This window comes from Prosopis cineraria, unplaced genomic scaffold (assembly GCF_029017545.1).
Source record: "Prosopis cineraria cultivar Desert tree isolate PC_DT_omini unplaced genomic scaffold, ASM2901754v1 PC1, whole genome shotgun sequence".
Classification (NCBI taxonomy): Eukaryota; Viridiplantae; Streptophyta; class Magnoliopsida; order Fabales; family Fabaceae; genus Prosopis; species Prosopis cineraria.
This window is the reverse complement of record NW_026555332.1, coordinates 54612386-54673333: the sequence shown is the minus strand read 5'-3', so window position 1 is coordinate 54673333 and position 60948 is coordinate 54612386. Positions and strand designations below refer to the sequence as shown.

General features: G+C 34.4%; 3 protein-coding genes across 5 annotated transcripts; 1 reads left to right on the top strand and 2 right to left on the bottom strand.

Moving 5' to 3' along the window:
• Positions 1-5602: 5602 nt before the first annotated feature.
• On the top strand, positions 5603-21472 carry LOC129315446 (zinc finger CCCH domain-containing protein 41). 3 transcript variants are annotated; one of them, XM_054959129.1, is made up of 5 exons: positions 5603-5754; positions 9761-10607; positions 11151-12374; positions 14495-14821; positions 20610-21472. In XM_054959129.1, the coding sequence occupies exons 2-5, from the start codon at positions 9876-9878 to the stop codon at positions 21120-21122; spliced, it is 2796 nt and encodes a 931-aa protein (XP_054815104.1). In that variant the 5' UTR covers positions 5603-5754; positions 9761-9875; the 3' UTR covers positions 21123-21472. The 3 variants fall into 3 exon arrangements, with proteins under 3 accessions (XP_054815104.1, XP_054815110.1, XP_054815094.1); XM_054959135.1 differs by having other exon boundaries at positions 5619-5791; positions 11163-12374; XM_054959119.1 differs by having other exon boundaries at positions 5620-5791.
• Positions 21473-22642: 1170 nt separating this feature from the next.
• On the bottom strand, positions 22643-25620 carry LOC129302577 (pentatricopeptide repeat-containing protein At5g40400; the record flags this gene model as incomplete). Its single annotated transcript, XM_054941508.1, has 2 exons — positions 22643-23050; positions 23209-25620. A coding segment is annotated over one exon (1896 nt), but the record flags the coding sequence as incomplete, so codon positions are not given.
• Positions 25621-30862: 5242 nt separating this feature from the next.
• LOC129315011 (protein RST1) lies at positions 30863-51131 on the bottom strand. Its single transcript, XM_054958505.1, is given in 26 exon segments — positions 30863-31794; positions 32465-32583; positions 32749-32899; positions 33159-33821; positions 34533-34823; positions 34922-35782; positions 36467-36649; positions 37026-37103; positions 37215-37427; positions 37785-37876; positions 38104-38195; positions 38282-38412; positions 38503-38522; positions 38525-38670; positions 45454-45526; positions 45640-45721; positions 45810-45941; positions 46944-47019; positions 47682-47782; positions 47894-48081; positions 48170-48365; positions 48618-48865; positions 49525-49801; positions 49920-50003; positions 50132-50416; positions 50647-51131. Coding segments are annotated over 26 exon segments (5538 nt in total). The 5' UTR covers positions 51040-51131; the 3' UTR covers positions 30863-31431.
• Positions 51132-60948: the final 9817 nt, after the last annotated feature.

Here is a 60948-nt window from a genome sequence, read left to right as displayed (position 1 = left end):
AATTATTACCACGTGGTAAGCCCTCATTGGACCCAATGAGTGGCGTGTCGCTTGGTCTAACTCACCTTTGGCTGGGTGATTTGGCGTCTGAGCATGGCGAAAGGAGGATATAAGGTGCAGTCATGCAAATTAAATACTTGTTCGGTTTGTTTGAAAGTATTGTTCGATTAAATGTTTTGTGTGCCCACTTAGCAATCGCATGATTAGTTACATCCGCATGCATCATTACATGTTAATTTCTGGTTACTGAGACTTTTAAGTCTCATTCCCCATGGTTAATATTTTTATAGGAGCGAGTCCGGCCGAGAAAGCACCAGAGGTGTAACTATGGTGTATGAGACACCATCTTTTACGTTGCCTCTTATTTTGGATTATACAATGTATCTTGTGCCAACTTAGGACATATCTTCCTTGTGAAGCATGTAAACTCTAATTCTTTTTATTAAAAGTATTTATATGACCAAGAGGATTATATCTGTCCCTCTTGATTCATGACCTGATTTAAATATCATGCCATGAGGACCCTGTCTGTCCCTCATGGTTCTAATTGTTTTTTTGAGATATTTTAAGACATGTGGTATATTGTCTTGGATGTACTTTGGTAGAAATTTTTCTACCATAATAAGGGTATGATGAGGGTTCAATGAAAAAAAATGATTTATTGAATTAATGATTTGCAAAAAATTAATTTGTAAATTTGAGGGTGTTACACCGCAAATACTTGAAAAGCCACGTAATATTTAACTCTAAACACCGATAAATGAGTGAAACTTGTGAAGAAGAAATAACTTCTTTATTTCACATGCTCTCCCCTTACGCCATACAAATATGAGTAATATTTTTTAAAAAAAAAAACTCATAACTCAGCTAGGGCTCTCTAAAAACCTAATGTGAAAATCTCAATGGATAACTTAAGCTTAAAAGGCCAAAATAGACTGTTAAAGTTTACAAATACTAAATAAATAAAATGCATGAAAAAATAAATACAAAAAATCAATAGAAACAGAAAAAAACTTAAATTGATTAAATCAAATGAACTCTAATGGCACAAATATTCTCTTCATCTTCTTGATTCTACCACTCTCCATACCATCATGGATACCACATTGAAAACCTTGTCAGATGCCACATTGAACGCTACCTATGCTCATATCAAAGTGTAGATCACAAGTTGACTTATAAAGTGATCAATCAAAATTTAAATTTTTATTAAAAAAGTGTTCACATTTAATGTTCAACCGTATCTCAAACGTATATTTTTTTTAGTAGAGTGATATCTTTGAGTAATGGAAAAAAAATCACAAGTTGTTGTGAGTCATAAATACTTTTAATTTATAATTAATACTGGTTATTATTAATAATATGACTAATAAAATTCATAAAGGCTCGAGTAACAATGATCCTATCATGTATGAGAAAATTTTTGGAATATTAGTTAAATTATTCTTTCATGGCAATGTGAATGTTCTGTTTAAAAAATATTTTAATTCAGAAAATATTCGAATAGATGTGTCATATTTTCTGAAAAATATTTCATATTTTTTAAGAGTCTTCAATGTAGCTTTAAAACAATTTTCATAAAATTAATGGCTCTTATAATACAGTTCTATCACCAACAAAATTTTATCAAATCCTGTCAACCAGATTTTTCTAACATTTTATAATCTCTTTTTTCAGTATGCCCAAGTTTCTCCACATTTCCATCTCTTTAGTTGTAATGTGGAATCGCCGTCACGTCATAGCATATTTTCCCTCACACACGTAACATTTGAATCCTTTATTTTATTTTATTTTTTGGGTCAGCATTTGAATCCTCTATTTGAAATACATTGAATAATATTTTTAATAAAAACCTAGATGACAAATTTATCTTTAAATTATAAAATCAGTGAGGCTTAAGAACTTAGACCACTTTTTCTAATAAATTTTTTTAAATTTTCAAAAATAATACAATGTTATTCACATAGCTAACAATTTTTTATCACGAAATTTTTCTCTCACCACCTCCTCGTAAGCGTGAGGTTTATATATGAGTGCATGAACTATAAATATTAAATTTTTTTTTTTTCCATAAAAGGGCAAAACGTTACATTCAACGAAGATCATAAAAACCTTGCACCGCTAATTCAACATATGGCCGTGCACGGTTACTTAAAAAAAAACGAAATTATTTATTGATGATGATCTCTTTGTGTTATTTGTTGGCCAAGATTTCTTTCCATGTTTACCCTTGTTGTTTTCAATTTTCATATTATTATACCACTGTCTTGTAAATATGATACTTTCTTTGATAAAAAATATAAAATATTTTTAATTAAATTTCATTCTAATTAAAATAGTTAGATGTTTTTAAACTAATATCATTTTTTCATATTTTTTCTATTTAATAGGGTATGTTTTACTTTAAAATAAATATAAAGTATTTTATTTATTGTGGATATTTTTTTAAAAATTTATTAATTACATTTTAAAATAAAAATATTTTATATTTTTAAATAGAGAAAGCAAAGAGCATCTCTCTAACAACTAAATTAAAGGTTTATATAAAAATTGAGCGATATCATTGACACTTCCAAGAAAAAATAACAATGACATATAAAACCAGTAATAACATAAATGCTTGCCATACCATACTCCCAACATTAAGGTGCTTTTTTCACACAATCACGGCAAAAAATATTTCTCTATTAAATTTTATGTAGATAAATTATAAAAGAAATAAACTAAAAGGAATTAGGATACAATATTGATCTTAATTGGAGGGTGATAGTGAAAGGTAATAATTTTTTTTTCCCATTTTTACAATACAAACTGCTTTGGACTATTTTGTCAATCTTTGCTGAATAGTTAAAGAATGCCATGTAATTACAAGGAAGACAATCGATGTAAAATATTTTTTTTATCTGGTTGAAAAGAAATACATCAGATACAAATATCAACAATTTTTCAAAGTCATTTCATTTAAAACAAGGAAGGTAAGTAAACTTAAAAGCAACGATGGTGGGATATTATTGTTAATTAAAGTCTGACCGCCCTTAACAAATAGAGAAAAATTAAAATTTAAGATATTAATCTCATGCTTGTAGTAGAGTTGGGGATACATACAAAATTTGATGGGTTCTCTGTTTAAATTTTTTTTAGTGGTTGAGTACCCTTTTGAGACATTTTTTTTGTGTTCCACCCTTGATAAAAGGCATTTTTAATTTTTAAATTATATTTAAATTTCAAAATACTCATTTATAAAATTAAAATTTATATTATTTATTTTTTATTTTGAATATTATATTTTTAGTTTTGGAATAGAATATGCAATACTATGATATAAAAATTAAAAATTTTAAAATTTAAAATTAAAAAAAAAAACCTATCAATAAAGTGTGCATCTGGATAAATGACACTAAATGGGCTTCTTGACTTGAGCCCGAATAGGTCAAGCTTAGATGTGCCCATATTTATTAATCCCACTTATTTATCAGCTCTATCTATGGAACCTTTTTCGGCATAAGTGTCTCGCCGAAAAAAAAAAGGTACTATACTGCAAATATATTTTGATTTTATAATTATCTAAATAAAAATAATAAAATATTGAGTCATTAAATATTTAAAGATAAGATTATGCTACTTCCATCCCAAATTATGGGATGATTTTAAACATAATTCATTATCTCAAAATGTAAGATAATTGGATAAAAATAAGGTTTCATCAAATATACTTTTTTAATATTATCATTCACTCCTTATTATTTTGTCTCCAATAATTTAAGGTTGTATTAAATAAATAATATTTTTAAAAATTTATATTTTAAATTTTTTTTAAAATAAGAATGTAAAATGTATTTAATAAAACTTAAAATTTTATATAAATTTATTTGATAAATTGGGAGGGGAGGAATACCTGGATCTGAATCCCCCATCCTTGTTGTGGTTTTTTTTTTTTTTATATTAAGATGTATTTGCAACAATCGTACTAGTTCTCTCGTGGGTACAGCCTTACGAGTGACAAACTGACACAACACGAGTAATATAATTGTCAAAATTTTGAGTTAATTCTACGAATTTAATATTTTTACATTTTCAGCTTATAAAATCATGTTAATTCACTCATAAATTTAAATTAAATACAAGTTCGGTTAAACTTGCGAGTTTACCATTTTTAAGTTTTTAACTTAAAAAATCATGTCAATTAATTTATAAACTCAAACTAGATATAATTAAGTTTGGTTAAACTTGTTAAATTTGTTAATTTTTTTTAGTTGAACTTGTTAAGTATATATTATAAAGAATTTAGTTCATAGAGGTTATAAGACCTAATTCAAAGAAGAAAAAACTTGAAGTCCAAAAACTAATATTAATAAAAAAATAAGCTCTTTTATTTTAAAAATTTTATGTCATGTATATGATAATTTATTAATATAGATGGGTTTAATTTTAATAATTTATATTTTTAATATATTTAAATTAAATTATAATTATATTTTAATAATTATTTATTAATATAAATAAACTTTTACGAGCTGACGATCTAAGTTTATAATACAAGTTCACATGTTTGTCACGGGTTTATTGCAAGTTTAACAACCTTGACGAGTAATGGGTTTCTGGGTTTGCTTTTGGGAGATTGGCTGTGATTCCCAAACCCAACAGGTCCTTGCACAGATGCTGACCGTACATCAACCTCAAGGTAAAAAGAAAACTTGAAATGGTTGGATAGGAAATTGACTTTAATTTCTTTGTGGCTTCATTAAAATACAGGACTCATTTGTTGGTAGCTTTCGGTTTGGTTTGTATTTTGTTTTAATGTATGTTTGATTTTTAATTTATATTTATTAAAAATATATTTAAGAGATCCAACCATCTATTAAATTTGATAAAAATATATTCTAGATGTAATATAAATGTGTTTTTGACAGTTATCCAAATAAGCCCTTAATTTAGATGAAGTTCTTCCCTGCACTCCCTTCTTCTCTGTCTTCCTCTTCCAAGAAGATAATGGGTAAGGGCGGTGATGAGTTTAGAATTTTGAATTAACGGGTGCAATTTTCAGGGAAGTCAAACATACCCGAGTTGAGTGAAATTCTAGGCAGGCATGGAAAACTTTGTCCCATTGATTTAAAATTCAGAGCCCCCCGCGCGTGTGTGTGAGAGAGAGAGATGAGTAGAACAAGTGAAAATAAGGAAGAGTGAAGACGCTAAAATGCAGGTAAATATTTAAATGTTTCAAGCCATCTTCTTAATATGAAACAGGTAATCTCTTAAATTTATAAGGGGCGTTCTTAATTTTTTTACCTTATCTATAAATTTAATCTTATTTAAGTTAATATAAAACTAAGTTCACGATGTAATTATATAAATTTGATTAAACTGCTGGCTTTTTCCTGCTTAAAGAGTGAGAATGATATTTTTTTTGTCAAATTACATTTATTATGCTTAAATCCAAGAGTTTTTAAAAGATCCAAGTAAAAATATAATAAAAAAAGATCATAGCAAAGATCTTATTCATCATAAAATATTTTTAGTATTATTTAATATTTGATAGATAAGAGCTGAGAATAAATTTACACGTATATTTGAGTGATTAATAATTTTTGACCTATCCCAAATTCTTCCTGAAATTAATTATAACCCCGATAAAACCCATTCTCGTGAGTAGCGGATTCGGTTCTCTTCGTCGACGAACAAGCATTCCACACTCCGTTGGACGCTGTCCACCGTTGTCAGCCCTGCATGGGTGTTCTCGGGCTGTCAGTGAAGAAGGTTCGAACCCTAGGGCTTTTTCTACTCCGAAAATCCGGTGAGATTGATTTGTTCAATCTTTCTTGGAATCTAGATTTCAATTTGTTCCCCGCGTCACCCGTTCCCTGCGTGGCCGTGCTTGCCTTGCTTTAAATTTTCCATTTTAATTTGGCTTTGAATCTGGTCGTGTAATCGTTGAATATTGACTCTTTTGAATTTGGGAACATTTACATATTGAGTTTATCTTTTTTGGTACTAGATTTTGCTTGAATGGTGTGTAATTAGCTACTATACCCCATTCTGATTACTAGCGACTTGTATGATTTCGGTTGTGTTGTTTTGCAACGTTTGATTTGCTGTGTATTAGCATTCTGTTTGTTAATCTTTTTATATTATCATCAATTTTGGAGAACTCTCAAGGTATTTGTGATGTATGGTCTTGGAAATGACTTGGCTCGAACTGTGTCAAAGTATCTGGAACAAAAATTAAAAGGGTATTATATCAACTATGCCAATTTCAAAGAATTCAGTGGGCCGGATGCTCCCACTAAGTGTAGTCTAGGTCCGCCTATGGGTATGTGTTCCCTCCTTTCACAGTTACTCCGTGATCATCTGGTTTCCGGATAGGAAGTTGTTTTAATTCCAATCACAGACGAACCATGATGCTATACCCTCTCCTGTTCTCAATGCATGTTATTCTCAGCACGTGCAACTGTCTACTACCAACTTAAGCTGGGAGTTCTGACATTTTATTTTGTTTTGATTGGGTGGAAGATTGGATAGTCTCATTCACAAAATATCTAATTGAAAAAAGTACGTAGAAGACTATAATAGGCGTTACATTCTTATTTGATGATATGATGATAATATCTGCGAGGAAATGGACAAAAACCAATTATATTGTATTGACAACATTTGAACTTCGAAGCTTTCAACAGGGATCAGGGTGTTAGCATTCATGGGAAATTCTGTTTTGAGATATAAAATGCTTTAAAGTTTAGAGCATTGAGACATTGGGAGGTTGTCAAGGAATCAGGCAGGATTTGAAGTGGTCACGTGACTGAAAAGGGCGTGTTTGTCATTTCCGGAAAATATTTGAATTTGATGTACTGTCAGTGAATTTGTTGCAAGTTTGTAAAACTGACAGAAAGAGAAAAGAGGGAAAGAGACGAAGAGAGATAAAGTTTAGATGAGAGAAGAACAGAGGGGGTAGAGAATTTGTGAATAGTGCGCCAAGTAATTCTCATTCAAGGTAAAAGCCATCCTTTGAGTTACATAGGTTGTCTATTTATAAGCTTCTACCCCTACCTAAGCTTCTAACGGCTAGTAACTAACTTTTCTTCCGAACGATTGCTAACAATAAACTATTAACTAACTGTTCCAATTAAAATTGTGTAACAGAATAATAATATCATATGCTTCCATGAATCAGATTTTTTTTTTTTTAAAATATCTTTTGATACTGTGAAAGATCTACTTATAGAAAATGAAGTTTTATGTTTTTAGAGGGCCAAAATTGCTACTTCTCGGTAAAGAGCATAGAACTTATCAAACATGTAAAGCAACATGATTTAAATGCCTTGGCTGTGGTATCTTCTTATATGACCAAAATTATATTGGCAGATAAAAATGAGATAATCATTAATTTTCTTTCAGATCTTTTGTCTTCTGTTTCTGTATTGTTACCTATCCTCCCCAATAAAATTTCCTTTCTGTATGTATAAAAAGAAAATTTACATTGCCCAGCTTCCACTTCCTCATGCAGACAAATTACTCCTTTTGATTAGATTCAGAAGTTTCAGTGGTTCTAAGGAGGGAAGGGCTTTATGGTGATGTGCATTTTTATATTGCTTTTGACAAATCTGGTTTGATCATAATGCTTGTTGCCTGGATGTCTTCTCACCACTTAGATATCTGATATGATTGTTGATACAGACTCTCTATGGTGCTTGGCCCTAGATGACCCAAAAGTGTCTGATGTTTTTTCATCCATGTTCTAAAGCTTCTTATAAGTAGGCTCTCAAACTGCCTTGCTCTAGGGACCTCGGTGGCTGCCTCAGCTGCCCTGGAGAATGCAATAATTATATATATATATATATATATATATATAAGTCAGGATTTTACTGTATGGATTTCCATTTTGAGTATTAGTTCAATAAATATCTAGTCACGTCCATCACATTTGTTATGATTCTTAGGTTACATTTGGTATCAGGATAGGGAACCACGAGAAACAAGACAAATCCTTTTCGAACAATAATATCTACATAACACCTGCAGGAATTCTTTACAAAAATTACTCACAAAGACAGGGTCTTGGTCACTAATAATTTCTGCTGGAGCTCCATGTAGTTTATACACATTATCCATAAATATTTGAGCCAAAGTTGTTGCTAAATAAGGATGAGTTAGAGGGAGCAAAGGAGCATACTCACCCATCCGATCAATGATGACCCATACTGTACAACAACAACAACAACAAGCCTTATTTCATTAGGTGGGTTTGGCAATTTTTTGGCATGTTAACACTACACTTAGGCAAATGATAACCCATACTGTATCCTTGCCATTAGATTTAGGCAGCCCTTAAAAAAAAAAAATCCATGGTAATGCTCTCCTAAATCCTACTTGGAATTGGTTTGGAAGAGGTTGTAGCTGCCCTGGGGTAGCAATGGCCTCGTATTTGCATCTTGCGCAAGGGTCACAGTGCTTTAGATAGTCAGTGATCCCATTAATCATTTTCCTTCACCAGAACAGAGCTTTAATTCTCTGATATGTGGCTTAAATACCTGAGTGGCTTAAATCCTTTCCATTTCTGTATCTAATATGTTGGGTACTGACTACCAAACAGATTTGTCTCTCAGAACCTTAAATGTAATTGCCTGTTATTATGATTATTGATAAACAATTTAATAGCTTCTAGTAATGATAATTTTGATTGTTAGGGTAAACATTATGATTGATTTTTTTAGACAGGGAAACATGATTACCAATTATGGATAAGAAATTAGGAGGTTGTGAACTAATTTCTTTTGTTCCCCCCCCCCAAAAAAAAGTTTTGGGTCAGATTAACGAGAAAAAACCTTTCATCTTTTTTCCCCCAATTATGATTATTGATAAACATTAGGATTTTATACCATTCTATATATTTGTTGTATTTCATATAAAAAATTTCAAATGCTTGAAACTGGCACCAGGTATTGAGTTTTTAATGTGATCAATATACTTGGTGTTTAAGGACATGAACAATTAATTATCAATAAATAGGGTCCTTGTACTCAGTGCAGTGCTGAATTATACTTGGTTGATCTTCTGCTGGGTTCCTAATGGGTGTTTTTCTTCAAAATGGTATAGGTGTTGTTCCTTCTTTGCCTCTTCAATAGGATAGACTTAAAGCGTGGCTCTTTGTTATCTTTTTGATTCCGGGCTCCTAGCCAAGGTTTTTTTTTTTTTTTTTTTGCCTTTTGTTTTTCTTTGGAGTATGGTCAGGCATGTTGGGAGATTTGAGTGCTTTAATTCTCTGAAATGTTTTTTCCTTTGATTGTTTATTTCTTCTTGTTTCCTTTTTCGTAAATGGCTCATTTTTTCCTTCTCTCTATCTTATCTTACTAAAATGATTGTTTTATCCAATAGATTTGAGTGAAATAGGTTATTTCACACACTTTATAAATTATAAGATGCTCAATTTTCATTTGTTGTCATGGATTGCTGCAACTGCAACACTAAACAATGCAGTTGTTTTGACATGATGATTTTTGGGCATATAGAGTTGTATAACACCAAATTTTCTGATATCGTGAGTGTTCTGAATTTTATACAAGATAAGAAAAGCATTTGTCTATTGCGGTTGTAATTTCATAGTTTTCTGAATTCACTTTCTTTCTCCTGTCTGATCTTACTCTAACCAGCATACGTATTAATTATTTGGTGGACAACTTGTTCTCTTTCTTCATCAAGCTAAGCTATATGCTTGAGTACTGTTTTTATCAATATTGTTTCTGAGCATAGTTTGCTTCTCTTGATGCAGGTTCTTTCTATATTGCTGGACTGACTCTGTATGACAGATAAGTCAGATTATCATATCTAGATTGCAATTGGAAGAGGAAGAGGACAAAGTAAAACCTGCATTTTTAAGTGAATCAATGGAGATGAGAGTTTCATCTCCAAAGCCATCTCTTGCCCCATCTGATAGTGTCAGTGATCCAGAGGAAAAGGAAGTGAGTGATGAAGATGATGATGATCGGAATCATAAGCATCGGAGGCGGGAAGACCGTTCTCTATCATTGGAGAGAGATGTTACAGAGCCTGTTATGAGCAGGCCATTCAGAAAGCGTAACAAAACTTTTGGGAATCGGCAATCTTTCAGGGAAAATGAATCTCAAGCATTTGAAATGATAAAAAGGCGCCCTGGATTGAATTCAATTCCCCGAGCACCTTTAGATATGAATCAAAGATTACGGCCAAACCAATCATTTAGTGGAGATCTTGGTGCTGGGAGGGGAAGAGGAAGAGAGCTGGGTTCTTGGAATCAGCGTGATTCTAGGTTCAGCTCAATTGATGTTGCTTCGCAGATGATGCAGCAGGGGCCCATTCCTTCAAGCCTTTATAGTGGAAGGGGGTTGCCAAATGTTTCAAATGCACAAAATGCATCATGGAATGCTTTTGGTTTAATTCCAGGAGTACCTAATGGTGGCTTGGATATGCTTCGTCCCATTGGTTTACAAGGAGCACTCAGACCACCTATTAATTCATCAATAAGTTTGAGTATTCCTCGCCAAAGATGTAGAGACTTTGAGGAACGTGGTTTTTGCCTTAGAGGGGACATGTGCCCAATGGAGCATGGTGTCAATCGGATTGTTATTGAAGATGTCCAGGTATCTGTTCTCTTAGCTATTCTCTATTTGATATGTGGGGCCTAATATCAACCATCTTTCCACTACTAATATCACCTTTTTTCTCTCTGTAATTTCTACTTATTGTTTTGCATGTGTATCTGCAAAGGCTAAATGATTTTTGTAGATGTGCATGAATCTTTATTAAGTGAGTTTCATCTTGGTACTTGTACCTATGGTAGCAAAATGGTAGAGAAAGGTGCTTCTGAGCAGTTTTGGTTTGTTGTCTATGATTAGAAGCATTAACAAAGAGATTATGATAATCTTATTTGAGCTCTGGGTTTGTCCAGCTCTCTTGGACTATCAATCCAATTTACAGTACTTTTACAATGATAATGTGCCATGTGTCTTTCTAGGTGAACTCTGACTTTGTAGAGAATTAGAAATTTAGTATTTACTGTGCGCATTTGTGAGTTGCATTAATGGACTTTCCCAAAAGTTGCAATTTATAAAAAAATATGCAGTGTTTCTATTGATTTAATAGCTTCACTGAAATAGCTTCACTGAATTCAGAGTCTTTCGCAGAGTCTTTCGCAGTTCAACCTTCCAGTTTCACTTCCAAGTGCACACCTTATGGGGGCACCGGCTGGATCTGGATCTTTACATTCAATAAGTGCAACAACCACTTCAATGAATAGCAAAGGTATACATGGCAAAGCTAGCAAGTCTGGAATAGGTGATGATGGTTTGGTATTGGGTGGCGCATACCTGGCTCCTGGTGGCACAAGTGGAGCTGATTTTTATGATCCTGACCAGCCTCTTTGGAATGATAGTGGTCTTGAAACGTCAAATGCACTCCTTAATCTACAGTCATCCAAGATTGATGAAACTGAGCCCTTCTCCAGTGATGCTCCTTCTGATAGGCATAACGCAAGATTATCCAATGCTCCAGAGAGAGATTCTTCAATGGGAACTAGCAGAACTTTCACTTCCCAGAGTGCTAGTTCATCAGTTTGGGCCAGGATTGGTGGTTCGAAGAACAGATCTGATGTGAAAGAAAAAGTTAATCCTATGATGGTTACCTTCCAGCATCCTGATAATCAGTTAAAAGAAGACAATGATGAATTAAATTGTTTTCCCAGCTCATCCCAGCAAGTGAAGCAAATCATTGCTGATGATGTTGGCCCAAAATCCATGGGTTCAACTCTCAAGGCACAGACTGATATACGTAACATCCGTAAACCATCACAAAAGGCACTGCGTACTTTATTTGTAAATGGCATTCCGCATAAAAGCAACAGAAGGGATGCTCTTCTCTCTCATTTCCAGAAATTTGGGGAGGTTATTGACATTCATATTCCATTGAACAGTGAGCGAGCTTTTGTCCAGTTCTCCAAGAGGGAAGAGGCTGAAGCTGCTTTGAAGGCACCTGATGCTGTAATGGGTAATCGGTTTATTAAGCTGTGGTGGGCTAATCGTGATAGCATTCCTGATGATAGCATTAGCAGTGGCAATGGTGTAACTGCAACTACCCTTGGGCATTCATCTGCTTTGGTTCCTTCTCATACGGTTGTATCTGATAGGAGTAAAGATATCCATCAAGCAACTGCTCCAAAGACTGTTTCTGATGCACCCCCAGCTCCTGATCAACCTAAGCTTGCAACAGCAAATGGACCCAAAACTGTGCCTCCATTGCAAAAGAAGCTTGAAAACTTGGAGCAGCTGAAGGAAGAATTGCGCAAGAAGCAGGAAATGCTGGATCAAAAGCGGAATGAGTTTCGACGCCATTTGAACAAGCTTGAGAAACAGGTAAAAACTAAATGACTTTTCACTATTTTAACTATGCATGCTTGTTTGGATGCTTATAACTGCTTGGCTATTAAAGCTCAAAGGTTGTATAGCCTTTCATTGAAATATTTTAAGTGGGTTAACCTTTCATAAAGTTAAAAGATTTCTTATGTAAAATAGTGAAGGGAAAGGGGGAGCGAGAAGGAGAAGTAGACAGGAGGAAGAAAAGGAAGAACATGAAGGAGAGCGTGGACACAATTTTCTCGACTTTATTCAATTCATCAAAAAGGGTGCTAGGTCTATTCATAAATACCTAGTTCTAATGACTCTAAACTATTGTAATTCTAAAAGACAAGGTAAACATTATTCAAATTCAAAATAAATTAAATTTATCCAAATTTAAAATAAACTAAATTTCAAACAGGACAAGATGGGAAAATAGGATGAATCCTATAAATCCTATTCCAACTAAATTTATTTTGAAGGTAATCTAAGCATCCTAATTCAATTAGAACTAACCTAATTTAAAAAAAGAAATAAAAGAATCCTGATAATGATAAAAGTATCCCTGTTTTGTATTATTGCACTTCATTTGGATATATGTTGAGATATTCTCTATATAGCTTGATCAGATTATGTGAAACGTTAGTGTTGTTATTCAATTGTTTTTTTTTTCTTTTTTGGGTGCTCAATATATGCTTTATGCTTTTTCTCATATTTCGTTGGCTAACATATGTAATAGGATAAAATATTTATTTTTTATACACACACAAATTAAATATGTTATGAAAAGTTGATTCTTTTTGGAACATCTTGTATGACGTGCTGGGAAATTCTCTCGTCGAATAAAATTGAGAATTTTATGTTCACTCCCTCAAGTTCTTCCTTTTCTCCCTTCTTTCTGTCACCTTCTCCCTCCCCCTTTTCTAACACTCTTTTACATCAATCGCCCAGAAGGATCATTATAACAACAACAACAATAACAAGCCTTTATCCTACTAGGTGGGGTTGGGTACATAGATTGCAAGACGTCATTGTACTCTATCATTTATTAAGTTTTTAGGAATATTATTAATTAATAGATCGCGGTCAACAACTTTCAAAAGTGTTCTCTTAGGCCTTCTTCTATCCCTCTTAACAGGGCTCAAAGTTATTTGTTCCACTCTTCTCACTGGTGCCTCCTGCGGTCTTCTTTGTACATGCCCAAACCATCTCAAATGATTTTCTACCATTTTTTTCTCAATAGGTGTTACCCTCACTTTTTCGTGTACATGCTCATTTCAAATTTTATCTTTATGTGTATGTCTGTACATCCATCGTAACATTCTCATCTCTGCTATTCCAACTTTATGCTCTTGCTGTCCCGTTAGAGCCTAACATTCACTATTATATAACATAGCCAATCTGATAGCAATACAATAAAACTTTCTTTTAAGTTTATTAGGCACCTTACGATTGCAAATAACTCTTTTAGCTTTTCTTCAATTAAACCACCCAAATTGAATCCTATGTGAAATATCCCCACTGATTTCGCCGTCATTTTGAATAATGGCTCCCAAATATTTAAACTTTTTCAGTTGAGATATAATTTGATCTCCCAATTTTACTTCCAAGTTACTATCAACTAGTCTCTTACCAAATTTACAATATAAATATTCTGTCTTACTCCTACTCAGATGGAAACCTTTCGACTCCAATGTCCTCTTCCAATGCCCAGAAGGATCATTATTCATTAATAAATTATATCTTTCTGCTGCTACATTGTACTGAAGTTTCTTCTATTATTGTATGCAAGCATGTGAGGATGCTGCTTTTCTGTTGTATCATATTTTTAGAGAATTACTAAATTAAATATCGAGAGCCTTCATTTAATAGGTTAAGCTTTCAATTCGAATTGATGATGGACATAGTATTCAAGACAAAGCGGTCTAACCTATAGAGTTTGATCCTTTTAACCCCCTTTCTATTAAACTAAGCTTCGGCAACAAAAATGTCAGGCCCATCTCTGAGTAAGCTTCAAGCTCAGATGTGAAGGGAGTGCAATTGTAGATGTCAATTAAAACCAATCACGAGCCTTCATCTAACATATTAAAATCAAGTTGAATTGATCATTGACAAATCTATTCTTTGATCTTTTGCAGGCCACTGGACTCAAGGGTGAAGTAGTTACTGAGCAAGCTGCCAAGAGACCCAAAACAGGCTTGTTAGCTGGTGTGAAACTAGCTTCTCAATTATTTGATTCTGGCTTTTCTCTGACATCTCCACATGCGGAGACAATAGCTGATAAGAACAATGCATTGGGAAACCCTGTATCTCATAGTCCGAAAGCAATTCCAATAATCACACAGCAAGAATCTACGGCCTTGAAACCACCAATTCGGCCATATGCACCTGTAAATAGATACAAATTGGACAATCGTCCCACTTCATTTAGAATCATCCCCCCTTTACCAGCTGGACTAGCAAATGTAAGTCCTCTTTCTCTCTCTAGTGAGAAGGATAATTAATTTATCATATGCCTTTTTTTACTTCGTCATGTTTTAGTCTGATTCATCATTGAGACAGATCTCCTGTTGGACACTTACATTGTAGAACAGTATATGGCAGATTTGTCTAAAGCTATCCATCATATTTCATACTCTATAATTTTAGTTACCTTTTAGAAAATTAAAATTAATGATAAGTACCATGAAGACTACTCCAATGTACGGAACTGTTGATTAACAATGAGAGTTGACCGTCCATAATATTGAAGATGCATTACATATCGATGCTTAGTGAAATACTTAATTATTTTTAGTCTTATGGATAGGGGAAGAAAAAGAAAGAACGAGAGAATATAGATTTAGAGACGAAATAGTGGTTAGTACTGCTTGAGACAAACTTGATGGGTTGGTCATGATCTCTCTCTCACCTCGTTATTCCATTTTTTTTTTTGGGGACATGAATATGATGTATCCAGATCAGATTTCAAATGTAGACTTTTGATAATTGTCTACTTTCAGCTACACATGTTCAGGAAACATGAAAATGTAGTTGGAGGATCTCATTTTGATATTCACATTAACTGATTGAGAAGTGGTGGAACCATATGTCCCCCCCAAAAAAAGACTGATCAATATTGCATCTGGATCAGTAATTTACTGACTGCTGATGTTATGAAATTAAACAATTCTTCACTGTTGAAGTGTAATTTAAGAGGTTCTATTATTCTTTACAAGTCCAACAACTATAATGTCTAGTATATGACAGTTAATTATTTTCATGATTTCTTATAGATATCCAACATGTCAATGGCATGCAATCATATGTAAGAAATATTCAATTTTTATTATAAACTCCAGGTCCTTGATTGGATTAGAAATTGAAGTCCTTAAATATCAGTTCCCTCCAGAAGAAACAATTCTCTATAGTGCTTAGCTTCTATTATTTATATCTTATGCATTTTTTGGGTTGAGAGATCTGGAAGGAAGGGAAAGTAAGTCAAACAAGGATGACTCAATCCCTTTTTTTTTTTTTTTAACCATTGGATGGAGGGAAGGAAATTTTTTTAGTAGTAGAACTTTCATTTGGCTCATTTTTTCTGTCAATCCTCTGATTTAGGTTGAGAAGTTTTGGGACCCACGTTATTCTTAAAGTGAAGAATGAAAAATGCGAGGATAAGTTGGACACTTTCTTTTATTTCAAGTCTTGGGACCCACGTTATTCTTAAAGTGAAGAATGAAAAATGCGAGGATAAGTTGGACACTTTCTTTTATTTCAAGTCAAGGCCATTTTCATTTATTTTCTAAAAAGATGTATTATTTTCTTTCACATGCTTAGTCCTTTTGCAGCTTCTTTCTTTATTTCTTCATCACTGAAATGGTCAGAACAGTTATCATCCCAGCAGAACCACTGATATATACGAACATGCTGATAATCAGGTCTAACTGGGTCTATAATGGGTTGAGTTAGGCGTAGAAGGAAAAAGTAAAACTCAACAGGTGCTCTGATACGTGGGAATATGGGAGTTAGCAATAAGAAGGGATAATTAGGGAAATTAGGGATAAAAGTTTAATCTGGGTACTTGGGTATATTCTATATAAATAGAGTGTCTAGGGTACAGTGGAGGGTGTGAATGAAATCAGCCTCTCTTTTTGTCTATATTTCTCTTCTTCCTCTATCAAGGTATCAGAGCCATCTCTCCGGCCATGTCTCCACCGGAGATGCGGTCCTTGATTGAACGCGTTGGCGACTTGGAACACTGCTTGGAAATGCAATCCTCATTACTTCAAAGTACTCAACAGGTTCTAGACCAACACACTAACGATATATCTGAGATTAAAGCTACCTTATCTCAATTTATGAAGGAGATTGCTGATAAGCTTACTATGCTAGCCAATCAACCATTGTGTTCCCCTCCACTTCAAGTCGGTGAACCCTCCCAGCCACCTTCCCAAGCACCCTTCGTCGCTCTCCCTCGACCTACAACCTCTGTCCTTTCGCCCCTAATAGCAATCCCACCACCACCCCCTTTCTCTTGACCAGCGAACCCTTTTGCCTCAGCACTTGCATCCCCCATTTTCACACCACCACCTCAGTTCGGGTCCTTTCAAGGTCTCCTTCCCCCACCACCCAACTCATACTCTGTTCCTACCAAGAGTAGCAGAGTCGCATTCCCCAAATTTGATGGCACTGATTTCCAAGGATGGGCTTATCGCTGTCGCCTATTTTTTGACGTGGATGGAATGCCCGTTGACCAGCGTATTTGTCTTCTTAGCATCCACTTGGAGAAACGTGCCTTACATTAGCACTTAGCCTTCACTAAACAGAGGCATTTGGACGAGATATCTTGGGAAGAATACTTCCGCGAAATGGAAACCAAAGTTGGGGATATAAAAGATGAAAACCCCATGATTGCGATAAAGAAACTGCAGATGCAAGACTCTGTCGAAGAATATGAGGAGAAATTCGATGAGTTGCTTACTAAAGTTGACTTATCAAAGGCAGCAGCCATGAATTGCTTCATCTAGGCTTGCGCAACTACATGCAACAGGGCGTCCTTAGTCTCCAACCAACAACACTAGCTAGTGGAATGAAGATGGCTAGACAACAGCTTGTTGCCATTAAAGCGATTCATGACCACGCTCCGTCTTCTACGCCGCCGATTCACAAGCCTTCCTCTGGGTTCTCTTCTTTCTACTCATCTGGGTCTTCTCGTTTGCCTTCTCCATTATTATCGGGTTCCAGGCTTGACCCGGTTACTAAACCCATATCCACTAATGACCTAGTTACTAAGCCCATATCCACCACGAGCCCATTAGCAGATAAGTTCAAACAGACCCAATCCTTCAGCACCTCTAGTTCGGCATCCTCTAGGCCCTTAAAACAACTTTCAAAGAGTGAAATGGACGATCGAAGGCGTAAGGGCTTGTGTTATTGGTGTGACGACAAATACAGCCGTGCACACCATTGCCAAGATTCACAGGTCTTTTCCTTAATTGTTGAAGACAGAGCAGAGATATTGGCAGACGCTCAAGAGGAGATGGCACCAGAATAAGTCATATATTAGATATAGGTTTTAAACTTTTCATCTTTGTACTGATCCTTGAGGACAAGGATCTCTTTTAGAGGGGAGTATATTGATACGTGGGAATATGGGAGTTAGCAATAAAAAGGGATAATTAGGGAAATTAGGGATAAATGGGTAATTTGGGTACTTGGGTATATTCTATATAAATAGAGTGTCTAGGGTACAGTGGAGGGTGTGAATGAAATCAGCCTCTCTTTTCGTCTATATTTCTCTTCTTCCTCTATCATGCTCCCTCTGACAGAGAGGGAGAAAGGGAATGACAAAAGGTGTAGTAGTAGAGGGCCAGATGATTTGCTAGTTCCTTAATGGCATCTCTGTTGTTGCCTTTGCTAAATGTTGGTCAACCGCCAGTGGCCCATGCACCACAATGGCACCTCCACACCTCCCATGGGAAAGGACTGTAGATATGGATGGATGTGTATCGTTGTAATTGTCCCTTATAGAAAAAATGATGTCCGACCAACTCCCATGAAATATTCCCTATCACATGATGATTTCAATGTGGAAACATGTCCCTAAATCCACAAGTCCCTTCCTTTTCTTCCTCAGTGATTCATCGTAATAGGTGTCACCGACCATCCTCCTCTGCAACTTCAATCCCATTGTCCAATCCAAACCCTAAACTGCAAAGAGGTGGATTCAGGTAATGAATTCTCCATATGTATTGACAGATGAAATCGCAAATCTGGCGATCAGGTTGATTTTGTGAACAGATTTTGATTATTCTTCATTTGTTGAAGGTCTTTTATGTCAGCAGTGAAGCTTTTGTCCATGACCATCAATGTCGTTCCTCAATTGTAAACCCCTAACTTCTCTTTAGGTGAATAAAGGATGGAACAAAAGTGGACCTTACAACAACAACAACAACAACAACAACAAGCCTTTATCCCACTAGGTGGGGTCGGCTACATGGATTGCAAGACGCCATTGTGCTCTATCATTTATTAAGCTTTTAGAAATATTATTAATTAAGAGATCACGTTCAACAACTTCCAAGAGTGTTCTCTTAGGCCTTCCTCTACCTCTCTTAATCGGACTCAAAGTTATATGTTCCACTCTTCTCACTGGTGCCTCCCTTGGTCTTCTTTGTAAAAAGTGGACCTTCTGCAAAAGAAAATTAAAATAGAAAGGGCAGAGTGCTAAGGGAAAGGAAGGGAATTATATTTTTAAAATACGATACATCAGGCTGGTTTGGCTTGTCTGGACTGTCACCCACAATCTGGATTGACCCAGTGTTGTTAAAGGCAAAAGGTGCATGCAAGGCGCAAAGCTTGTAAAATGCCTTAGGCGCAAGGCGCTTAGAAAGGTGTGCACTTGAATGAAGCAAGGCGCTACTATATGAAAATGAAAAATATATAAACAACTAACTATAGATGAAATGATAAATATAAATTTACTTAAACCTTCATATAAATTTGTGTTCTGTATCATATTTAAAAATTCAGTCAAAAATAATTTCTTATAATAAATTAAAATCTTTTCTATTATGTAATTGTTTTCTCTTATTTAAAATTTAAATCTTTCCTTTTCCAATATGATATAAGTTTCCTTATTTTTTATATCATATAACTATTAAATATGATATAAAATATAGAAATACCCACTAACCCTGGCACGATCATGAGTCATGAGTCCATGGATGAATCTTGTCTTCCATTTTTATAAAAATTGTGACTCATGACTCTGCAATGCCCAGTCGGTTACCAATAGCCAGTCGGTGGATGAATAATCTTCTCTTCTTCTATTCCCAGTTGACATTGTCTTCTTTCCTCATCTTCTCATCTGCAATACCCAGTCCCAGCCATTATCTTCTCTTCTCTACTGCTTCAAGGTGCTACCAAGCAAGTGCCTTTTGGCCATGCAAAGCGCACAAGGCGCTCTCAAGTGAGCACCTGACTAAACTCATCGCCTCTCAATTTAGAGTGGCAATGACCATGTTCAGTGCCTCACCTTTAACAACACTGGATTGAGCTGGACAGTGGACACCTAAACCTGAGCCCTGTTTTTGAAGCTAGATAAAATCTGGTTGGGATGGTTTTATGAGGTCTTCTGAGTTTGTGCACAGCCTTAGGGTGGATAATGAAGGACTTTTGACTAATTTTCAAATGTCCTCCAAACCATTTTGTCCTTTGTATTTTCAAGTTCCTCCAATTTGGGAGCTTCTTGAACGTGAGAATTTCTCCAACAAGGAGAAGGGAAACATTCATTTACCACCTTTCTTGTTCCTTCTTTCCCCTTGTATCTGCTTCGGAGTTTTGATTCCTTCCATTCTTTCCTCCCCACTCCCAAACTTAACTCTACATTCGGCCTTGATATGACAGTATTGTGAGTATGGACTGTGTTTGTTAGCCATGAGCAAAATGATAAAGATTAATTTAATTTGATGGAGTCAGCATCCAATAGGCACTCGCACCCTTCTATTCACGTGCCTACGTTGGGCATGGGGCCTCAAAACTGAGACATGTGCAGTTGTTGCTATATAAGAAGAAAGTAGGAGAAAAAGAAAATAAAAGGAAACAAAGAGATAAGATAAAGAGATTCGAAACTTTTCTTGATCAGATTATAAAGGTCCTTTCCTGTTTTTGTTTTTATGTTTAATTTGGACGGTATAAGGTAAACAGTTAACACATCGTAATGTTTTTCTTCATGCAAGTTCGTTAACGCTTTCGTAATTTATCTTTCAGGCTGCTGTTTTGAAGGAACACTTTTCACCATATGGGGAGATTTCTGCCGTTGAGCTTGAGGATGTCAGAGACCATATTAACCAGTCAGAGGCACGTATAAGCTTCACCACTCGTCAGGCAGCTGAGAGGGCATTCATCAATGGGAAAAGCTGGAAGGAACATAGTCTCAAATTTATGTGGTTAACACCTAGTAATTCTAGCAGCGATAGAAAAGTATCTAACTCCAAGGAGCCTGTAGATACAGATGATCACCCAGAAGAAAAAGACCAAGTTATGCAAGAAACTAATATATCCGGAGATAAAGAGCCCTCGGATTCTGGAGTTAAAAGTTGTTTGGAGCATACAGATGATCACCCAGAAGACTATGTTATGGCAGAAGCTAGTACATCGGAAGACGAAGAACCCTCAAATTCTGGAACTAAAAATAGCTCGGAGCATACAGAAACAGGTGAGGATCGTCAGTGTAGTCAAACTTCTTCTGCCGAACAATCACCTGAAGGCAATGTCTGTTGAGGATCTGCTAATAGTCAGATTTGTACAGCGAGGTAAAATGTTTAATCTTTTAAACTCTAATTTTCAGGAGCCTATTTTAACAATTTCTAAAAATTCATTTTTCCATATGTCCACTTTTTTACGGTCAAGACATGTAAGAAGGATCTTTCGTTCTTTTTTGGCTGCCGCCTGTATTGGGTGGTATAGTTTGAATGGCGCGTCCTGTTGTTTTTGCAGCCTAGGTCTCTGTAGGATCGAAGATTTAAAGTTAAAAACTGTGTTGAACACGATTGATCTGTTACATAACAAATATTTTGGATCTCTGTATGAAAAATATAATTAAAGCGGGGAGCTTTTGCTCCTTTGGAACTTCTGCTTGTTCACATCTTGGTTATACCGAATATAGGTACACTTTTTTCTTGGTTCATGTTTACAATCAGGATTTTAACAAAAATGTTATACGCGGAAATAACTCATGATTTAGAAAGAGAAGATTGATTTTATTGAAAAATTATTTAATGATATGTTTTTATTACGCGCTCTGAATGGATTGATCCATTCATGGCCCCTTTTGTTTTTGTTGCATCGCGCATTTTTCTTTTCTTGCAATTTTAAAATTTATTGATGATTAGAGTGACCTACACTGATACTCACAGGACCTTATCAACTTTTAATTCGTTGACTATTTTGATTATGCCTCAACCCCTCTCGCTCTATAATTGTGCTGCATTTATCGTCTAATCTTCAGGCTATCTCATTGAGCAAAACAGCAAAAGAAGCAAGGGTTATTTGTCATTTCATAAAACGAGTTGGAAAATTTGGGGAAGAAAATAACTTGTATGTGCCAATGATATTTGTATTCAAGAATTCAAGAGAACAGTGACGAAATGAGGGCAATCAAGTCAAGCAACAATCGACCCAAACTAATTGAGCATGAAGATGACGAGTGCCCCCCCCCCCCCTCCCAGATATAAACTAAAGTCGATGGAAAGCAGCAACTCTCGTTCAGAATAACATAATTATTAATTATCCTACTGATGCAAAATGCAATATGACACATGACATTTAATTCAATGATATTATTAAGGAATCATGAAACTTTTTGTCTATCCAATTTCATTGAGTTATTAATTTAATCCAAGTTTAATTTTTATTAATCTAATCTCTTGTATGTGATTAAATTATCATGTTAGTCTTTCAAATTTTTAAATACAAATTGATTTTTAAAATAATTTAATATGTAAATTATAATGATACCATGACATGTAAATAAATGAGAACAGACCATCTTTTTAACATTCTTTTTATATGTTTTTTAAAATTTCATAATTTTTTCTCATTTTCACAAGTGAACATATAATTTTTGCTTGATATTTTTATTTTTAGTAATTTATATGACTGTTACAAGTCTGTCATCTATCTCAACACATTTCAACAGTATTATATTCTCTTCAAACATTAAGGAGTATTCAGTTATTTTTATAAAACTTAAAAGATTAAATTAATAAAAATTAAATTTAAAGAACTAAATGGACAAGTGATTCAAAATCAAGTGACTAAATTACATTATCCCTATAATGACCAACTCCCTCATGTTTTTCTGAGTTTCATAGCTGAGGTTCTATCTCTATATTTTCTATGATCTTCCAGGAATAAGACGGGTCCATTTGCAGAAATTAACGGGCCATCATCTCTTTAACTCAGAAATTTAGGGGGAAAAGCATCTAGCCGAAAATTTCTCCCATAAACTAAACCCTCTTTTGACGTTGAGCCACGACCATCGAATCTTACTTTAACATGATCATTACAATTAGCGGTTTTGGCTTCCCTCGCATGTCACATTAGCTTTGATGTCTTTTTTTCTCCTTCCACGAGAATCCATCCGGACATCGTTGTTCTTTTTTCTTTTCGGTCAAACCATCTGGACATCGTTATTGTCGCTGACGTCGCTACAAGGAAAAATTAAGAACTCTTAATACCTAAAACAGAATCTTCCTAACCTCTGATTTTCTCCGAAATAAACCAAGCTAATAACAGTTGGAATCCAATCCTGTAAAACACACCCTATTTTCAGAGAGAGAGAAATTATACCAGGCAGTTTATTTACCTTTTACCTTGTTAATTGATGAAACATGTTGAACGTAGAACAAAACGCCAAGCTTCGGTCTTTCAGCCTTATTCACTAGCATGAAATGGAGAAGTTATACCAGGCAGTTCAAATTATCTTTCACCTTCTTTCTCTCTTCCTTCTCGTCCCAAAGTTTTTTTTTTGGTCAGTCAGGAAAGTGTTTTTTTTTTCCAGGTCAATCAGTCAGAAAAGTTGGAACGTGAAAAAATTTGGTTGACACACAGTGACTCTGCAGTGATTTGCTGCAAGCTATCAAGTCTCCCTAGTCCTCAACATATAGACTCCAGTTCATGATTCAAATTTCAAAGTTCCTGAGTGTGACCAGATCAGGTGTTTCTAGTTTGGCTCATGTAGTAACCATATTTAGAAGGCCATACAAGGAATGTCCCTCCACAGAGTGCTGATCTGATCTCCGTGCATCATTGATCATTTTAGTTAAGAGTCAAGAATGCCTTGCATCAGGTCATTGGGTGGCTTAGAAGTTGTATGGGGAATCTATATTTCAACATTATGATATACTTGAAGGTTGTGGTGCCTCGACTTTCCATTTTCCTGTTTCACAACTTTCTGCAGTCCATGGATCATATACTTGAATGTTAAACTATTTGGAGCATATCCCACATTTTGCAGCCTATCTTGAAGCTCCATCAACTCAGTCAATTGACCAGCATCGGAAAAGACTTCAACAATTGCATTGTAGCTTTCATTATCATAAACTTGAAACTCCTTGGCAAAGAATTTCAGTAATGACTCTGCTTTATCAACATTCTTTTCCTTGCAACAACTATTGATTAGCGCCCTGCATATTTCTTTATCAGGTAGAAAACCCATTTTAGCCATTTCTTCCAACAACTCTTCAGCTTCCCAAGTCCTGTTTTTTCTGCACAGACAGATTATAATAGATCTATATGCTGTAAGATTTGGCTTCATATTCTTATTTATCATCTCAGATTTTAACAGTACTGCATCCTCCACATTATCAGCCATACATAGGGATTCAATAATTCGATTGTATGTAGCCTTCTCTAGCACATAACCATTATAAGAGATTCTTTCTAAAAGATTTCTAGCAGCAAAGGGCCGACCTTCTTGACACAATGCGATAATAAGAAAATCAAATATGTCACTAGGAATCTTAATTCTAAACCTCTGAAGCTCCACAATCAAATTCAATGCTGCAAGCAGTTTTCCATCTCTTGCATATCCTTCAACAATAAGCCTAGAAGTGAAACTGTCTGGGTAAATCCCATTTCCAATCATTTCATACAACAGAGATCTAGATATTTGCATCTTACCTTCTTTACAGTAACCAAATATGAGAGTATTATATGACACAATGTCTGGATTTAGCCCTCTGTCAACCATCCTATGGAAAAGTTGATGAGCTTCCCTGATCTTCCCCTCCCGACTGAGACCATTCATCAAGGCTGTATATGTAATCAAATCAGGCATCACACCCCGCCTGTACATGATCTTGTACAGATGGAATGCTTCTTCCAACCTTCCTTGTCTGCAATAGCTATTAACCAGCGTGTTATATGTGACCAAGTCAGGTTCAAATCCCTCTTCCTCCATCTTCTCCAGGAATCCATTCACCTTATTGGTATCTCCAATTTTGCACAAAACATGGGTCAAAATGTTGAAGGTGTGACCATTCCTATGTATCCCAAGTCTTCCCATTTCCTCATATACTTCCCAACAGTGACCAGTATAATTAAATTTGGATAACCCATTTAACAGGCAATTGCAGACTATGACACTAGGGACAAAACCAGCCTCTATGGTTTTTCTGAAAGTTCCTAACCCCTTCTCAACCATACCCACCTTAACATAAGCCTTGGTGAGCATATCAAAGATAAGAGGACTCCAATTACAATCCTCAGTACACATAAGAAGATCTTGAAATATATCCTCATTTGGAGAAACTTCCTCAACTAAACGTATTAATTCTGACAACAGTTTCATGGCCTGTGGGAACATTCGCGACCAAGTAAGTATATGAACAATTAAACAATAGTTGTGAACGGTAAGTCTGATGCGCAAGTCATTCTTAACCCAATTGAAAAAAGTGAGAGCCGAAGAGCAGTCAGATTGGCATCTCAGCAAAATCTTTGAAATTTCACGGGCACCCATATGTGGAAGAATATCTTTGATATCATTCTGAAGAAGATAAAGGCGGAAACTTTGCTGTTTAAGGTTTGAGCAAATTAGGTTGACTAAATTGTCGGGGTTCTGGGTTGGGGGAAGAAAATTGTAAAGCGGATTTGAAACGGGTTTCGAAGGAGAATCCGGGACAATTGGTAGAGATGACGAAGGCGGCGGCGGCAAAAGTGGAGATGATTTTGTGAAACTTGCGTTAAAGGAAGGTACTAAAAGAATATTCCGGCGAATGTATTAGGTACGCACGTAGAGTGGTTTGAAGCAGCAAGGATTTTGTGGGCAGTCGAATGAATTGAAGATCGAAACATAAGGTGACTACGAGCATGGGAGAACAGAGAGCGCTGGAGAAGCATACCAGGTAACTCCATCTCCTAGCGGGTTTGTTTTCTCGGTTCAGCGGAAACCAGTGGCTTCAGGCCCGTCAACCTTTCATCATCTTGGCAACATCAAAGATCGCGACGAAATCGTTCATCGACTGGTCATACCTCCAGAGACTCCGACACAACTTGAGCCAAGTCAGTTACAAGATCATACATCACCAATACCTTGATAATATAAAAAGATTAATAAACAATTCCAACACACAACAAACCCAACATTGCAAAACAACACAATCCAAATCATATAAGTCGCTACTAATCAAAATGAAGTATAATAGCCAATTATACACCAATCAAGCAAAAACTAGTCCATAAAAAAATAAACTCAATAGGTAAATTAAATATTCCCGAATTCAAAAGCGTTAATATTCATCGATTACACGATCAGATTCAAGGCCAAAATAAAATGAAAAATTTAGAACAAAGCAAGAACGGCCACACAGGGAACGGATGACACGGGGAATAAATTCAACGCAGAGAGATTGAACAAATCAATGTCACCGGATTCTGGGAGTAGAAAAATCACTAGGGCTCAAACCTTCTTCACTGCTAGCCCGAGAACACACGCAGGGCTGACAACGGTGGACGGCGTCCGACGGAGTGTGGAATGCTTGATCGTCGACGACCAAAATCGAATTGAATGGGTTTTATCGGGGTTATAATTAATTTTAGGAAGAACTTGGGGCAAGTCGAGAGATATCAGATAATTACTCCAATAGCAAAATTATGGGAAAATTAATGTTTTAATTTGTATACTTTCATTCAATTTTTAATTCAATTTCGTTAGATGAGCCCCTATACCATCACATCGTTATAGCATCAATCCTTACACTTTAGTTTTGCGGATTTCATCCATCGTGCACAAGACTTGTGGATTAATTCCAATCATACTGAATTGCGCCATTGCTCCAAGGAAGCACTTAAATGTGCAGACAAACTCTCGAAGCATGCTCACTCCTTACATATGGACCGTCAATTTTGGCATGATGCTCCCAGTTTTTGTTTTGAAATTCTTAGTGAAGACAGCCGTGTTTGCATCTTAAGCCCTAGTAGACACTAGATCTCTTAAGCTTGTAACTTGCCTTTCTATGCCAAAAAAAAAAAAAAAATGTCATCTTAACATCTTCCATAGATTAACGCTGTCATATTTTAGCTGATGTGGCAGCATGTATCTGATAAAAAGTCTGAAGCAAACAACACGCATAATAAGATGAATCGACCATCAAGAACTGGGTTCTATTTCTTCTTAGCCATCTGTTCAAATATGCAATACACATGCACAAGCATAGAGGACACTACAATTCATCTTTCTCACTGCATTCAAACTTCTTCACACTTCATCCTTGTCTTGCATCAAAACGTTCGAACTTTTAGCTTTGACCATCCATTCTTGACGTTTCTTGTATGCATTCAAACTTCCAGCAAGTACCTCTGCTTTTTGTGAAGAAGACGGGGGTAAACAAAGTGTCATTTGCATGAAGAGCAATTCTATTTTTCTAGTTTCACTTGCAATATTTATATATACCCTATAAACACATCAGAACCATTAGTTCCTTTGCAATAATCATTCTCTTACACAAAAATTAAAAGGTTTTGTGTCACGTATCTCCAGTGACGGAGCCACGTGCTGCTGCTGAGGGACATATGCCCTACCCCTCACTTGGGAAAAATAGCATATATGGCGTATATCTTTTCATATTTTACAATTTGCTCCTTTTTTTTTTATACTTTTCACCCTTTATTTTAATATATTAAATTTTAAACTCATGTTCATGTTGCATTTAACCCAAATCTAAAATTTAATTTTTTTAACTTAGCCTAATAAATATTAACTTATAATTTCACCATAATTAAATGCCAATATTATTTATTAATACTTTAAAAAATTAAAAAAAAGTCAATTTGGTTAAACTAAACTCACGTCATTCTCATTCTGAGAATACTAGTAAACAAAAAGGCTATAAAGAATAAAGATTCAAGAATCAAAAATAAATTTATTGAATGTATTTTGCTAACTCACTACATTTGTAAATATGTAATTGAAAATTGAATTAAGAATCAAAGATGAAAACAAAAAAAAAGTTAATAAATTTTCAAAAGATAAAAATGTTTTTCCTATATTATGATCCTAGCTTCGTCTCTCGACCCAAGGTCTTTGAGTCTGCCATTGCATATCTCATCACTCCCTCTTATCTAACACTACTTAGGAAATGTTGCCTCCCTCCCTCCCTCCCTCCCCTCTCTTTTTTCTCTCTACAAATGACCAACAAAAGATAAATTCAACCGATCATATTGGAACGTGCCATGTGCAATTATAAGGAGACGTGAAAAGACTAAAAGGTGAAAGAAGCCGAGTTGAACACGTGCAAATATGAACATGCTACGCTACGCCTTACTAAAGCATTCATAGCACTAAGACATTGGACCACCCAATTGAATTTAATTAATTAATTAACTAATAGACCTTTTCTACAATCAAATGGCAATAAGAGAGAACAGGCTGTGTTTGGGAATTGAATGGGTGATCCATTAAAAGCGGCAGAGCCAAAACTCCGACGGCTTGTGTCGTTAAAATTTTCATCCACGGGATACTGGTTGCCTGGAGGTCCGGTGATGCATAGGATTGATGCGGGAGGTGGAGGATAATACTTTGACGGTGGATTTTTCTTCAGAGGCGACGGCGGAGAAGGCTAAGGAGGTGGTAATGATGGATAGTCGGAGGGTAAAGAAAAGGGGTTGAGATTGTTAGCCACCTTATTAATAGATTGACGACGTTAAAATCTTTACGACCAGCGAGGACTAACACCCTTAACAAAGCAAAGTAGAAGGATTGATTTGAAACCCCTAAAACTACAAGGATGTGATTGAAAATTGAGTGAAATTATAAGGATCAAAAGATTAGTTTCTTCCAAAATTAATTATTTGAAACAATATAATTTAATTAATTAATTAGTTAATTATAAATTTATACTCAACTCTTCTATATATCAAATATCAAATACTATATAATATATATTCCCGTCTTATTAGAAAAATTATCAAGTAGTATAAAAAGAATTTCTATTAAATATAATTTTTATCATGGTTTTTTTAAACTCTAGGAAATTACACATGTATTTTCAATTTTTTTTCAATTTCATTATTTTACTGATTTTCTCATACCTGTATTTTGCAAAATTTTCTAAAATAATTAAAAATAATATTAATCTTGGCCAAATTGCTCGAGAAATAACCTTAATATTTTACTATATTAAATTAGAACTACATTAAATTAGATGACAACCAAAGGGATTGGGTTTAATAAGAAAGACTAGTCTGTTACAATGTGCCAAACTAAGAGATAAATGCTCACATTTAATGTCTAACCATTTATCAAGCATGATTGTCTCTAATAAAAAAAAAATGAATCTGGTAAAATCATATTTTAACGCAACATCTCATATTAACAAAATATTTATAAATAGTAAAGATAATAATTCAAAATATATAGGATTATGAAATAATAAAATAATTATATTTTGCAAATTCTTATATCATATAAAAGTATTAAACATTTACTAGCAATAAAATTCAAATTTCGGTGAAAAAAACATTTGATCTTTTATAAATACACAAATAGAATAATTATAGAAAAATTAAATAAAAATTTTTACCTTGATATTTTTAAATCAAATCATTTTGATTGAATTCAAATTTATATCAACTTAAATAAAATTAAATTTGAAGATAAAATAAAAAATATTAATTAAGAAGTCCATTTATAAATTCAGAGGATTATTTGTTTCAAATTAAAAAACCACTTGTAATACTTAAATACATTATTTTTTTTACATATATAATAAAATTTTTAAATATCACGCTTTATTTAAGCTCCGGCCCCATTTTTATATTACTATTTTTAAAAAGGAATTTAAATAAGGCAATTGTCACTGCTAATTTCAGATCCTAAATCTGCTACTTGCTGACATGTTAATTCAGGTTAAAATGGTTAGTTATCATTGACTCTCATTACTTTAAAGATTTTTATTATTGACCTAGGCTTGGAAGATTAATTTTCTTCCTAGTCCTCAATGGCATTAGTCCTCTTCATCTTATAAATTTTTATTCTACTTCTTTTAAATATCGTGGGTTTTCTAAATTCCCCTTTTTTCTTCTTCTCGTACACTGAAGAAATCAATAACAACAGTATGCAAAATATTATGATTGAAGCTTCAAAGTTTTGTATTATTGTGGAATCTGTTCCTTAATTTTTTCTTACTTTTCGTTATGCAAAAGTAATTTATTTGAGTTGTTATTTCAATAGGAGAAACTTAAGAAAGACGCCTTTGTATAAAATTAAGCAAATAGGGCATATGTCAAAGTAGATAAAGATAATGAAGCATGCATGCATTAATAATTGTGTCAGATGTGAATCTGATCCTCATGTGGGAAGCTATGAGGATTGGAAGTGGCAGTTTCATGCATTGCTCTGAAATCCGAAGGAGATAAAAGCAAAAACTTTGCAATTTAAAGTTTGAACAAATTAGGTTGACTGTATTGTTAGGTGGCACTATAGATGTCAAGTATGAGTTGACTTGATGAGAAATGGGGAAAAAAATCCCACATCAAATAAAATTTGGTTAGAAATGAGGTATGTAAGTAGAAAAGACACAAACACAACACAGTTTTGGATTAAAATGTGATATTATACTTGTATACATTCTCTTTGAACCTTTGGGATGTCCAACTGTGTTATCCCCTCTTTCAAGATGCCCACAGAACCCACAAGTGACATGGAGCCAGGTTTCGGGAAGGGAACAAATGATCAAAAAAATTAGGCGACCCCGAGCCTGAGACGAGAGAACATGGAGAAGCGTACCAGGTAACTCCGTCTCCTAGTGGGTTTGTTCTTTTGGTTCAGGGGAAACCATCGGCTTCAGGCCCGTCATCCTTTCATCTTCTTGTAGGATCGCAACAAAATTGTTCATCCACCTGTCACACTTCCACTTCCATTAACTCCATAATGTACTGTTTCGTTAATTGAAGTTAATTCAAGCGTCCGTTCCAGTATTATCAAAACATCCACCAAGAGAATATAGAAGAAACAGAAGAAGGAAAAAAAAATTCGTTCAGTTTACACATATTATAAGAGAAAATCAAGTTACATGTTTTCCCTCTTGATGCCGGTAACGTTAAAATACAATGGAAATAAACAGACCCAGAAGGATTATCCATACAACATACCCAGGTGTCAATTTGGCCTAGAGTTAAGAGTTTCTATAATGTACAAGAATATTGGCTGAATAATTTCACAACAGGCACATATCTCACAGGAAGTACCGTACCAAAGATTGCAGTACTTCACTGTCACAGGCTCATACAAGAATGGAATAAAATGACACGTTTTCCCACCGGCTTTCTAACATGGATCGCTTCTGCTCAACACTATATTTTACCATTCAGAGACTGGCAGGATATAAATTAAGACCCGAATTTCTTCATGGCTGAGTGAACAACACTTGGCCTTTTCAAAACCCGTGTACCAACATTTGGAAATTTCCCAGAATGTCCTGATATATGTGGGATGGCAATTGTGTTCCTCTAAATGAAGGATTTATGATAGGACATGATTCTGGCTTTTGCTTCAAAAGTATCCTAGAAATTCTGTAATGTTCATCATATATTAAGAAACATCGAAACTGGCAAGCTTAAGCTGCTTATCCAACGGCAAGTAGCCCTTTAACAACACACATGTATGATGCATTACTTGCAACAGCAATTTAGCCATATGATCCTCACTTTCATCAATGGGCTGGGCACTAGGCATATAATTACCATCTGCAATCTCTGCAGCCCAGTAGAATATACGTTCTGTTGATGAATAAAGAAGGGAAACAACCGATTCCGCAACAATATCCCAACTTTGGTCTGCTAAAAGAGACGTAAGGGTGACTGGAAGATCATTCAGTACTGTTTGTTCATCCACAATCATAACGGGCATATATTTGCAACAGGCAGCTGATAGCAGACCAATAAACTGCAGAACCTGTAGAATAAATAAGGATATGCATGTAAGGGATACAGCAAGCAATAGAAATGACTGATTAATGATGACAGCTTACGGCTAATTTGCTGTGTATAATAGGTATAGCAAGGAAAAGGGAATGATGATGTAAGAATGAACACGTGTCCCAATTAAAAAAAGTTAGTAGAAAGAGATAATAAAAACTGTTGAATAAAAATTAAATTATAACAGCCATTACATTTTGCAGTTTTTGAATAATAGAAACTTTGATTCCCACACAAAAATGAAAAACAGAAAAGAAAACTTAAAAATGCAACGATTTAGAGCCTCTTTGGGTGTCTTCTCAAAATTGGCTGGTAATGTTGGTCATTGGTGACTAATAGCGAAGCTAACTGTAATTTCTAATAACCAAATATAGTGTATTTTAAAAACAAGAAAAATAAAAAAAAATAAAAAACTTCAAAATGTTTCTATTTTTGGCTTTTAAATGCAAAAAATGAAAATAGTTTTGGAAACAATTAAATCCAAAACACTTATCCAATCGAGTTTTTAAATTTTTTTGTTTCAAAAACAAAAAACACGAAACAAAGAGGCCCTCAACATCTTGGCCTCGGTCTTCAGTGCTGCGGGCTTAATCTAAAACTTTATACAATAAAATCCATCACTAAAAATATCAATACTTCGTTCCTACCGTGGAAGGATAAGGGGACACACAACTAATTGCAACAGCATCAACAAGCCACTGTCTTTTGACACTTCCTTCTGCATGGTGCAGAGCCGCCACAACCTCAATGAGCACATCCCAGAGACCTGCAAAAATTATTCTTTAGCATAAACCTGCTGTGCATTTCCAATCCTATATGCTTCCACTTTTCAGACAGTTATCAAACAAATGATTTTACAGCAGCTATCAAAAACAATTGCAACGAGTTTCCTGACCAAAAATAATAGCATCCTACAGCTTAGTAAACTGACCTTGTAACTTGGAGTTCAATACGTAAGATTTCATCTTTCCTAGCTCAAGAAATGGCAGAGAACCATTCTTCACTAGCTTTGCCTTAGCACAAATCTTTTTGCAGGCTTCAATAGATTTGTCAACATCTTGAACAAACCTCTCTTGTGAAACCTATAACATGTATATAAATCTGTGGGTTACAATATACAGAGTTTAAACAGGCATTTTATATATCATATGCTTGATCTCTATCTGACTATCAGTTCAAACCAAAGCAAAGGAGGATAAAGAGTTGGAAACTTGAATGAACAAAATAACACGTTCAAACAATTCATGAAGTTCCCAGACAATGGAAAAGATGAAATATGCTACAAAATTATAACGAGTATAGGAAAATTCAAATCAAGATTATAATTAAATGCTTACATACCTTGAGGAAATCTAACAACCAACTCTGCGGAGCTTTCCCTAAGCATCTCACAGCCTCAGACCACTCATCTACGAAATTTTCCTGCTTTGCCACTATGCTGCTAGAGGATTGTAACACCGGCAACAATGAAAATAGCACTTCCATGCACCTCTGAACTTGAGATATATCAAGAGCATCCAAAGAGACTTCATCTAGGCATTGATAAAGTCCTTTCCAGCATGAGGTGCGTAACAAGCTCTTTTGATAGGTATCAGAGTCTTGGTATGAAGTAGCAGAAGACAAATGATTACACACATCATTGAATAGTTTCTCAAGCCTGGAGCTTGAATACACTTTTACAAGGTCGGCTAGATGAATTAGTAGATATGATTGCAGATGTAGTTCAAGAGTCCTGAACCTGGAAAACTCAGATAGCTCATCAAGAAAAGTTAAAAGTGAATCAAATTGATTGGCATGAGCTAGTGCAAACTGTAAGCATTCCTCTCTTAAAGTTCCTTTCTTATAATAAGAATCTGCTGGTAACAACTTAGCTACCTGGGCTTCATATCTCATACAACGCCTGATAATTGCTCCCCAATTCAAGCTTGGCAATCTGGGAGCTTTTGAAAGGCACCTCAATACAGTAACAACAGTGCTAACATGCACAATAGTGCCAGTCAGAACCTGTATGAGATATAATGAGAAAATTAAATGAAATTATTTCCCATAACGTAATAGTGCCTAAATCTTGGATAAATTTTACAATTCTAACATGCATCGATATTTTGAAAAGGGTAATTTAGGATGATCAGAAGCAAAAATCAATTAAATCTACAATTGTTGCCACTTGTTTGTAAGTCACAAAAGCAAGCATTCTGTTCCTTTTAATAAGCGACAAATGGGAGTGTTTTCTTGTTCCTAAATATAACAAACATGAGACCATTGTCTGGTGCATTTATTGCATTATTCCCATTATGCCCCCATTAATTATAGGGAATAATTAAGTGCCACTAATAAGTCATTGTCAAACATTTAATAATGGCATTTTCAGAAAGAATTTTAAATTTGTAACACATTTAAGATTAACTAATTTTAACCATATTTATGTTAATGATTTGGTTATGTGTCTCTTGTAAAAAGGAAAAGAGGGAGTATGTGATAGAACATCGTAATGATGACTTACAAAATAGACAAGAGCAACTAAAATGAAGATCATGTTGGTCGCTATGCAAAAGCAGATGACTCATATCCATGTATATAATGCAATGTTAACTTCATTTAAAGGAAGAAGGACCAAAAGAAAAAAAAAAAAAACTAACACAAGGCAACTAAAAAGATACAATTATTAAAAGAATTTCAAAACAATTCACTAAAAAATTATGGGGAAACGCCTACCTCATTTTTTAAATCTGTAAGCCACGAGCTAAGTTGCAAAACCACATTGTCCTCAGAAAAACTTTGAGAAACAGATTTTGAATTAGTTTCTGATGCTTTCCTATCACCATCAACATCCATAAATTCCTTGGATAGTAAATGATGTTGAAGGAAAGACAGAGCCCAGGAAGCAAACTGTCGCCGCTGATTATCATCAGAATTTTGAGCCAGGAGAAACATCTCTTGCACCAATGATGTCAAATATGATTCATAGTCAAAGCCTTTGAGCAGAAGGCCTGTGGAAGGAGATGCCTGTTGCGCATAAAGTAGCAAGTGTGGGTTTTAAAAATGTGATCAGAAAAAAGTTAACAATCCTAATAAGATAGATGCTATCAATATTATCAAAATACCTTATTCTGATAATCAGCTTGCATATCCAAAATCCCAGCACCTGCTCCCATAGCATTGACCACTCCAAGCATACCACCCAGATTCACAAAAGATGGGTAAGGATCAGAGTAACATTTTCTAAACAGCTCCAGGAAACTTTTAACATGGTCAACCTCAGTAGAATGAAACCCTTCATTCAGTGTCCATGAAAGAAGTGTCCCTGCTCCGAAGCAAGAAGCCATCAAAAAACTCTGATGCAACATGCCAGATTTTTTCACAGTGATTAACTCAGAAATCAACTCTTTAAAGCCAATCACTATGTGGTCCAACTCAATCTCATCCATCAATTCCATTCTCCAGCAAAATGACACTATAATGGGAATTGCAATACAGGATCCTACTGATAAAACAACCCTGGATTCTTCATTCTGGAAATTAGTGCTTTGAAGTTGCGAGTTTACATATGGAATTGAGGAGATTACCAAGCTTTTAATCTTGAGAACAGAATCTTGCTCTCCAGCTCTGCTTACTGCACTAATGGCGAAAGCCAAGCCAAGAACAAGTCCAGCAACCCCCCAGATATCTTCTTCCTTGTCTTTACAGTTATCAGGTGGAACTACAAATAATTCAGTATTCACAGATGAGAAGCTGGTACATAGGCTGAGAAGCACATCAGAAGAAGATCGAGTAATCTGGCGCATTGTTGTAGATAAAGCCCTAACTATTCTCCCCAGTAAATCAAACTCTGGAACCTTGTCCATGTCATTCTTCACACCAAAGTCGTTACCAGCTCCAGTTCTGGTAAGAAGGTCTTGGCATGACAAACCCAAGCCAACACCACATGCTCCTTTTACAAGGGAACTTTTGCTAACAAGTAGAACCTGAGAGTTCACACCATCAGTATGGTATAACAATGAGTTTAAATATCCTTCTTAGAACGTTCCAACTCTAAATGAATCATCACCCATACAAGCAAAGAAATGAGTGGAGATTCAATCTCCTTAATACAAAAGTTATATTGCACAAAAAGGCAGAAAAAACATGGTGAAAAGCCTAGATTTGCCGTCTCCCATTTTTAATTGCTATTAAATTGAAATTCCAATGGTACAATGCTTTAACAAAGGTAATAAAATTTCTTAATTAAAAAAATAATGTACAAACTAATGAATTTCACAAGTAAAGAACAAATGGGGTAAAAAAAAAAGGATAAATATTTCAGAAGTTGAAAATAGCAACAAACTAGATATACCATGATCAATAGAAATGGTAAACAAGCAGTATTAATTTATTGATTGCTTAAAATGTATTGTTTTCAATAGAAATATCCAGTGGTCTAACTGTCTAAGGCTTTATTCAATGCTGACTACTAGATTGCTCTCAATAAGGAACAAATAATGTCAAAAACAGAACCAAACGTGTTTTGACTTCTGAATATACATCAGGAAACCCCTGTGCCGCCCCCCCCCCCCAAAAAAAAAAGAAAAAAGAAAAAACAAAAGAATGAGACAGTCAAAAAATGGGAGACCATGAGACAGTCAGTTAACCCATAAAAAGAAAAGTAGCACCTCAAGAAGTCCTGTGATGTTATTATATCTCTGTTTATGATCAGTTACATGGAGGCAACTTGAGATCAATCCAAGGGAAATTGCAGCAGACCATTGGCGGTGTTCATGTTCATGCTGGAGCAACCACTCCAAAAGAAACTTTGAAGCAGCAGATTTCACAGTATGGTCAGAAGGAGGCAAGACCTGACAATGGCAAGAAAGGTCAGATCATAGATATTTGATGCTAATCATAAGAAACTTACCAATTAAAATGGTCAACAAAGTTGACTAACTAATTTGATGATCCTTCTCCCAAGCATAGCCCCAAGTGATTATTTATAGATTTCAATTTGCAGCAGCCACTAGAACTGAGTTACATAACAATCTAAGATGACACTGGCTTCTATGACCATCCACATAGAAAAAATACACTTCCCAACAAAGCTACAAGATCTACTATTCCGCAAAGGGCCTTTACATTTTACATGACCCAGCAGCACTGGATTTATCAGTTACATATGCTTGGCATGAAAATTTGCCAAACAGTCAGACTCCATAATGTTTAAAAACAAGTTCTCACCACACAGAGAGCACCAACAGCCAATGCAATATTTTCAGCACATCTAGGAATAGCTTCATTTGCTATGGCTATCATACTCTGCAAGTATATAATAAGCAAGCTGAATCAGATATGGCACATGATTGTGCAGTGGATGCAGATAACTAAATACAACCAAAAAGAATACAATTACGAAACAAAATATTAAACCTTTAGGATAGCATTAGCAGCTTTAGAAGTTTTATCTAGTACAGCAGATTGTGCTTTAGTATCATAGGATAAAATGCAAGCCCTCATGCAACGTCGCATGAAGCATTTCCATGATTGTAGTGCCATAAGTGCCACCAAAATATTTCTTGAGAGCTGAAGTGAACCAGCCATTTCCACGAGTGCATTTACATACTCAGCATGTACATCTCTTCCCTGAATGCCAATAATATCAGATTAAGGGAATGTTTAGTGTAAAGATTCTTAATTAACTAAATGAATCATTTGCCCAAGCAATTTGATCACAGAATGAAATGCACCAGCAATCAATGAAGTGTTCGGAACAAACATTAGAAGATAGTATGGGACAACTGAAATTCCATGGGTGTACTTGGGATTGAGTTGCCCATATTTTGTGGAAACCGTATGGCAAGGGAAATGAAGATTAATGCAAAATTATATCAGAAATGTGGTACACTTTATTCGTGAACAGTTTTAGGAAACCTGCATATCAAATGTAGCTTTAAAATGTACTTGATAACCAAGAATAAATCTGATATTTATAGCTCTTACTTTCTGTCCTTGCTGTTCATTCACTTTTTTCGGAGTGAAAGACAGACATACTAAGGCAGCACCAGGTAACTCTCTAGCCTCACTTATCTTCCCTGCAAATAGAATGCTTAATTGTCAAAAAAAAAATTGATAAAATTAATAAATTGAAGAATCAAACTAGCTCAGTTAATCAATTTCTATCAGCAAATGAGAAGAGACTTTACTAATAGTTCAATTTACAATTCAGCAAAAGCTGAGAATTTTATTTTCAAAATAATGCTAAGATAGGTGAGAATTATCAATTTAAGGCTTTAACATTTTATTTCTCTTTATTAAGTACCTGAAGAAAAAATAACCCGAGGAAATACATCCATCAATTTTTCAATCTTACTCCCTGTAACTCTTTTCTCCTTGATTAATCTTCGCCGATTTCTGAAGAAAATTGACAGGTTATTAAATTTAATCATATCATCTCATTTCTAAGCAAGTCAGTAAATTGATTGTAGAAAATAATTTACATGTGTTCATATGTTATAATTTTGACTTGAATGTCGTCCATAACCCAGAGTACATTGGGACTTGTCTCCGTAAATAGCAACTCCAAGTTCCTCTTTTTAAAATCTGGTATACTCTTTTCAAGATATGACACCTGAAAAAGTAAGGCAGTACAACATTATTGGAAAAATATGTTTATGCTTAGAAATTGTCAATGTCAATTCAAGCAGGTCACTAGAGAAACCTCGTACTGCATAAGAGCCTGTAGGCTGCGATTCTTGCTTTTTCCCATTGTATCTCATTGCCAGCATGCCTACAGCTACCAACACTCCATAGAAGTTGCAGCACACCTTTTGCCTCTTCTGAATATGCTTCAGCATCCATGGCACCCCATCTCAGTAAAAGGCAAATGCTGGCACAATAGCAGATTATAAGGCAATATCTTCTACCAATAAACAATCACATTTAACATGTGAAGTGGATACATTGATACAGATCAATCAAAATAACACAGAGAAGAAACAGAGAGAATAAGCCAGGTATTAATAGGACTTCTGGTCGGCAAGTTTATGTAAGAAACGAGAAGATTAAGACCCAGGCATTAGAAATTTGGGTGAGGTTGCAAGAGGGACAGAAGGAGAAATATCCAATGTTGGGTTCCATTATGAAGAGGAAATTGAAGAACTGAATTGTCTTTCATTCCTCGAAGTTGACTGCCTATATACAGGAGGATAGCCACTATCTAGGCCAAGATTCTAGGGATTTACAGAGAAAAGAAATAAAAACAGAATAAATTGATACTATATGATCCTATCATATAAATCCTAATAACAGAAAATAATAACAGCAAATATTTACAATAAATATTATTTATATATTTCCACACTTTCCCTCAAGTTGGAACATAGATGTTAATCATGTACAACTTGTTAATGAAATGATCAAACTTATCTCTAGTTAATCCTTTGGTGAGAACAGCAGCTGTTTGCTCCCTTGTTAGTATGTGCCTCATCTTGATGATGCCACTATCAATCTTCTCTTTGATAAAGTGTTTGTCTATCTCAACGTGTATAGTCCTATCATGTTGGATGGATTTTGTGAGATACTAATTGCTGCCATGCTGTCAAAGATAGAGTAATAGGGAAGTTGACATTTTTTCTTAGTTCCTCATGAACTCTTTTGATCCATATACCTTCACACCCTAAAGCAAAGTCTCAATGTTCTGCTTCTGCAGTACTACGACAACTACACTCTGCTTCTTGCTTCTCCAAGTAACCGAGTTTCCCTAAACAAACATGCAAATATCTAGATTTAGATTTTCTATCCTCCTGGTCACCCACCCAATCTACATTTGTGAAAATTTCTACATTCTGTTTCTCAAATTTCTTAAATCATAAACCTTTTCTAGGAGTGCCTTTCAAATACTTGAGAATTTTGTAGACCTCATTCAAGTGTTTTTGTTTAGGGTCATGTGAGTGTTGACTTACCATTCCAACTACAAAGGCAATATCTAGCCTAGTATGTGACAAGTAAATCAGTTTTCCCACCATACGTTAATACTCGCCCATATCACTAGACTTGCCAAGGTCCTCTTCATTACTTATCTTGTAAATCCAGATAGGAGTATTACTAGGTTTGCATCCCAGCATGTTAGTCTCCTTTAAGATCTAGCACATATTTTCTCTGGGAAATAGAAAGTCCCTTCTTGGATCTTGCCACCTCCATACATGGAAAGTACTTCGTTTCTCTAAGATCTTTTATTTGGAATTCTTGGGCTAATGCATTTTTAAGGTTTTCGATCTCTTCAGGATCATCATCTGTAAGAACCATATCATCCACATAAACCAACAATACAATAGTTTTAGTACCTCGGTGTTTGAAGAACATCGTGTAATTGCTTTGACCTTGTGTGAACCTTGCCTGTTTGAGTACCTATGTAAGTCTTTCAAACCAAGCCCTCAATGACTACTTTAGCTCATAAAAGGACTTCTTCAACTTGCATACTTGATTTGATTTCTCCCTGCGAACCTAGGAGGTAACTTCATCTATACTTCTTTCTTTTAACTCACCATTTAGGAAAGCGTTCTTCACATCTAATTGATGTAATGGCCAATCAAGGTTGGCTGCAAGTGAGAGAATTATTCTGACAGTATTTAACTTGGCTACTGGTGTAAAAGTCTCGGTGTAATCTATACCATATACCTGGGAAAAACCCTAAGCAACAAGTCTTCCCTTATGTTTGTTTAGACTTCCATCAGCACTATACTTGGGTGTAAAAACCCACTTACAGCCAACTGCTTTCCTACATGAAGGTAACTCTACAATATCCCAAGTGTCATTCTTTGTCAGCACCTCAATTTCCCCCATTACAGCTTGTCTCCATTCAAGTACAGCCAAGGCTTCTTCAATATTCTTTGGTACTATGACATTATCTAGGTGAGCAGTACATCCACAAGATTTGGCAAACAATGCCTAATAGGATACAAATTTCTCGATAGGATGCCTAGTACAAGCTCTTAGCTTCTTCCTCACAGCTATAGGTAAATCAAGATTATCATCACGCCTTGACGCTTCCACAATATCACCACTATCTTCTTTTTGACCTACATCCAATTTTGACTCTTGATCAGTGCTTAGGGCAAGAATCTCTTTACCTGTCTTGTTTCTTCATGTATAGGTCTGTGCAAATCTAGTATCTCCCCCTGTCTTAGACTTCTCCTTCTCTTTAGGACTAGGATTTGGCACATCACTCATGTTTGCAGATAGGATGGTGGTGGCATTGGTGTTGTAGGCCTCAATTTCTAGGCCAAGGTGGTCAAGATCTGTGAGGTCAAGGGCCAAATGGTGAGGTATAGGAATTTTTCAGGTAGTTCACTTGTGTTGTCACTCATGGTAATCTGCAATTTATTCCAATTCTCCCTTTGAATTGTAGATTGGGAGTAAAGGGTTTATTTTCATGAAACGTGACATAACAAATGGTAAAAACCCATTTGTGAGAGGATCCAAACATTTGTACCCTTTTTAGTGGCAGAATAACCCAAGAAAATACTGCAGACAGCTTTAGGATCCAGTTTATTTGTATGATAAAGATGGACATAGGTAGTACACTCAAAACTCTTAAGGGAAGTTTGTTTTGCAAGTAGGGATTGTCATGTGTTTGGTGTAGAACATCAAGAGAGTTTGATAAGATAGAGTACGGTTTGGAAGACGATTAATAAGAAAAGTTGTAGTGAGGAAAGCATCATCCCAGTGATATTTGGGAACATTACGACTGAAGAGAAGTGCACAGGCTGCTTCAAGGATGTGCCTTTTTTTCCTCTTAGCAATACCATTTTGCTAAGACTATATAGGCAAATACTTTTATGCACAATTCCATTTGAAGCTAGAAAAGGAGATAGGTGTCTATTCAAATATTTTGTGCCATTGTCAGGATGGAGAGCTTGAATGGAAGGGTGAAACTGGGTTTTAATCAATGATAAAAATCAATGAACACCTATGACACATCAAATTTGCCTTTTAAAAGAAATACCCAGCTGACACAAGAATGATCATCAATAAAGGTGATAAACCACTTTGAGTGGGTTCTATTAGGAGTTCATGAGGGCCCCCACAGATCACTAGAAATTGTTGTCAAAGGTTTGCATGCAATGTATGGCAAATGAGGAAAAGAAGTACGGTGATGTTTTGCTTTCTCACAAGAATCACAATAGAATTGAGAACAATCATATTTATTGAAAATTGAAGGAAACATTTCTGACATAAATTGAAATTAGGGTGACCTAAATGTTTGTGCCACAACTCCAACTCATTAGTGCTAGGGAGAGACACCTTATTGCATGACCTAACTCTGCTGACTTCACTTTCATCCAGTAATGGAGACCGTCAACTCTTTAGCACTGCCAATTGTCATCCCCATTAGTAGATCCTAGAAAAGACAATAAGTAGCAAAGAATTCAACATGGAACCTTTCATCTTTAGCCAATTTACTCACAGAAAGTAAACTGCACTTTAAATTTAGAACATGAAGAACATGTTGTAAGGTGAGAGTAGGTGAAATTCATACACTCCCAATACCAATAATAACTGATTCAAAAGCATCAACAATCTTAACTATAAGTTCCTTTTACAAGGTACATATGTTGTGAACAATTTAAATGTTATCAATCATATGGTCTAAGCACCTAAGTCTACTATCCAACAACTTCCAGTGCATACTCGTTTAATAGTGGCTAAGGCTTTATAAAAATCACCTCTTTGAACCACAGTAGCTAACAGATTGCTTACTATTAGTTTGTAGAGCCAAAAGCATCTCAAGGATTCTATTTAGTTGATCATTTGAGGGTGTACCAAGGAAGGAGAACTATTACCATCTCCTATGAACTTTTAGCAATATAGCCACGCTTCTACCTTTCTTGGCTTCCAATCGAGGGTTTTGCCATAGAGATCCCAACACTTGTCCTTTATGTGACCAACCTTCTTACAGTATTCACACGTAGGACATCCTTTAGTGTTTCTAGAATCATTAGACTTGGCAGCAAGAGCAAATGTTGAGGTATCAAAGAGTACTAGTTTGAGAGACAGGTTCATCTTATCTTTCTTTATGAATACTCCCTTTCAATCATTGCAAAAGCCTCACGAACAGATGGCAAAGGTTCTAGGCTTGAAATTCTCCCACGGACATCATCAAGGCTAGAATTGAGTCCCACTAGTAATTCATAGAGAAGTTCTTTCTCAATCATCTTCTGAAACCTAGCAGCATCTTCAGAGTTGGTCCATTCCTCAATGGTAATTAAATCCAGTTTTTGCCATAAAGCATTTTTTCAAGGCAGTATTCACTTGGGTCACGATTATCTTGCTTCATTAGCCACAACTTTGATTTAATCTCAAACACTTGACAAGCATTTTCACCATCGGAGTAAGCCTCCTTCACAGCTTCCTATATCTCTCAAGCTGTTGGCAGGAATAAGAAACTTTTCTTCACAGCTAGTAACATCGAGTTCACTAGCCATGAACATACCATGAAGTTTTCGGCCTTCCAGACTTTAACACCTTGATGTTCGTTGATTCTGGACATTGGGACTCGCTTGACGCATACCCCACTTGCCACAACCCTCTATTGCAAGTCAAACAAACTGGGCCCATTCTCTATAGTTGACGCCAACAAGTCTATCTGAGACAACAAAACGAGCAAGCTCTCTTGACCAGTCATTAAGGACCCAAATTGACGCGAGCCCACATTAGACGAACCCTCTAAGCCAGTCGACTCAAATTTATGGTGAGTTTCAGATTGAGAGTTCAAATCCATCTCTGTCTCCGATGATTCAGTTCTTCCTTCTTCCTCATGCTCTTATACCATAAATAGGAAATCGCAGAACTAAATTGTCTTTCATTCTTGAAACTCGACTGACTATACACATGAGGAAAGCCACTATCTAGGCCGAGATTCTAGGGATGTACAGAGAAAAGGAATAAAAACAAAATAAATCCCTAACATAACTGAAACTATATGATCCTATCATATAAAACTATAAATCCTAATAACAGCAAATATTTACAATAAATATTATTTATACATTTCCACACATTATCATAGCAGGAATTACAGATCCATAAATATATATATATATATATATCCTTGGGTTCCATTAGAGGGTCAACAAAAAGAAGACATATGTCTGAAAAAAGATTTGGAAACTAATATTTTCAAGAGTAATTAATGCCAATAGCTAGAGGATTTGTTCAATTTGAGCATAACCTATCCAAACTACTATTTATCTCTTTTCAAGGAAAAAATTTACCCTCCTCAAGGCCTGCTCAGTATGCTGGAAGGAGTTTTATGCTTTGTTTGGATGGGAAAAAAAGTTGAGAAGAAAGAAGACGAGAGGACAGAAAATGAGAGGAGAGAAAATTGAAAAATAATACTATCACCCTGTTCGTTTGGATAAACAAGAGAAAATAGGGAGAAAAGAGAATAGGCACATGATATAATGAAAACAGTACCCTTATATTAAAATATATTATATGTCTTAGGTTATTATCTTTATTAAAATAAATTGAAGGGAAAAAATAAGACCATCTCAATATTTTAACATCAAATAATTTGCAAGATATATTTTTATTTAAAAATAAAAACAGATAATTTTTTTAAAAATAAAATGTAATAACCCATAAAAAATCAAATTAACTACATTATTGAATGATAAAAAAGAAAATATATAAATATTGATTTATTTTCTAACGGAAAGTCTTTCACATTACTGTGCTTATTTTTTTTTTCTTAAACAAAAATGAAGATGATAGTCATAAAAGTAGAGATGAATATGTGTGTGATGTTGCTAGTTTAAAACAGTGTAAAGAAGAAAGTTGAGAACCAAGAAGATCAAGAAAAAAGGAGGGCAATATTAGAATAAGGATTTCCTTCTCAAAATCTTTCCACATGTGGAGAGAAAATGTGAGAGGAAAAAGTAGTGGGACCCACTCTTTATTTTCTTCCCAACTTTTCCTTCCTTTCAATTTTTTCTTCTCAAGCAAATAGGGGAAAATGTGTTTTCTCTGCTGTTTTCTCTTCTAGTTTTCTTTCCTCCCATAATTTCTTCCCAACCAAACAGAGGGTTAAAGAAATTTGAATAGGTAAAGTAAACAAGAATTGGTCTAAATGAACTGGAACATTTAGGCCCAAAGCATCACTTGGTATGTAAGGGAAACTGGATGGAATTCTATTACAATATTTGTTAGGCATGATTATTAAATTGATAGCAAGGAATCATTAAGATGTGAAAAGACAAAAATACCACTATAAATAAAATAACATTATGAAAAAAATGAGAGCAAGAGAGAGGAGGAAGCGAGGATGTAGAGGGGAGGGAGGGAAGAGAGGAGGAGAGAGAGAGAACTAAGAGAGGGGAGAGAGGTCCTTCTGAAGAATTTTTCCATAGGACCTCAAATCTTTGTTTCCATGCAAAGAGCGTTACAATTTCATGGATTGTGTGGTGGAAACCCATACTTCGAATTTGTGGAATCTTGATTCCTTTGGGAATAGTTTTCCACAATATCAAACATGACAAAATTAGAATTCACTTTCTACTCCCGCTTCTGCTTCCACATCCAGGATTCCAGAATACCAAACACAAGATTATTGAGATTGCGATAGTGAAAACATTACTTTGGGATCAAAGCTTCTGATTAGCATGCTTACCTTTGTGCCAGAATTGGATCAGCAAGGTAATCTTTCACATGCTTTTCAATGACAACCCAAGCAGTGTAAAAATCTGAACAAATAAGATACATAGTAACAATAAAAAATTTAATTGTAAACAAAGAAATTCACAAAGTCAAATCCATAAATATCAGGATATCCGATTAAAAGTAAAATGCAAATTACCAATTACATCAGCTTCACAAAGGTGGGCAAGGCTTTGTAAGCCAATAGATTTAATTACCAGATCTGGGCTCTCAATGCAAGACTGTTATCCAAACACAAAAGCATGATATCTCAAAAAAGCATGCACCAGACAAGAAGAATCAAGAAAACAGTATATAGATATCACATACTGAAATAGACAAGATAAGGTCAACACCCCGATCAGGGTTTTTCTGGCAAACATCTCGGATGGAAGCGGCTCGGCTGACACAGACAACTCTATCTGACATAAAATCAGCAAACCCTTTCGCAAGCAACACCCCCTATATAAGAAGAATGAAGAAAAGATTAGACCAATTAGCCATAAGAATTTAGTGAAACAGCAAGTAACAATCAAGCAAGCAGTATCTAAATAGTTAACATCTTAAGGCTCCAAGTTCAAGGAAATAAGAATCCAAGATTCCACACATAATCAAAAATAAAATAAAATAAAATAAAAAGTGAGAAAAAAGAGCATGAAACTTTATCTTGCTTAAATGCAACTAATAATTATTGCTTCTTTTCCAATATTGGCTTCCTAAGTATCAAACAAAGTTCAAATCAGGCATAAAGTTTTGATTTGACATGAGCTGTTTGAGGTTCTCAATCATCAACCAAGCGAAAGAAATAACTAGAAAACATTGAGTATACTAGCCCAGTTCCATTTTCACAGCTTGGTCTGCAATATAAAACCTTCATTTTGGGAACTTGTCTTCAATGCGATAACAAGGAGAGTGGTTCTAATACCACTTTGATACAGAATGGACGTTTTAATAATCAAAAGAATTAGAACGATACAGAGATCTAGCTTATATAGTTTACCTGTCATATGCTAAGTTTTATTACAAGTATATTTCTCTCCAACTAACACATTGTTACCTAGGAATTCCCATACATGTACCACTTCTATCCATCAATAACTCCTAGCTTGGTTTCTTGAAGCAAAAGATAATCAGGAGAAACCCTTCAATAATCTCCTTAACCTTCCTCCTCTTTCTTAAGTCTTCTAAGTCCCAGCTCCCTAACATACCAAGGTAAGCCAAATTAAGTACACAGCTTCTATAAGTAAATCTAATAACCTTGCATGTCAACAACTATTTAAAGTATTAAATGGCAAATTAATTCCAAAACACCAATTTTAATTCTTGGTCTTTCGTCCAGTCAATTATCAGTCAAATGTTCTTGAGTAGTTAATTTTTCATTTCCATTTTTTATCTTTGTATGCAAAAAATAGCAGGGCTCTGCAGCATTAAACAGTAATGCAAAGATCACAATGAAAAACTTACTTCCAAACTTCCAAAAGCTCGATCATTGGCTTCCCAGGCTCTACACAGCAATCTAGTTGCTGTGGCACACAACAAACTGCATGCGCAAACATAATAAAGTTGGTTTAAATTGAACTCCAAAAATTTTAAAAGGCCTTTTGTTTTTAAACATAAGAATAATAAAGAGAGGAACCCAACTTTGGCAAGAGAAACATAAAATTAACGAGAAAGAACCATGTTATTACTTGAATTTAACATAATCTTCACTCCATAAAACAACCAATTACTTGAGTTTAACATAATCTTGACTTCATAAAACAACCACAACTTGTTTGGTAGTTATACAGATCATACAAGACACGTGACATGAAAATTATCCCTCTAACATTTCAAGGAGAAGTTGCAAATAAATTTCTCAATTTCTACAAACAATACCTCAGGATTATGAGCTTGAAATGAATAACATTTTCCAATATTATTTGAAGCCATCAAGAATGACAAAATAACACAGCAAAAAAGAATCTCAAAAGAGGGTTTCTTAATGTAATTATGGATCCCTGTTTTCAACTAAATGTAAAATCAGTTCAGAGTTAAAACAAGAAGATCAATGACTTCAAGTGATATTTGAAGCCCCATGCTAGATGATGCACCATAATAGAACCACACTTTTGCTGCAAATAACCACGAAGACTACCACAACAATTCAAGAAAAATAAACAAAATCTAAAAACAATATAGACAGTTTAGCAGAGTACCCACCCTTCCGCATCTTTGTTAAGCATAGGCAAGATAGTTTGAACTACAAGTGGAATCATTGCAGAGTGTGAAGCAAGTGATGGCAACATTTCTAAAATTTTTAGCTGCAACAAAGATGAAAGAATAACAGAATGGTACTCGCAAAAAATGGAGACAAAGTAACAGACAATTCAATGAATTAAGCACCAATCCAGGATACAAAAAGGAGAAGTTACCAGCATATCATGGCTCATAACATCCTTTCTTGTGAATATATTACTGTAAAACATAATTGTTAGCAGTAAGGGAACTCCCAATTTGGGATCCATAATACCAAGGGTAGCCAAAGAATCTACAGCTGCTGCTCCCATCGACGGATGAATTAATAGAATGCCAACAACAGTGCTGAGTAACAAAGGCATTTCTACAAGCACAGACATTGAGAATACATCAATCCCTGACATTTTTAACATGTTAAGCTAAACACTATTCCCTTTATCAAAGTACCATACCTGTCAAAAATACTTCCTGAGAATGAGAGAGAGGCAATGTTGATTTTCTTTGGTTAACAATTGATAAACAGAACCTTCTTACTTGAGAAACCCAAGTCTGTTTACCATGCATTATCATGCCTTTACTAACACCTTCATTACTTGAGAAACCCAGATTCACATTCAGAAGGAAAATTCCAGATAAAGATTCTCTGTCCTGAAACAGCAAAAAGATATTTCAAAACCATCTAAATTTATAGCTGCAAACAGCTGCGATTTTCACCATTCTAACAACCGTGATCCAGTTACAAAGCACTTTTGAGTCAGCAAACTGTAAATATTTAAGATAAAGCAGTTTTGGCACATCCCATTAAAGATAATGAAACACCATACTTTTCAATTCACCAAAGAAAGATTACGTGTCACATTGGAAACAGAGGAAATAAATTTCACATAGCAGACACATAACCTGGTACCACAGATGTCGCAAAAGTCTTGAAATTATAATTCCTGGAGTGCTGAGATAATGAACTTCCTCAATGGTTGGTACATTTTGTGGTGCCACAAACACTTCAACAAGGAGCTTCTCCAACAAATAAAGCAATTCAGTAGCCAGTCCTTTCACATATTTCGAAGGAGATGACATAAGGTTTATGACAGGAAGGAGGAACAAAATTTCTTCAATTGGGACAGATTTAGTTCTGCTAATAGTATTATCTGCATTAGTAATTATAATTGTGAGTATAAATACACTGGGAAGTTTAGGACATGATATAAATTAACATGAGTACAAGGATTATTTAATGAATCTGTGCGTAAGAAAAATAAATCATGAAGAAATGTTGCAAAGCAAGACCATTGGGAATCTACAATCTAGAACTATATAAGGAAAGAGTTTGGGATCTCTGCAGATGATAAGCACAAGGCAATTCCATAATAGTTAACAACTGACCACCTAAGAACATGAATTTTGTTCATCACACAAAGAACAAAAAAGCAAAAGCATAAGCTATCATAGATCCCCTGCACATCTTTACATGTGTAATTTGGACAACCTAAGTCAGATATGGACAGTCCATGCTTTATTGTTTTTCTGATTTTAATATTTTTATTTTAAAAAATATGGACGGTTCAAGTTTGATATGAATTCAGATTAGAACAGCCCAGAACAGACGTCCACCCAATGTGCAGGAAACTCGGGTCCAGCACAAGCAGTCTCTTGAGAAATGCATAAACTTTTCTATAAGTATTCTTGAATTGCATTTCAAAACACAGATGTTGAAATTCTAAATTTTCAATATTGTACAGTTACACGGTCTGTTCAACTTGAATGCATGAGCGGAATGCAAAAGTGGAATGGCTACTGTAAATCTTACCATTTTCATATTTCCACATCAGGGTTGTAGAAATGAGTTTCAGAATAGAAATTTGAACATGTTCAAGTTCTGATTGAACAAGGATTGTCCATAATGATACCATAGTTGATGATAAACCACGAAGCCATGTCAACCCATGATCTTTCTGTACAGACAACAACCGCTTTGAGAGTTCAAATAAGTACTCATTGCCGCCACCATTCCACTGAAGACAAGTGGCCAGAGAAAGAACTGTGTCTAGGAATTCAACAGCATTTTGTTGAGCCTCAGTGACCAGCTGATAATGTCAAATTCAAATCAATAAATGAACAAGAAATATAGTATTGCGTAGATAAAGGAAACAACTTCGCGACAGTAACAATACCAGGGTGATATATAAATAACTAGGACCATACCGATCTTGTTCCAGCCAACTTTTTCAGTACCACTATATGTGCCTCTACCATCTGTTCTACGAAATTTACAAATTTCTTGTGGTCCTGAGAAGGTTAAAGAAAAGATATAATTATTTACACGTTCCAATACAAAAATAAAACCTAATGGCTAATAAGCAGAATTAAAGCAATGTATTCCAAAGTTCAAAGCTTTCTATCACGATTACGCTTACTTCCGAGGTCTCGTGAGGAAGATATTTGAGGCATCCCGTTAGCAGCTTAAAAACAGGCACCGACTCAGACGGGAATGAGCAACAAAATGATGCCATAGTCAAAATCAGTTGCATTGTAAATGAAGAAGAGGTTGACTCGGAAGCTAATAGTCTTAACACCGAAAAATTCAATAATGGTCTTAAAAATTCACAAACGTTGATCATTCCAAGTCTCTTATTTTGCAGCATAAACAGACAGACTTGCTGCAGGAGTTCAGGTTGAACTTCCGCCCGGCATGACAGTACCTGTCACACACATTAAAACTTAAGCTGCAAGATTCCCCAGTTAACGGTCTCAACAGGCCAAAACTGATTCCAAATTTGCTAGTTCGTGCTGTTGGAGGTCAGTAGGTATGAAACACTGAATTTCAAATGGGAAGACAGGTCAGCGGTCATCTTTCTCAATCATGCAATTCTTTGTTACGTCAAATTACTTTACAACAAAAAGAAAAAGAAAATCCCTGTGTTATTTTTACCTTAACAAAAGGTTGAGTATCCGTGGAACCGAACCGCCACGAGGCATTGTTCTTTTGGAAACCAAGGCGGACGAGAAAGCCCAATCCTTTCACAAAGACCGCAACGAATTTCGGGTCGGTTCCTTCAAGAGCAGATTGAAGTTCAAGCAACCCGCGAGAAATACCCACTACGGAATCCGTCACAAGACGGCATAGCTCACGGATGGATTGGTCTACAACGGCAGGGGAGGAGGAGTTAAGGCACTGAGCAATCGCATCTCTTCCGGGTTCAGATTGAGGGTCTAGATACTTTGGCAATGATCGCAGCTTCGAAAATATTGAAATCACGGCGAACTTTTGCAGTGACGGTTGCGGGACTCGGGTCTTTTCAAGTAAAGGAGCAAACGACTCCATAGAAGGACACACACAGTGACAGTGTGTTGGAATTTAAGTGTCTCCGGTGGTGCCCCGGAACGGAAAGAAAGCGAAAGACTCGCTCGCGCAGCTTCTCGTTTCGTGTTATGGGGTTGGACTATACATATTATTAGTATACATATTATTAGTATTGCATTGTATAATCTGATGTAAAGTGAGAATTAACCTATTTTATAAAAAGATCAATTTATATTAACAAAAACAAAAATCAAAGTCAAAGTCAGAAAAACGGGAGGGAGGTTATGGGAACCATCTTGAGTGCAATTTGAACCATTAAAATTTTTAATTTGAATGGCTTAAATTTAAAAAAATAATTTAATATTTTTATTTTATATTTTTAAAGATAAAAATTATAAAAAATTTTTAATAAATATTATTTTGACTAATCTAGTCTATATATAATTTAGAGTATCTAATTAAATATTAAAATTATTATATTTTTATATATTGACTATCCAGATGTATTCTGTATAGTTCAGATTTAAAAATTTTAATTTATAATTTTTTAAAAATATTTTTTAAAAGTTATAATTAAAATATAATATATTTTATTTTTTAATATTGTATTCATCAAAATAAAAAATAAAAACTTTAAATTTGGACCTTGCAGATACACATTTCATATCGAATATGGACTGTCCAAAATATATATAGATAGTCAATTTAAAAAGTTATAATTAAATTAGACCACCTAAATTAAATCAATACTATTTAGATTGATAATGAACCTATTTATAAAAATTATAATTTTTTATTTTAATAAATTTAAATTAAAATTAAAATTAAAAAAATTTGGGTCATTTAAATTTAATTTAAATGGTCCAGATTTATTTTTATGGATAACGGACCCAGAACTATGTTGGCAAAAACAACAGGAGAACTAAGGGTGAATTTAACCTGGTCAAGTTAATTAAATCAATCACAGGAAAGTAAGGTTTTAAAATTAATTTGCTACAGCTGGAAAATTTTTAGAAAATATAAATTGATTAATTAATCAAAGTTATAACAGCTGTCAATTTTTGAAAGATATAAATTTATTACATTTACAAATGCACTGATTTAAAGTTTTCGTTATTTGTATTTAATTTTGATTGGACGGTACGGTAATTGAAACAGTGGCATTTTTATTTGGGAAAATCTAATGTTCGGTCTCTATAATTTTATCAGATTTTGCTTTTAATTTTTATAATTTTTTTCAATATTTTTAGTCCCCATAGAAACTAAAACTATTGAAAAATGAAAACTATAAGGATTTAAAAAAATCACCCAATCTTTTTGAAATTACTGGGGTTAAAAACACAAGAAAAAACTACAAAGGTTAAAACCAAACCCCAATAAATTTGTAAAAATTAAAGATTGTGTTTTTTCTAGAGTTGGAGAATGGGTGAGCTCGGCTCTTAAGGGCTCAGGCTTTGAAACCTAATTTTTTAAAATTTTTTCAAATCTTGAGGTCCAATCCTCATATGTAAAGGGCTCAAGACGAAGCCCATGAGCCCGATTGCAAAAAATAATATTATAATTTAATTAGAATATTTTAGAATTGAACATAAAATCAATCAAGGTAATTATTCTAGTTGGCTAAAAAAATTACTTTAGTTAAACTTGGTGAGAATCAGAACACCCATCTAAGACAATTAAAGATCAAAGCATCGGTCGCCTAACACCCATGACAAGACAACAGCTACAAGTAAAAAGCAAATCATGAGAGGCATGAGGGAGAGCAGATGCAATAGACGTGAGAGCGACAGGGCAAGCAAATGCAAAAGGGAGAACTTAGTGACTCTGAGTGAGGCAAAGATCAGAGACAAGGCAGGGATCACCAATGGCTAATCGAAGACCAGAGATGACGAGTAAGGAAGAGATAAACAACAGCCGACAAGAGAGCAGATGAGTGATTATGAAATCTCTAGTCTTCAAACTAAAAGAGAGAGAGGTTCGATCAAACAGAAAAGGCTGAGAGAGTAAAAGTCAAGAGATCAAAAATTAGCAAAATTTAAGCTTTAGTTTTTCCTTTACGCACTATTTTTTACATAGATTGTAAAAAAATAAAGATAACAAGAGTTGAATAGCTGCCTGGACCTGAGCCTATTTTTTCAAAATTTATCAGGACTGAGCCTAAAAACCCGATTACTTTAAAAATCATCATTTTTTAAGCCCAAACCCTTATTTAAATAGGACCTATAAGCTCAATCTTCAAACCTGATTCTTATTCCTGACTCTATTCTTTCTCTATATTTTGATAGTCTTGCAGCTGTAAAATTTGAAAATATTATTGATTATTAAGTTATACCAATAGTTATCAGTTTTAAAAAATATAAATTGATTGATTACAATCATGCAGATTTAGATTTTTTTTTATAGAATCAATAGTTCAAAGAGGGCAAGTGCTCATCCATTATTTTATGGGCGGTAGATTAATTAAAACAGTCGCTTTTTTATTTTGGCAGTCTCACAACAACTGTAAATTTTGAAAAATGTAAATTGATTATTATTGTTGTTGTTGTTATTAAAGTTATAATAATTATACATATTTATATTTCTAATATAAAATCAATAATTCAACAGTTTAGAATTTTTAGGCCAAAAAAATAGTCTAGCATTTACTGTGTGTTTGAATTAAAAGTATCAGCAACTCATGTTACAGTCAATTGAAGTTATTAGAAAAATGAGGTTAGAAAAAAAAATATAATTTTAATATGATTTATGTTCGGATTTTTTTTTCAAAAGCAATTATAAAAATTTTAAATTTATTTGAATGATTTGATTTAAAAGCTAATTGAGATGTATAATGAAAAAAATAAACATGAATTTTTTTGTATATATTTTTGTGACTATTTTAGTATTTGTAGGAAATAAATGAAAATTAAAATGAAATTTTTTAAAAAGTGAATTATAAATATAAATAACATTGATAAATAAACAATCTTAATTTTTAAAAAGGTACAATTAAATTATAAAATTCAAAATATTCAATTATAAAAAGCTAAAAATTTTTAAAAATTAGTTGAATGAATTAAAATTTATTTTAATAATATAATTCAGAAGCCAGTTGAGATGTATGTGATAAAAAAGAATATGAATTTTATGATACACACACACATATATATTTGTGACCAATTCAACCTTTTTAAAGAAAAATATTAAACTTTGAATTATAATTTTTGTAAAAATAACATTAAAGATAAAAATATACAGTGATAAATTCAAAATCTTAATCTTAAAAAGGTAGAACAGGTTGATATATTATAAAAATATTCAATTCTAAAAAAATTAAAGTAAATTGATAAATTATGAATTTTTAATTTTTAATTTTTTTTAACAAATTGGTTACAAGTAATTAGAATTGAAGCCTCTTCGTTTTCATTATGAAAAAAACTCAGACCCCTTCTTAAAAAGATGACGTAAGAACGAAAATAATGGACGGCTCCAAATATTGTTACTTCTCCCGCCTCTTCTTCTCTTTCAATGTTTCATATCATAATCATTCCAAGAACATCGAGATTAGTCGAGACCAAGGAGTCGAGGTCTCCCAACTCTAATTGCTTGACATTTTCATATTGCCCATTGTAACATCTTAATTTTTATTTTCATAATTAATTAATCTAATAAAAGATGATTATGTAAATTTAAATATAATTAGATTTGAGGATAATTAAAAACGGCTATTGAATTTAGCTTTAGCCTTTGAATTGGATTTGAAAGTGAATTGAATCACTCAAATTCAAATTATAAAGAAAAATTAAATTTTTAGCCTATTATGCGTTATGCTACAGCATAAAATTTATACCCAGCATAATTTCCTGAACCAGTTTTTTTTAAATGCGAAATTAGTTCAAAAACAAAGAGTAAGACCAGAAACAAAGAGGGGGCAACCAAGTGAGTATTTTTTTTTGCCAGAGCACTAACTTTTGGGCATTTTGAAAGTGTTTAGAGCTTAGTTTCATCTAAATATGCCTTCTTTATCTCTTCTTCTTCTCTCTACACGTTTTTGAAAATAAGATTTAAGGTTGAAAAATGATGATTTTTGAATCTAAAGCTATAGGTCTAAATCTATTAATCTAAATATGACTACGAGGAGTTATTGAAGTATTTTATTTTGGACAAATCCTAGACCTTTAAAGCATGATTTTAGATTGTTGGGTGTTATATTAGTGATTATTTAAGTTAATAGAGGTTAAATGAAGTTAATGAAAGTTAATAAAACTAATGGTTATGCTTAAGTACAAGAGATTGAAATTTTAGGTAATTAAAGTGTTGATTAATAAAAGTTGAAAGAGTATTTATTATGATATTAATAATGATTAATATGATTAATTGTAAATCATCATCCTATGCACCATTCAAGTTTTGGTATGGCTTGTGAAGATTTTTTATTGAGAGGTGAACATTTAACCTCTCAAATATTTGAGGTAACTAAAGGAAAATTTAGTTTGTATAGTTATTTTTTAATTAATTATTTATTAAATTAAATTATTTAGAACTTGTTGGGTGATGAAGACTTATTGATGCAAATTTTAGCAATGCGATGGATTATGTTGTTTAGGTTAAATTGTCCATAACAATTTGTATACTTATACATATGTGATTAATGATGATGATTGAGAGCATGTCATTGTAAAAATGATGAATATGTGATATTTGGCATGTGAAGTATGATGGAGAAAGAAAATTGTGTGACTATGATGTGATATGATTAATGTCATTGAATGGCATGTAAATTAGCAATTTATGCATGGCATGGTCATTGAGGTGGGAGTTCACCTATAGGAGGAGGAGCAGTTGTGTTACTCATATAATAGTGGTAGCCTACTGTTGAAATCAAAAGCTTGTCTTGGCGCTAACCATTAGAATCAGAAGGTAACCATTGTCTCATGGTTAATTAGGAACAATCCTACTTATTCTTCGAGGGACTCAAATCTAACTAGTCTCTATCAGTTTATGAGGATGCTAAATCAGGGGTATAACACCCCATAATTGTTAGTATTTGAGGAAATCATGGATCACAAATGATTGAATAGCTGGGTTAGTTCGAGTTAAGGATGTAGCCACTGAATAGCCATCATTTTAATGTCGGAGATATCAAAAAGATATAAGATTGGCATTGATCAGCATTATATTTTTGCACATGGTTGTTATTATTGTGGTCTTCTACTAAAGACATATATTATTATTATTGTGACCTCATGATGTGCATTTTGAAATTATGTGATGATATATGTTTATACCCGATTATATGGTTGTTAGTTTTGAGGCCAAGGTTATATTCAAAATACATGCATATAATGTTTGTAAAGTTATTAATTGTCATTTGCATTTATAATTTACTGATGTACGCTATATAGGTTAGATTGACATTGGTTATTGAATGATTTACTCACCCCTTTGTCTTTAATATTACAAGAACTAACTCATCAGAATAGGACAGAAGGAAATAGTTATGGGCTTAAGATTTCCATCCTAAACTTGTAAGCCTAATTATTTAAGAGTTTATATGTATAATTTATCTTGATAATGCCAACCAGGGGCATGTTTTGCTTACTCGCATTATTTAATTCTTGATATAAGTTGTGTATTTTGGGTCTCAGGTTGTATGTGAATCAAATGTGATAGCTAAACTGGGCTAAGATACTTGTGTAAGTAAGGAGTGAGTGTATTTTTGAATGATAGTAATTTAGATGTAGAATTATGTGTTTGAAACTCCCTTGAGATTAAGGGGTTGAGCAGTGAAAATGTGATATGTGTATTGTTTGATTGTTGTGGTATGTTACGCAGGTCTTATTAAGTGTGGTCTAGGGGTGGTAGTGAGCTTATAACATTGATTGTGATTTTGGACATCCCAAAAACATAATTGAGTAAGTCTGCATTTTGGTATTTAATTTCTTATTAAAAAATGATTTAAATGTGAAACTAATGTCATTAACTAGAGTTCGGATAAAGTTTTTTATAGACACATATATCACCTCAATCAGACATCAAATAAAGAAATGAGGCGTGTCAGAAGTTCAGTAAGAAAATCTGCCACATGAGTTTTTGCATTTCATGCTACAGCATAAATTTTATGCTATAGTATGTTATGTCAAAATCACTATTTTAGCTATTTTAACCCCAATTTGTTGTTATCTTACCTTGCATGATATCACACTTCAATATACATGTTTTGCTTTGATTTTAATTTATAAAATGATTTTTTAGCATGCTAAGTTTTCAAAACTTGGGATCTCACTTATGTAAATTTTACAAACTTGGTAATTTACTTGGATTAGTCTTATAATTACCTCGATCGTGAAGTTAATTATTAATTAGTAAATGAGACCTTATATCTATGCTTATCAAAGGTATCTTGAAATATTCTTACTCTACTAAACCCAATTAACCAATAAAACTCATGATAATGAAAGGATTAACTCAAAGAGTAATTACCAAGGTTTAGTTCAAAAGTAAGGGATCCTAAGTTTTCTAAATGACAATGAGTTTAAATCAATCAAAATCCTTCATATCAGAGCGAAATAAGTTTCGCAAGCATGTGATATCTTAGAGAAGTGAAAGAAGTCAAAAACGGTTGAAAAACAAAACATGTGCTGTGATACAAGCAATATGCCAGCACTCGTGCACAATGTGCCAAGGAGTGTTGCTTCTTTGTGCCACGCGTCGTGGCTTGTTGCACGAAAATTCAACTAATCCTACTATCATTTGATAACAGAATTGGGAACTTTTGACACGTCTTGATTTTTCGTACGACGTCGAATGATGTAGTCTAAATGTTTACAGAAAGCTCTTTACACAAATTAGCTAATAGCTTAGGTTTCACTTCCAAAAATAGTCACACTAGAAAATTAGATACTCAAACCCATTTTAATCACTTTTCACAACTTTAACACAAAATAGGTATCCAAAACCCTCAACATGTGCTAAAAACCTTTCCTAACACCTAGACCACGTCTAATAAACCTAGGACTACTAGCATAACATGTCATAAGCACTAAAACAACAGTATTACAAAAATTCACTCCTTAATCCCGTTTTACTAAAAATTAAGGGGGAGGTAAATAGTCATTACTTTATACCCAAAACAATCAAAACATGGTCAAATGTCTAATTCTACACTTGCACTGGTATTTTGATCTTATTAATAAATATATATCAACATACACAAAGATTCAGGGCCCTAAATACAAATATAACATTCCTAACAACAAAATAGTGCAAGTTGATGGCATGCATGAATTGACATATATACTATTACACAAAATAAACTAAGCTAAAGGCATACAGAAAGGAATATGTTAATTCCTAACGTCTTTAACTTTCTCTCCCTCAGCACAAGAGTTAAAGCCTGAAAAGTATTAAATAAAAGGGTTGAGTATAGCTACTTAGTAACCAAAATTAAATATACCCTATACAGTTATATATCAATTATAAACTAAGTACATACATAAGGAACCAAGTATGTAAAACAAGCTCACAGATATCATAACTTGTCATTTATCATTAAATAACTTCTTTACCTCTTATAAACTAGGTGTATTGTCACCATATTCTCAGATAGGTGACATGACCTATTATTCACGCGTGACACACATTATATTTACTTAGATAATGAATTAACCAACCTTATATCCTCCTTACTTTCTCATCAACTGAAAACCATAGGCTATAACACTGATCAGGCTCCGTCTGTGTGATTGGACTATCCAAGCTCACAAATCGTGAGGTGTGACCCAACTAAAGATCACAGAACTCACTTTCGGATCACGCTTCCCCATTCTCGAAACCTTAAGGGTATCTTATGCCCTAGGCTATTTTCCTTATTGAACCGATGGAGATAGCTAGGTTCTAGTCCCCTTAACAAACTGTGAGACAGTCTCTCGATAAATTATGGGACAAGGCTATACCCTCGTATACTGGAGGGCAGCCTATATATCATATAGATTTTTCTCCTACTCCTAATCCCTAGGCAAACTCCCGCCACTGATCATGCCATAACATACTTACTCATTTTCACATTGTCATTTTTATTTACTCATTGATACAATAATCACATTGACTCACGACCATGCACTATCTAAATATGTATTCTCATCATTTTTTCAACATTATTCTCACTTCTCTCAAAATTTACTTCTCATTAACACATAATTACTTTCACACAACATCACATTCATTTTTAAAAAGCATCAACATGTTCATAGTTCAAAAACACTCTTGACTTTGCACTTTCAAGTTAAAAATAAAATTGTGCACACTCAAATTTTCATACACTCATTAAAATTAATAAATAGTTTTACATTAAAAATCAATCCGTGTATGTAACATTCACAATTTACATTTAAAAATCATTTAATAATTAATTAATATATAACTACCCAAATAACTACCCAAAGTACGGTTTTCTTGATTACCTCAAACCTTTAAGAAATCAAAGGTTTACCCCTCAATTTGCTAACTTCCAAGCCTGAATTTTCCAATCCAATAGGTGACCAAGAGTAAAAACTATAATCAACCAAGTTAAATTTTATCAACATTACCAATTCAAGCATTTACACCCTCAATCATCTACTTTTAAATTACCCAACATTCACTCCACAATAATTTAAACCTATCCCTTGGATTTAATAATTACCTTTAGTCTTCAATAATATTAACGAGCCATTAAATTTCCAATAATGGCATCACAATCTTTCAATCACCCATAATAAATGAGATTTTTGAATATTAATGGTGCCCAACAATTCAAGATACCAAAACTCATTATATCTAGGTTTAGATATTCTAATCTACTCTCATTAACTCTATTTAAGTCAATAAATTCAAATTCATAACCTATATAGACTGAGATTTATACTTTTACTATCAAATCCTAATCATAAACTCATAAATATAAAAGAAATGGGGAAATTAATGAGTGTGATACTTACCTTGGGTGTTTGTAACTTTCAAAATACTCTCAATATCATCTACTAGCAAACCCTAGTAGAGCTTGGCATACCTCTTTTGGTTTCTCTTTTCTTTCTCTATATTCCTGTCTTATTTTTCGCGTCTGATAAATTGCAAAAATGGCCATGCACCACGGCGAATGCACAATGTATTGTGGCGCATGGCACAAAGAGGTTCTCCTCAAATCTAAAGTGTTTGTGCACTGCAGCGGACAATTTCCACGTCGCGGCATAAGGCACAGTAATATCACTCTTCATTTTTCTTCTCCTTTTGATGCCCGGGTGGCCCGCCTTGATACTGGACCCATAATTAGGGCTAAAATATAATTAAATATAATTATTAGACCTCTGGCCATACACTACTTCAACTTACTTAATTACCTTGATTAAGTTTAATTAATCAAGGGATTAAAACTCGAGATGTTACATATCTGCCATGGTTCTTTGTGTTAGGGTTGGCTCTTCCATTGTTTTCAACCCTACTACTACTTGAGGTTGTAGCGATGGTAAAAGAGATGGAATGCCAACCTGGACTGTACCTACAACAACCTCCACAAATGGCGATAATGGTTAAAAGAGATGAGGCAACTACTTGGTGCTTATTAAAGACAGGGGGAGAAGAGAAATCTTAAGTAGTTGAGTAGGTAAGATGATAAGAAGAACAAAAATATGATAATGTTACTATTTTCTCTCTCCACGTGCTTTTAAAAAGCTCATTTTTCTAGCTTCAATTTGAATGAGCATCTCTACCCCAACACTCTTTTGAATAATTTTTTTTTCAAACAAGATTTTTAATTTGCTATTAAGCTTTTAATATCTCAACTAAGGTTAGAGCTACCCAAACCTCAATTGAGATGTTGACCAAACACACCCTTAATATTAATCGAGTGATAAATTAATTGCTAAAACAAATGCATTTAAGTATATAGTCTTACAACAACTATGATTTAAAAAA

Bases quoted from the DNA above. Each gene is read 5' to 3' on its own strand.
- LOC129315446 (XM_054959129.1), top strand. From the start codon at position 9,876: ATGGAGATGAGAGTTTCATCTCCAAAGCCATCTCTTGCCCCATCTGAT. The intron at 10,608-11,150 runs GTATCTGTTCTC...AGTCTTTCGCAG, and splicing joins TTGTTATTGAAGATGTCCAG to AGTCTTTCGCAGTTCAACCT. The intron at 14,822-20,609 runs GTAAGTCCTCTT...TTTATCTTTCAG, and splicing joins TACCAGCTGGACTAGCAAAT to GCTGCTGTTTTGAAGGAACA.